Source organism: Arachis ipaensis, chromosome B10 (assembly GCF_059453495.1).
Source record: "Arachis ipaensis isolate K30076 ecotype BB chromosome B10, ASM5945349v1, whole genome shotgun sequence".
Lineage (NCBI taxonomy): Eukaryota > Viridiplantae > Streptophyta > Magnoliopsida > Fabales > Fabaceae > Arachis > Arachis ipaensis.
The window spans coordinates 79,025,822-79,097,910 of NC_142435.1; the positions used below are offsets into that span (position 1 = coordinate 79,025,822).

The following is a 72,089-nucleotide window of genomic DNA, read 5'->3' on the forward strand; positions in this document are numbered from 1 at the left end:
AGGCTAAGATGACTTGTCATCACAACACCAAACTTAAAGCTTGCTTGTCCCCAAGCAAGAAAAGAATTATTGAGAAGAAAGAATGAAATGGAAGAGGATGTTCATGCTAGCAGAGTATTATTGGTAGTTCATGGGGTTTTATGTGGATATGTAAACACTCACTTCTTATTGACTTTTAGGCCTAGAGAGTCTCCTTCAAGCATCAAGCAACACACTACTATGACCTCTCATTATTCCTTTGTCCTTGACTATTGTTTTTCTCTATAAGCTTTAGTTTAGTGTCATGTGTAACAAGTTCTTTTCTTTCTTTATACTTGACACATTATTCACTATAGACACTTGGCTCACATTCCTTCTTAAAACATTGATGCCCAGCACCTCTTTGGGTTACTAAATGCCTTGTAGTTAGGTTGCTCTTGATAGTGGACTTTCAGCTGATGATCCCGGGTTAGTTAACCCAAGTCACCGAGTGTTGATGCACTCCAAAGAACTTAATAATCCAAGCAGATCCTAGTACAAAGACACCACAGGCATATATTCTAAGGTTCAAGCTATTGGTGTCTAGCTTTACTTCTTTTTTTTTTCTTTTGTTCTATTGCCAATTTTTTTGCCTTTTCTTTTCTCTGTTTGTTTTTCTTTTTAACCAAGGACTTTTATTTGATTGAGATTCATAGACAGTTGGCCACTTTCTACTTAGAAGGAGACATCCTAGTTCTCTTATTCACTAAAAGTGAGCTATGATACAATCACACATACATGCCACCACTTACTTTTATTGTACTTCTATCTAATAGAGAACTATCTTACTCCACATTCAAATATTTCTTTTATTGAATTAAAGATGCAGGGGACAAAGCATGCTTTTTGTTAAGTGAAAGTAAACACACAAGCACACACTTAGACTAGCTTACTTATTTTAAGGGAAACAAACATAATGCAAAGACTATTTTAAACAGATAAGATGCATGCTCTTTCTTTTTTTTTTTTTAGTGATGAACAAGGAGCAAGTCCACTTTTCATTTGTCATGCTTTTTCTTTCTTCTTTCATACACTTGGTTGTTGGTGTTCTCTGTGTCCATGTCTGTTGTTTGTTGACCCCGCCAGAACCCAGCTTTATTCATTGCCTCCTCTACTCTATCTTCAAGTTTCATAGCATTGCTTACTTCTACCTCACTTCTCCCTTTGAAGAATTCATCGAAAGTTGGGAATGTTGGATCCATGTTGTGCAGATGCTCTCCAATATAGTTCAGTTTGATTTGACTATTTATGTTTTAGTCGGCTTGGACTTCATATCTTGCATCTTGGAGGGTTGTGAACTCTTTGAGAGCCCTCAAATTTTCGGCTTGCATTTGTGCCAACTTTCTAAATGATTCGTGAGATTGAAAGGCATGCTCCTCTTGCATCACGAAGAATTTAGATTCAAATTCACTTTGTTTGTTCATCATTCTTAACTGTCGTTCCTCTTGCTCTTGTTGGTTTTTCATGTATAGTGAATGATATTCCTCTTGCCTCTCTTGAATTCTCATGTACTGTTGTGACAATCTTCCAATTGCTTCCTGCGTCTGAGTCATATCCAAAGTGTTATGTGGTGGAATGTGTTGCTGTTCCTCTTCTTCTTGTGGCTCTTCTTCATCTTGTAACTCTTCTTCCTCCATTGGTTCTTCTCTTTGCCTTCTTCCATGTGGTCTTCGGCCCTGATGCACTTCAGTAACCATCATCATTCTTTCAATGGTTATAGGCATGCCCTGGTTCAACCATGTTGGGTTCTCGTCCTCTATTGGCACTTTAGCTTTTGCGCACAACCTCATAATGGTGCTTGGGTAGTACAACCAAGACCCGGCCGAGTTCTTCTCTGCAAGTTTTTGAATGTCTTTTGCAAGGATTTCATGAACCTTCACCTCTCCTCCCACCATGATGCAATGCAACATAACAGCTCTCTTCCTGTTGACTTCTGAGGTGTTTACTGTGCCCAGAATTGACCTTTTTAATAGCTCATACCATCCCTTTGCTTCAGGGATAAGATCTCCTCTCCTTAGGTATTTACATTTGTTTTTGGCATCTCCTTCCCATAATGAGTTCTCCATACAGATATCTCTAGAAATTCTATCATAATCCGGATCTCCATTTACCCTTTGGTGGTATCCCGGTTCACCAAAGCGGACTGATTTTAGTCCCAAGACTTTCTTGATGGCATCTGAACTAAAGTCTACTTCCATCCCCCGTACATAACTCTTGTACGTTGGGGCTTCACCTGTGTTAAGTCTTGGGATGTTGGCATAAAACTTTCTTATGATATTTGCATTGACCCGAGTGATAGGTGAGACGAGTTCTTCCCATTTCCTCTTTCTAATCTTGTCCTTCATTTCTTGGCACCCTTCATCTGGTAGCAAGAGTGGAACCTCTGGATATATCTTCTTCTCATTCATCCATTGAAGTTGTAATTGATGGTACCAAGATCTAAATCTCCATCGGTCATATTTAGGTGTACTCTCTTCCACCATGGGATCTTTTCCTTTTCTTCGTTTGGTTCTTGAGGAAGAGGCCATGATCACTTGATTGGTTGATCTCCTTGGGGTTAAAGGGAGTGTGATGAAAGTTGGAGATTTTGACAAGAAAAGTAATTGAGGCTGAGCTTATATGATGAAGAGTGATGATGGGAATGGAGTTTGAATGGTTAGAGTGTAGGGAGTGTGCAACTCTTCGGTTATGTGCATGGCTTGAAGGTGGTGTGTTATTTAAATAAACAATGGAAGGGTAGGATGCAATTAGATACTATGTGAATCAAAGGTGTGCATGTGAAGGTAAATGAAGACAAAACTTGCTTCTTCAATGGTCTTTAACGTGATCATTCCAAGGAGTGGCAGATTCACTTTTTGAGACATGTGATGGGATTTTGTCCTCATGATATGCTCTCCCTTTGTCTTGTCTCTTTCATTGAGTGTTCTTTAACCACCTAGTCATCACAACCAGACATCAAAGATCAACATTATCAAACCGTGGCAAGAATGCTTCCTTTATTCACAACTATATGAAGTTTTCCTGGTTTCTCTGGTTTTGTGTGATTCTTATGCTTTTGCTTGTTGAATATAAGAGAGAAGCAATTTTCTTTTATTAATCTTTCGAGCCTATCAACTGTTTGATACATTGTGTCAGCTAATTTTCTGATCACATTTTGGGCATGAATATACTCAATCTTCATTTGGACAGTTTGTGATTGTGCAGATCATGGAGGGGAACTCAACGAATTCCAGTAAGCAGGGGAGTAATATCCCCACCTTAGATGACAAGCAACCACTCATCACCATGAACGACATTGCTTAGTGGTTTGAAGCTTTCCCACAAGGAAACATCATCGGATGGGAAGAACTAATGAGTGAACTCCTAGTCAAGCTGAAACCACCTCAAAGAACTATTAAACCAGAGGCAGGAGTGCAACCATTCGCACAAGAGAAGGAAATTGAAGGTATTCGTGCAATCATGGCCCAAAGCGAGCAGATACATCAACAGCTTAAGCAACAATTGGAGCTGATTAACAGAAAAGTAGATGAACTGCAACATGCTGTGGCAAATGCACAGAACTCACCTCAAAATCCCCATTGCTGGAATCAACCTGAAAACGGTTCTGGAGTAATTAACTATGAGCAACAAAGTCATGAGCGATCACACTCTCCAAACAGCTCCTCAAGCATGTCCCAACGTAGGACTCAGAATGATGTGTATAACCCACCCTGGAGAACTCAATCCAACTGGAGGGGGGTTGAAAATCAAAATCAAAGACCAAAGGACTTCAACTGCAACAACCCCAATTTCAAAAACCAGCATAAAAACCACCCCCACAATAACAACCATCACGCACCACCCCAATGCACACACTTCCAACCTCATCTTACCTCACAACTCGCCCAAAATGACTCTCATCAACCATCACAGTTGACACAACCACAACCAATTCCAAACTCTCAAAGACTCTATGTTCTAGAAATGATGATGGAAAGATTCATGAAAGTTCAAGAAATGATAACAATAGAGCAGGAAGAAATAAGAAAAAATCAAGAGATGATAAGCAGGAACCAAGAGGCCTCACTCAGAAAAGTTGAAAGGCAAATGGAACAACTGGTTCAAAACCTTGCTGAATTGGGCGAGAGAGAGGCAAATATATCCCTAAGGGCCACTGAAGATGACCCAAAAAACAGTGAAAAAGCTGCTGGGTTGAAAGGGAAAGCAGTTATGGAAAAAAGTGAGAAGGCTACGGGAAAAGAAATAATCATCAAGGAAAAGCCCACGGTGAGAGGGGGAAACCAAAGGCAACAGAAGCCTCAACTTCCATGATCAGAGGATGAAGGATGTCAAGCTAATGATAATAAAAGAGCGCTTGTTGGGAGGCAACCCAACCTGAGGTAGTTTTCTTTCCATAGTTATTTTAATAAAAAGGTTAATTAACTTCATCTATATTGCAAGAAGCTAAGTTTGGTGTTACACACCAAAATAATATAAAGGAGAATGAAGGATTCTAAGTTTGGTGTTCCACCAAAATCCCATCATAAAACACATTCTCACTTTCTGCATAACGCTAGCTTCAAGCATCTAGACGAACTAGTTAACTATTCTGCTGTTTCCTAGTCTTTAGTTCTATTGCTTTTGAAAAAAGAAAAAGAGTTTCACACATGGTTAATCTGATGCATGAGAACCATTGGCAAGGTACTAAGTTTGGTGTTCTCACACCAAAGTAAGTTCAAAGGCCCACAAAATAAATCATGCATGCTAACCATTTTTCAAGTGCTTGGGGAACAAGCAACTTTCAATATCACTGCAGAGTACCATACAAACTTTTGGAAAGATTTAGCATCATCAATCAAAGAGATGAAAGAGGAATGTGAAGACCAGCAATGATGATGAGGAAGAGGACAGCAAGTAAACTCCAAAAGGTTGTATTATTCATTATCAGATATTGCAGTGATTGAAAGTTATATTATACCCCTATCTTTCCTTCTGTCTAGTATAGTTTTTCTGCAAATCAATAATCAAGATGCTTGATCACTTACAACACTATACTCTCCAAAACTTGTTTGCACTCAATATTTAAAAAAATGCATTACATGAAAGTTCTTTGAAAAGAAGGATTGAGGAATTAAACAATTTTGAGGCAAGCAAAAGATTAGGAGAAGTGGTGGTTCTAGTTGTATGATTATGTATTGAGGTTGCACGCTTATGAAAACTTGCATGGGAGCTCATAGGCGGGACATAGAGTTCAAAGAAGTGTTGTGGAGATTCTCAAACATTTATTGATCCAGGAAGCAGCAAACAAAACAAAAGAAAATAAAGAAAATACAAAAACAAAAAGAACATGGCCCAAGGCTCTGAGCATCAATTACTAGGCAGAAAAGAAGAAAGAAACAAGAACTCAAAGAGTTGTTATCCTAGTAAATGCTTGTGGTCGAATTGTGTCAAAGAGAGAGGCTTGAGTAAGTAAATCCTTAGGGGTGCTTTAACACCTAATACCTTAAAACCAACTGGTTTAGGAGTATTGATTGAAAGCTTACCTAAAAAGCCGCTTTGAGACATGACACTTAGAGTCAAAGCCAAAACACAAGAATCATAAGCTGCTTCAAGGTGATTACCTATAAAGAGATCTCCATGATATCATTTGGATGAAAGTCCTAGGACCTAAGACCCCCAATATGTGAGGACTAGTAAGCACTGAAGCCCTTGCATGAGCATATAATTTAGAGTTCACTCCACTGTTTCTTAATCACTTCACTCACAGGACCTTACAAGTTATTCTTCAATCCGTCTTAATTAAAAGAACCTTTGAGGATAATCCCTTTCTTGCTTGGGGACAAGCAAGCTTTAAGTTTGGTGTTGTGATGACAAGTCATCTTAGCCTATTTTCACTAGTCTTTTTCTTTTGTTTTCAATTGATTTTATGCACTTTCTTAAGCCATAAGCAAGCCATTTGGGTAGATTTCCATGTTTCCTTTGATTCAATCAACCATGTATGAATTCATGCACTTTCATGAGATTTTATGCTATAATTGTCATATATTATGAAAGAAACACAATCTCATGATTTGGGACATAGCTTTGATTGTTTTGATTGATTGATGATAGGTGGAAAGAGTTTTGAAGAAGGTTGAAGGAAGAAGGAATGGCTAGGAGCAAGAGAGAACAAAAAGTTTGAGCCAAAGTTTGCCTCAAACTTTAGCTCAAACTTTTAGAAGAGTTGAAAACATTCCAGAGGAAAAAAAAGCTTGAGCCTCAAACTTTAGCTCAAACTTTTGGGAGAAAAGCTTGAGCCAACGTTTGCCTCAAACTTTTTGGCAAACGTTGGCGCCACACATATACACAAGGGGGCCAACGTTTGAGTTTGCCCAAACGTTGGTAGCAGCAAGTGAAGCCATCTGGTATAAAAAGTTTGAGTAAAAGTTTGCCTCAAACTTTTACTCAAACTTTTATGATTTCAACCCGGTTCACAATGGATCTTTCTCCAACTCCAAGAGCAATCAACCAAGGCCTTTATCAACCCAATTCCATCAAGAGCAAAGGCCCAATTCAAAGCTTGAAGACCATTTGAAGAAAGTGTATAAATAGCTTAGGATTTAAGTTTTAGAGAGGCTTTCCTTTTAGTTTTTGCTGAGTAGTTTTTGGAGAGCTTTTGGATTTTGAACTGTTCTGAGTTTCTGAGTTTGGGGAAGGAGAATTGAATTCTCTTCCTCTTAGTTTTCTTGTTTTCAATTTCAATTACACTTGTCTTGAGTCTTGGGTGTTGAGAATTGGGGAAATTCTGTCTCAATCTCACCTTGAGATCTCTTTCTGTTTCTTTTACTGCATCATTGGAGAATTGAGATTTACATTCAAGCTTTCTTCTGTTTTGATCTTTAATTTCTTGCAATTGAATTCCACATTTGGATCTAGGAAGGCATTGAGATCTAGACTCGGTTATCTAGTCTCTTGGGTCCTGAGATCTGGAGTTTGCATTTTAACTTCTTTGTTTAAAGCTTTTCAAGTTCATTTACATTTCCGTTTGAGATCCGGTTCAATTCAAGTCACTTTCTACTTGTATGATTAATGCAATTTACTTTTCCTTGTTTAATTTCTGCAAATCCACTTCCCAATTCCCTTTATAATTCAAGCCATTTACATTTCTTGCACTTTAAGATTCTGTAATTTACATTTCTTGCAATCTAAGTTTCTGCAATTTACATTACTTGTTCTTTAAGATTCAGCTTATTTACTTTCTTTGCTCTTTAATTTTCTGCAATCTACCCTTCTCCCTTTACATTTCAAGCAATTTAGTTTCTGCAATGACAAATCACCCAACCAATACTTGATTCGCTTGACTAAATCAACTACTAAACTAAAATTGTTCAATCCTTCAATCCCTGTGGGATCGACCTCACTCCCGTGAGTTTTATTACTTGATGCGACCCGGTGCACTTGCCGGTTAGTTTTGTGTGTTTGGAATTCGTTTTCCGAAAATACACATCAAAAATAAAAGAAAATGCTTAATCTAGATCACCACCTCACTTAATCATTGTCAATCTATTTCAATCCCCGGCAACGGCGCCAAAAACTTGATGTGTATTTTTGGAAAACGAACGAATTCCAAACACACAAATCTAACCGGCAAGTGTACCGGGTCGCATCAAGTAGTATAACTCACAGGAGTGAGGTCAATCCCACAGGGATTGATGGATCAAGCAAATTTAGTGGGTGATTAGTTTAGTCAAGCTAATATTTGAGTGATAATTGATGCAGCAGAAAGTAAATGACAAGGAAAATTAAAGTGCAGAAAGTAAAGTGACTGAAACTTAAAGAACAAGGAATGTAAATTGGCAAAATCTTAAAGACAAGAGAAGTAAATTGCATCAATTGTAAAAGGGGACTGGGTGCAGGAAATTTAATGAAAGCAGTAAATTAGAACTCAGATCAATTGCAGAAAATTTAACTTGCAGGAAAAATAAATTGGAAGCAATGCAACAGAAAGTAAAAGTTGCAGAGAAGGAAATTGTAGCAGAAAGGTAAATCAGCAAGAAAGCTCAATTCAATTATGAAATATAAAAAAAACAAGTAAAGATCTCAGGGGATCAAAGAGACTAGAAAACAAGTCTAGATCTCAATTCCTTCCTTGATCCAACAGAGAACAAATTGTAGATGAAAGAAAGATGAAGGTAGTAAATGAAAGCTCAAATTCAATTCTCAATTCTCTAAGATTATGCAGAAGAACAAAGAGATTTTAGACCAAGTGAAACAGAATTTCTTCAACTCTTGATCCAAAATTCAAAACAAAGAGAAAAACTAAAGAGAGAATTCTCTATTCTAAATGCTCCATTAGAGAGAATAGGAGGGGGCTCTGATAGAGAGCGAGAGAATTTTTGGAACACTTACAGAGAGCTCACCTTTACATTTTTGAATTGTTGCTTTAGAATTCTAGAGAATTGGGAAGGAGAATTGATCTCTCTTCTTCCTTGTTCTTGCTCAGCACTCTTTACTTTTCTTGTTTTGGATCTTGGGTGGAGAATTGAAGAAATTCTGTTTCAATCTCACCTTGAGATCTTGTTTAAAACTCTGTACAATTGGATTTTCATTTCTGTTAATTGCTTCTTCTTCTACTCATTCTGCAACTTACTTTTCTTTATTTCCGATTGCATCGTTCTTGTTGGATCTAGGAAGGCAGTGAGATCTAGACTCAGCTATCTAGTCTCTTGAGTCCTGAGATCTACAGTTTTCAATTTCAATTTCCTTATTTCGTCGCTACACCAAGCTTTTTCTAACTTCCGTTTTAGATCCGGTTTAATTCAAGTCATCTTCTACTTTTCTGTTCATTGCATTTTACTTTTCCTTGTTTGATTTCTGCAAATTCCATTCCCAATTCCCTTTACAATTCAAGCCATTTACATTTCTTGCACTTTAAGATTCTGCAATTTACATTTCTTGCAATCTAAGTTTCTGCAATTTATATTACTTGCACTTTAAGGTTCAGCCTCTTTAATTTCTCTGCACTTTAAATTCTTGCCAATTGTCCCTCTCCCTTTTAATTTCATGCAATTTAGCTTCTGTCAAACACAAACCACTCAAATCAACTCTTGATTCGCTTGACTAAGTCAACCATTAAACTAAAATTGCTCAATCCTTCAATCCCTGTGGGATCGACCTCACTCCCGTGAGTTTTATTACTTGATGCGACCCGGTGCACTTGCCGGTGAGTTTTGTGTGTTTGGAATTCGTTTTTCCGAAAATACACATCAGTGTCGTCGGGTTGGCGACCGGCCGCGGTGAGGCTTTGATCTGGAAGTTGCGTGGCTTCCGCGTTCGTTGTTGTGTTTTTCTCTACTGGTCAATTTGCCTTCGAGTTCCTGGACCCGGAGGCAGAGATCCTGGATGATCTGTGCTGCTTTGTCCCTAGCTTTCTCGGGATGTTGTTGGTCCGTGACGACGTGGTCGTTCGTGTGGTGGACAGTGCTTGCTATTCTTGCTTGGTTTGTGACCTCCCGGGGTTCTGGGGTTAGGTTAAGCGGTCGTGAGTTATCCTGGCTTGAGGGGGTTTCCTCCAGGACGTCCCCCATCCGGCCCAGCTGGCGCAAGTTCCCCTCAGACGGCGCCAATGTACAAGATGTCTCTGGTACGGGTTTGAGAGATGGATCGAGAACTTGCGGGTTGAGGCAGATGCCGGATCTCTTGCCTGGAGCAATGGGGGGTGGTACCTGCAAAGACACTCGGACGCTCAAGTCAGAATGGATCTAAGAGGTAGAAGGTGTGAGGAATGAATGAATACCTGGAGGGACTTGGGTCCTCTATTTATAGGTGATGGGAGTAATCTTATCTTATCTTTGTTAGGCTAAGATAAGGGAGTCATTTGAATTCGAAAGTCGGTTAGGAGGCCGGTTTCGGGCCTTCCGGAAGAGGGAGATGGGTCGGACCCGAAGAACCGGGTTCGGGTTTAGCCTTGGGTCCGGGATCCGTGGGCCAGATCCGTAACAGAAATAAAGCATCACTTTTTTCTTGTTTAACATAGCAAATTAAAGAAATCACCTTCCATGATAAAAGAATTAATGCGTTGATTATTCTATACCAACATCAATCTATCAAGTACGGACATTTCGCTGAGTTGTCGTGTTCGTGTGTCGGACACATTTCAGACACGACACTCACCGACACTCGTCCGACACGCGTGTCTGTTGTGTTCAATCGTGTCTTAATAAAAAATAAAAAATTCTTCTCCAGACACGCCTGGACACACCTAAATACCATCACGTGTCAGCGTGTCCAGTCTTATTCTTAACATACATTCTTAAAATAAATTTAGATATAGTATATATTATTATTTATTAAAACAAAAATATTTAAATACTTGATATAATTAAAATAAGATATTAAAAATAATTAAAAATTTTAATTTATATTTTAATATCAATAAAATATTAAAATATGATTATAATTTATCTAAAAAATACTTTATATTTTATATGTATATGTGTCCCCATATCATGTAAGATTTTAAAATTTGTGTGTCGACGTATCCCGTGTTGTATCGTGTCCCGTGTCCCGTGTCCGTGCATCATAGACATCAATAAATAGGTGGAATAAAGTGGGCTTAATGATTGAACAGAAAAATGAGGAAAAGAACGGAGCCGGGCTTAATAAAATCTCTCTCTCTCTTCAAATTACAGAGACTAAAAGAATACTTATTCTATGATTTATTATTAACATTTTTAAGTTTGGCCTCTAAACATCTAATTTTAAAACTAAAAAATTCGAAAAAATAAATGAGTATTTATAACTAAGACTTAAATTAAGATATGTAGTTGAATTTATAACTAAGATTTAAATTCTATAAAATTATGTTGACACGAATTTCATTTACAAACAAACACTAATATAAACATAAGCTTCCAAATAAGATGCTAAGTAACTATAAATTATTTGATGAGATAAGTAACTTAACAAACCAGTCATGAATCAAACCTAGACAGAGTGAATGAATGACGAACAACAATCATCCATACTGTTTTTCTTGCCTTGACGACGACATTTCAATTAACGATGGTTATAAAAGTCAAATTCCTTTTCAATCAATCAACCTAACTACTTATTTTATGCCGTTTATTTTATGGATATCACCATATGAGCTTTCATCATGATTGTTATTATTTTTTTTATTTTTTTTTTGTGGTATTTTTTTATTGGATAGATCAATAATTAATTTGTAACAAATTTAAATTTTATTTAAGAATTTATTATTAATTAATAAATTATTACATACATAAAACAATATTTAAATTTTTAATATTTATTTAAATAAATGAATAAACTAATCACTCCATGGATCCAAACTATTTTTTATTTTTAATTACGAGTGCTAATGGCCACGTTAAGGGGATGCAACGACCAAGCTTTTATTCTCTTTTTTAGGTCAGAAATGGCAATTGAACAAGCTTGGATACACTTATCTGGTGGACTATAACTAGTCACTAGATCAGGGTTTTGCTTTTTGGGCATTGCTATGCAAATGGAATGGGTAGACTGGTCGTTTTGGACTCATATTTGTTTACTAACGCTGTATAACGCTGGATCAATTATAATTATATCTCTAGTAGCAATTTATTAAAGGCTTGGTAGTTGGTACTTGGTTCTATCAAATCCCAAGGGCAAGTGTTCCGACCAAAACAGAAAGAGCATTGTTGGCAATTGAAGTTTGATAAAAGAAAAAGGATAGCTATGGGCCTATGGCATACTCGCATAATTGATCATTCAATCCGTTAATCCAATCACCTATTTATTTAAATTGGTTAAAGAGCAGTTAAAATGGATCAATCTATTGGGTCCGATTGTTTATCTATTTAAACGGACAGAATTTTGCTTCTAAAATTAGTTCTATTTAAATTTCAAGTTAAATAAATTGAGCCTAATTAATTTTAAAAAATAGCGGGTTAAACAAATTAGCCTACAAATACATGAATAGTCTGTTTAGATTTTTTTGCATTTAAAAAATAATTGGCACTTTCTTTTCAATATTTTTCCATCAACTTTAAAAACATTATTTGTTTATGATTTTAGATCTAAAAGTGATTTTATTTTTCAAAATATTTTTTCAAAAAAGTAAAGTATAAACTAAACGGGTCAACTATTTAACCCGTCGAAATTACCATAAATGATTTGTCAGCTGCAAATCAGAGAGCAGATGATTAGAGGCTTGTCAATGGAAGTGGGAAACGGCAGAACAATCCGGTTTTGGGAAGATAACTGGTTAACTGGTGGTGTTTTGAAAGATTTGTTCCCTAGACTCTTCTCGGTTTCAAACCTTAAAGGATCTGTTATAGGTGACTGCGGATTTTGGGATGGGTTAGAGTGGAATGGAGCTTCCAGTGGAGGAGAGAGTTATTTTAATGGGAGCTGAAATTTTTGAACCAACTCCATGAGATCCTACGTTCAGTTAAGCTAGTAACAGAAAGAGAGGATAGGGTGGTTTAGAAATTTGATAGAACTGGTAGTTTCTCTACTAACTCCTTTGTGCAAGTGATGCAGGAGGCAGTCCTTCCGGAGGAAGTAACAAGCTATAGCTTCACTAGTGCTATTTGGAGGGGTTTTGTCCCACCAAGGGTCGAATTATTTTCTTGGTTTGTTCTGATTGAGAGGGTGAATACCAAAGAAAGACTTTGCAGATTAGGGGTCATTAACCCGCTTGATAATTTGTGTGCTTTATGTTGTAAGTCTGTTGAGTCTGCTTTTCATCTGTTTCTTGGGTGTGAGATCACATGGCAGGTGTGGGGTGCTTAGCTATACGCTCTTGGAAGAGAATGGTCCGTACCAGGTACACTAAAGTAACATTTTGAGAGCTGGACGACTGCTGCACCACGAAAGGATGAGAGGAAGAGGTGGTTGATTGGATTCTTTGCTGTAATCTGGGCAATTTGGCTGGAAAGAAATCATCGTGTGTTCCAAAATAAAGGATCAGGCGTACAGGAAATCACTAACAGGTCTTTTGTGCTTTCCGACGAGTGGATTGGTGGTGCATCCTTTGGTTGTTGATGGCAATGCTAAAGATAACTAGGAGTTGCTTTACCTGTTTCAGTCACTACAACAAAAACGCCATTTAGCGGCGGTTCCTGGAGCCGTTTAGCGGCGATTTTGAACCGCCGCAAAACATTTCGCGGCGGTTTCATGAAACGCCGGAAGATAGGGCGCGGCAAAACGGATAGCGGCGGTTTTAGTCAACCGCTGGAATAACCGCCGCTAAATGTCGAACAGGAAAAAAACATATTATAGTTTTGTGGCGGTTTCAAAACCGCCGCCAAATTCAAATTTCCCATTAAATCCCAATCCATAGTTATTAGAATCAAACCGACCGGTGGTCCAATGGTCCAACCGACTCGATCATTAAATCCGCGCCCACCAATAGACCCACAACATGTGGATCACTGAAGAATATCAACTCTATGTAAACCTTCCACAAATGAAGAAGGCAGGGCTCGAACCTGGAACCTGGAAGAAGGAAAAGCTTTAACAATGTCATGTTACCACCAAGCTAAATGACTCTTCGATGTATATAGCGCTAATAATTATATAGATGATTGATTGGTTTTCATATAAAAATATTTTTATTCTATTTAGTATTTAATTTTGATAAAACATTAATTAATTTTGAATTTAGTTATTATGAAATTTGTGAAATTTGTGAAATTTTTTACGTAAAATAGATCTAAAAAAAGTGTTACGAAATTAAGTAACAATGATTAAACCATATGTAGGCTAAAATAGTAGTCTTAAATTAACTTAGATTATATCCAGATGGTTGTTATTAAAGGAAGGGAGCCACTTAGATAAAGACGCTTAAAACATCTTTAAATTAAGTAATTAAAATTCAATACATATAATTGATTAAACTATGTTATTTTTATCAAAATTATTTTTAAGTAATTAGAATTTAAGATTTTTAAAATTAAAAAAATATATATAATAAAAATATGTCGTTAAAAAAAGACATTTTAAACATCTTTATCGGAGTGTCTCCCTTAAAGGAAACCAATGAAATATGTCATTATACGTATTTTGCGGCGGTTGGAATAAAACCGCCGCAAAATGTAACATGATGAGTCACTTGACGTTACAGATAGCGGCGGTTCGCTGAAAAACCGCCGCTAAATACAATCCTGATTGAAGCATCGCAGCTAACCGCCGCGATATGTGCCGCAATATGTCATTTGGCGGCGGTTCAAGAAAAATCGCCGCTAAATACAATCCTGATTGCAGCCTCGTCTCTAACCGCCGCGATATGCGCCGCAATATGTCATTTGGCGACGGTTTTGTAAAACCGCCGTAAAATTTCCGCCGCTATCTGCCGGATTTGTTGTAGTGAGTTGTTAGTGAACTTTTATTTTCAGTTGTACTTATGGCTTCTAAATTCTGTATACTCCACTTTGTGTGTTGAACTGTTTATTTAGAAAAAAAAATAGTCCAAATCTAAAAATTGAAATTCGTGAATAAACAAAAAATAAATGAGTCTGTATAAAGTATAAACTGTAAATTTAAGTTATTCAAACTGACTTATTTAATAATCTATCAGTTAGTGTTAATTAAAATTGAGTGCTATTTTATCAACTTGAGGATGGATCCATTTGTATAAAATTTGTGACCTCAAGATGGCAAACCTTACCGCAAGCAATATAACCACCAAGTTAAAGCCATTTTGGATTATTAAGTCACATATTTTACATATATAACATAATTGAAGGAGATAAAGTTTAATTTAAATAAATATTTACCTAACTTTAAAACAATCAATTCGACTAATGACTTAATTGGACCAATTACTGATTAAATTTTGATAATTATGATAAAAAAATGGTTTAATTACTCTATCTGTCTCTATAGTTTCGCAAAATTTTCAATTAGGTCCCTATACTTTTTTCTTTTTAATTGGATTCCTACAGCAAATTCATATATAATAATAAAATTGTGAAAGAATAGGAAAAAAAAAGAAAAGATGAAGAAATTTTTATTGATTGTTGATTGATTTAATTATGAAGGCAAAACTAAATATATATAAAGCATTGTCTACGAAAGATAAAAGTAAAGATAAGATAAGATAAGAAGATAACATAAAGATAAAATAAGATAATAAAGACTAAAATTGTAACTAAATTTATGTATTTTATTGGGCTGAATTTGTAGGCCGTGAGACTTCTTTATTGTTGTCATGAGTTAAGGTGGAAGAATGGTTTAATACGCCCCCGCAAGTTAGAGGATGAAAGATCTCAAGAACACCAAACTTATTGAGATTAAGATGGAAGGGTTGAGAAGACAAAGGCTTGGTGAAAATATCAGCTAGCTGCCCATAAGAGGGTATGAGAAGAAGTTTCATCACTCCAACTTGAACTTTTTGTCGAACCAAGTGACAATCAACCTCTAAATGTTTAGTTCGTTCATGAAAAATCGAGTTAGTAGCAATATGAAGAGCACTCTAATTATCACAATATTAAACTAGTGGGCGGATAGGAGAGATGCGTAAAAATGGTAACACATTTAGTATCCACTGAAGTTCACAAGTTGTGTTGGCAAGTGCACGATATTCTGCTTGAGTGAATGAGTGGACAATGATGGTTTATTTCTTGGTCTTCCAAGAGACTAAAACACTGCCTAACAAGAAACAATAGTCTGTTAAAGATCGCTGAGTATCAGGATATCCGGTCCAATTAGAGTCACTTAAGCCGAGAAGCTGAATTTTTTATTCTCTTGAAAAAAAAAAGTTCTTTGCCGGGGCTAGTTTTCAGATATCGTAAACACATGCTTAGCAGCTTGAAGATGAGATTTAGTAGGAGATGTCATAAATTGACTTAATGGCATACATGATATCTGGTCGAGTAGTAGTGAGATAAATAAGACGCCCAACCAAATGGCGATATACAAAAGGGTCAGATAGTAGGGAACTTTTTGTCTTGATACAGTCTTGTGGTACTATCTATTGGAACAGAGGCAGGTTTAGCACTTAATAAACCAGAATCCTCCAAAAGATCAAGACAATATTTTTTTTGAGATAAGCAAATTTCCTTCGCTGATTGAGCAACTTCAATACCCAAAAAATATTTTAATGGACCCAAGTCTTTAATTTAGAAGTGTTGGTGCAAAATAGACTTAACGTCAGCAAGTTCAGAAATAAAATTACCAGTGAGAACAATATTGTCAACATAGACTAGAAGGATAGAAATTTGAGTACCAGTGAATTTAACAAATAGACTATAATCAGATAAGGTCTGCTGATATCCATGAGATAGCAAAAGATGAGAAAGTTTGTCATACCACATACGACTAGATTGTTGTAAACCATACAATGATTTCAGCAGCTTGCAGCATTGATTCGGTCGAGGAGATGTAAACCCAGGTGACAGAGTCATATAAACATTCTCAGAAAGATCCCCATGTAAAAAAGTGTTATTGACATCCAACTGATGTACGGGCCAATGCTTCATAGAGGCCAAAGGCAAAACTAATCTGATGGTGGCAGACTTGACAACAGGGGAGAAGGTTTCCAACAAATCAACACCTTCGGTCTGAGTGAACCCTTTAGCCACAAAGCGTGCTTTATATCGATCAATTGAACCATCAGGCTTGCGTTTGATGCGATAAACCCATTTACAGCCAACCGGCTTAACGCCTGCAGGGCAATCAACTAGACACCAAGTTTTGTTCAACTCAAGAGCATCCAACTCATCTTTCATAGCACTACGTCAATTAGAGTGTTGGTTGGCATCCTTAAAAGACTTTGACTCAACATCAGAATGTAGAGATTAAAAAAACTTATGATGAGAAGATGAAAGAGAAAAAAAAGATATAATTGAAGATAAACAATAACGACACTTTGAGGGAGAGAGATTTGTAGAGGTGAGAGAGGAATTACACAAGTAATCAGAGAGATATGCTAGAGGTTGGTGAGATCGGTCAAAATGACGAGGACGGGGTTGCTCAAGTGATGAGGAAGGTGACGTAGGATGAAGAGGTGATGGTGGGTTAGTGTCTATTGCAAAAAGAAAGGAGGTTGTATGACTTGAAATAGATTTGGGAGTCGTGAGTTCAAGTTGGTCAGGACATGGTAGTGAGGAAGAAAGAGGAGTTGTTGGAGAAGAGAAAGAATTTGATGGAAGTGGGTCAATGGGTATGGGTGAGGATCTAACTGGAAGACTAACTGAATCTTGTTTTTGAGAAGGCATGTTTGGCAATGTTGGGATGAGTGTATGGAATTGGACATTTTTGGTGACTTAGGGCAAGACTATTTCATAAAAATCACATCTCTAGAAATCTCAATTCTTTTATCTTCTAAAACATAAACAATATATCCTTTAAAACCATGTTGAAAACCAATAAACACAGCATTTTTGGCTCTTGGATCAAATTTTGATCTATTTGCCATTAGGGTAGAAACAAAACATAAGCATCCAAAAACTTTAAGGTCATGATAATTTGGTAGATGATTAAATAAAATTTCAATTAATGTTTCTACCCTTCCATTTTGTTGAGGAGTTTCAACACAATTACGTTGATGAATAATGCCCTTTGAAGCATAAAAATCATGTAAAATGAATTCTGGTCCATTATTGGAACGAATAGTTTTGACTTTAGAGTTGAATTGTGTTTCAACTAAACTAATAAAATTTCTTACATGATTTTGTACTTCTCCTTTTGATTTTAATAAAATAACTCATGTAAAGCGACTAAAATCATCAACAATAGTAAAAAAAGTATTTATAATTATGAATAGAATTTTGTCGAAATAGACCCCAAATATCAAAATGTAATAAATCAAAACTTGCATTAACTTTGTTAAATCTTTGAGAAAATGAAAGTTTCTTTTGGTTAGAAAGATGACAAATGTCACAAGTCTCATTATGATGCATAGAGATAAAAGGAAAATGTTTATGTAAATGATTAAGTCTTTGTCCAAAATGGTGTCCTAAACAAAAATGCCATATATTTGAAGGTGTAATGGGTAGGGATTGGATGGAATTTATAAAATGTGTAGTGGATGAATTTTTACCAAAATTAGGTTCAAGGAGATATAATCCCTCTCTCATTCTGCCCAAATCAATCGTCCCCAAATTATTGCTATGTAAAGTGCAAGAAGAAGATGAAAAAATGAGTACACATTTGGGTGCTGAAGTAATTTTTAAGATGGAGATAATATTAAAGTTGAAATGAGGTAAATAAAGAATATCATGAAGAATCAAGGATGGTGAAAATTGAACAATGCCTATATAAGAAACAGTAATTTGAGAACCATTTGGTAAATGGACAATAATAGGAGAAATTTGTGTGTAAGAAATGAACAAAAAAAAATTGATGCAATGTGATCTGTGACACCAAAATCAATGATCCAAGTGTTCAAGAATGAATTTCAATTTGAAAAATTATTAACAATAGAAAAAGTATTGAAATAACAAAGATAATGAGTAGTTAGACTTGACAAAAGTCCAAGTTGGTTCGAATGACGAGTTTCTTTATTAGAAGAAAGTGCCATGAAAGAAGAATGCTAGATTGACAAGGGGTTCAAAAGAGGCTCCTGATAAAGTTGCTAGTGTGCGCTTTCTCCTTGACCTAGGACAGAGTAGGGAGGCAGCTCAGCAATTCGAAGAAGATCTAAATTGGTTGGTTTATCTATGGATGTCAGCAAAGTTCAAGAGGAGCTCTAATACCATAATAAAATTGTAAAAGAATAGAAAAAAAAAGAAAAGATGAAGAAATTTTTATTAATTGCTGATTGATTGAATTATGAAGGCAAAACTAAATATATATAGAGTATTGTCTACGAAAGATAAAAGTAAATATAAGATAAGATAAGAAGATAACATTAAGATAAGATAAGATAATAAAGACTAAAATTGTAACTGAATTTATGTATTTTGTTGGACTGAATTTGTGAGTCGTGAAACATCTTTATTGTTGTCATGGGCTAAGGTAGAAGAATGGTTTAATATATAATCCTATCAGGACAGAAATTAAAATCTGGGCAACTAACCTAGGTCACGGTGGCAAGTTAACGATGACGAGGAGGTGGATGTCTTGGCGGCGGTGAGAGGACAAAGTCCTGGTGGAGTGCTGGTCCTGCAATTGCAAAAGACGAGAAGATGAGAACACAGCGAAAAAGAAGATGAACATATGCAATGACGACTCACCCAACTCACAGTGGCTATGACAGAAAAATTTATGCCGTGTTCCTCACGGCAATGATAGGGCAGAGGCTCCAGATGGAGGTAGTCAATACTCTTCTTGCATCAGAGAAGATGACAACACTGGCTACGAACTTCAGAATGCGACGACGACTCACCTAACTTATGGTGGCTTTGACGACGACGAAAAGGAGGAGGTGGTCCTGACGGCAGCGATGGGGCAACAACTCGACTTGGGAATCTTCGATGCTTGGAAGCTTCTGGTGTGAGAAGATGATATATGTGTCCTAATTTGATTTTGAAAAATAGAAAAATTTGGAATTAATAATTTTGACTAAGGGTATTCTGGATAGATATTGTTATTTAAATTTCAGTTTTCGCCCCAAAAAATTTCAGTCCCCTGTGTCTCCATTTTTTAGAGGTACTGAAAGAACTGAAATTTTGAGTTCAGAAATTAAAATTTTAGTTCTAATCTCAATCAACAAATATGATATTAAGTCTCAGTTTTCGTCTAAATACCTCAAAACAAATGCTACCTTAAAGATATATATTTTTTTTTAAAAACCAAAATTTTATCCATCAATTTCTGATTTTAATTTTAAAACATCTCACCTAACCATTTTTTATTTTAACTAAAAATTTTTACCCAATAATTTTTTATTTTTATTGGTTTGTCATATTTTTGTAAATCTAAAAAAATTTAATATTTTAAAATTGGTTTAATTACTCTGTTGGTCTCTATAGTTTCACAAAATTTTTAATTAGGTCCCTATATTTTTTTTTCTTTTTAATTGAGTCCCTACACCAAATTTTTTTTTTCAATTAGGTCCCTCTTAGTAGTAATTGGCTTAATTCTATAAAGACCCAATTAAAAAAAAATTGGTGCAAGAATTTAAATAAAAAGAAAAAAAAGTATAGAACTCAATTAAAAAAAAAATTTTAATGCAAGAACTTAATTAAAAGGAAAAAGAATATAGAAATTTAATTGAAAATTTCGCAAAACTATAGAACCAACATAGTAATTAAACCTTTTAAATTTTACAAAAGAAACCTTCCATATATGGAAAATTTGCCTCCTATCACATCTAATAAAATTAAATATTTAATATTTTATTTTACACACAAAAAAAGTTTACGGTTTCGTTGTCTCGGTATTTGGAAAAATCAACAAAACATTATAAGTCATAGGTTGATCTATCAAATTCTTTGATTTTATTGTAGTTGAAATTTTTGTAAAGATGCATATCTTTCTTTCTATGCTGATTTTGACGGGAGTTTTCTTATGAGAGAGAGTTTTCTGGAATAAATATTATTTTAGTCAAGAAAAAAAATTCAAGGGTCCATCTGCACTTGACTTTTAGTATTTTGATTTTTTCGGCAAAAATTTATTTAGCTGTATAGTCTTAAATTACATATTAGAACAACTTACTTATACTTGATTTGATTTGATAAGATTTTTATTTATCAAAAGTAATTTATAAAAATAATTTGTAAAAGATAATTTTTTAAAAGTTATAGTATCTATATTTGATAAATTAAATTAAAATAATTTTTAATAAACACAAATAACAATAAATTTATTTAATAAAATAGTTTTTAAAGTTAAAAATATTATAATAAATATTAATATAAGAATTAAATTTAATTATTAATTAATGTATGAGTTTATATTAGATTTTTTAATTTTGATAAGTATAAGTTATTTTTGAAAAGTTTTATTTTAAATATTTTTAAAAGTATCTTTATGTTTAGTACATGATCTTTTTAATTTACCAAATACAAAATGAAAAATAATGTTTTTAAAATCAGTTTGGACTGGTCGGTCGAACCATGAATCACTGCCAAAAACGAACCGGAAAGATGTCAAAACCTCCGATTTTAAAAACCTCTATTGAACTGTCGAACCGATCGGGAAGCAGTCGGTTGAACCGAATCGTAACCCGATCGATTTCGAAAAGGAAGCAAACGCCGTCGTTTTGTTGTGCTGAACCCTAATTCAGCCCTAACCAAACTCTAGAGTCCAGATCCAAAATGTGCTCTCTACCTCAGTGCCTCTTTCACACTCAAGTCCATGGCCTCTTTCATTGAGCTCCTGGTCCTCATTCACTTCTGTTTAGCCACCGCCTGCTACCGCTGCCGTCGGAACTTCCAACTTCGAATGGCCACTGCCTGCTCCCTCGCTTCCCCTCCATCACGCAGAAGCCATCGCAACCTTCCTTCCGTTCCATCGCACAGCCACCGTGTGAACGTGGAAGCCTCCGTCACGCAGCCACGCCGCCACTGGTGCTAGCTTTGTTCCACCGCAGCCACTGTCCCGTTCGAAGCCCGTTCGAAGGTGTTCCTTGTCTTGGTGTCTCCTTCTTGCGTGCTTTGTTCAAGGCTTCTTCTGGCTTCCAGGTAATTTTTTTTAACTATAATTGAATAATTTTTTGATTCTATGAAGTTCTATGAACTGTGAACTGTGATTTTTGATTTTTTTTTTTTGTGAATTGTGAACTGAACTGTGAACTTTGTTGAATAATTATGAATAATTATGAATAATTATTTTTAGTTAAGCTTTGAACTTTGTTGTTGTTACTTGTTGCTGGGTTGAATAATTATTGAATGATTTTGATAAATTATTGTTAATTTGATACATTATTGTTTTGGTGTTGTTCTTGACTTTTTTAATTCTTAAATCGTTGTGTTGTTCTTGATCTTTTGATAATTTGTTAATTTTATAAATTGTTCTTGTTGTGTTTTGTTATTCTTGATTTGATAAATTGTTCATGTTATTAATGTTGATTTGATAAATTGTTTTGGTTTGTTGTTCCTGATTTTATAAATTGTTCTTGTTGTGGTTTGCTATTCTTGACTTTTTAATTCTTAGATTGTTGTGTTATGTTGTTCGTGCTTTAGTAATTAGCTCTTTGTTTAGGTTTGTCTCTTCTTTGTTCATTCATTCAACTTTGTTGATTCTGTTTAACATGTTGCATTCACTTATTTGTTGTGGTTTCATCTGAATGGATAATATTAATCCTATTATACTACTACATTCACACTATTCTTCTTCCTATTATGATTCAAAAGCAGAACCGATGTGAAGGTATCGGTGCTAAGCCCGAAAGAGGAATGAAAGAGAGATGCATTCTCTGACATTACAAAACTCAAAGACAGACATGAGAAGGTTGAGAGATTACTTTCGTTCTATAAATCATCCAAGGGAGGTCCTTTCCAGGAATCTACCACTCATATAAGAGGAAGGGTCGATATTTGTAGGATACTTTATTGACTATGGATACCCTTGATCAACAGAGCTTAGATGCCATTACTACGTCTAGAATAAGATCCGACATTGGATCAAAGTTCATTTTTAAAACCAACATTGGGTAGGATACTATTGCTGCAGAGTTTATGACAAGGCAAAACGGGAAGGAGCATCCCATTGATGTCCTTAAAATGTCACTTCCCTAGCAAAACTCAATTATACTAAAAATATTAATGATTGGTTATCTTTGATTGTCAGTCATTATATGTATTGTATTTTTTATTTATTGAAGTAGGTCAAGTATTAAAAAATGTGGAAAAATATTGAAGTGAAATGCCAATGATAAACGGCAAAAAGTATTAACTATAAATGTATTAACTATTAAATAATTATATATTATAGCAATAAACATGTTCCATAATTTTTATTATGTTGATGATTGATTTATTAATTGTTTTTCATTGTGTTGATGTTCTATAATTTATTTATTATTTTATTCTAAAATAATTTCTTCGATTAAATTACAGTTGGACCAGTTAGACTAATAAACTAGTGAATCAGTGACTAGAACGGTTTGATGACTGGTTCGGTTTTCAGAACCTTGATGAAGAGCTTGTACTTGTCTCGTCAAAAATTTTTACCAAACCAAACTTTAGTCTCATAGTTGCTAGAACCAAACCAGTGATTGAACTGATTATATTATCGGTTCACTGGTTTATTGGTTCAACTGATGAATCATTGGTTGAATCAATAGAATTGATCTTATGTAAATATACAATATAAAATAGTCAAAAACCTAAAATTAAAATTTGAAATACATATCTTCAGTGACATTTTAAGAACAATTAAGTCTCAAATTAAATTCTAAAAATAACTACTAGAAAAATATAAAATTAGTTAATACTATTACAATACTATCTTAATTTGACACAATAAGAATAACAATCCGTCAATAGTTGATCCTTGATCTTGTGAGGATTGTTTTTCTGATGGTGTATTTGACTAAACCATCCTAAAATAATATGAAACAACAACAATATAAAAACAGCAACTATCCTAAATTCACATAACCTAATTGTTACGGCTTGGCCCAAACCCTCCACGGGTCGGCCCGACCCGAGCGCCACCCGACCCGGACGGTCACGGGTGATGTGCCCCGCAATCGAACCGGACACACGTCCCGGACAGCTCATTCACGGCTGTGGGAGAACGTCCCAGAGAAAGTGGGCCTGTCCTTGTAGGGCCCACCCCTGACACAGTATATAAGGGGAAGGATTTGCCCTTCCCCCAAGGTACGTCACATATCACATCACCCCTTTTCGCCTGCACTTTTACTGACAAAAGCATCGGAGTGTCTTTGCAGGTGACACCCCCCTTCCTACACGAAGTACTCGGGACCTCGCACACACCAGTCCGGCAGTCCACGACCTGACGAGTGACAAACCCCAATTTGAGGGTTTATCTTGTGCTGATTTCAGGGGTTTTATCAATGATTCCACACACTTTCTATATGAAAATACAAGATTTTGCATTCCGTTCCTAGTTTCGCCTCATGAATGAAAACATGCTTATTTCGCACTAAAATAGATACATTTCTAATCTTCTCTTGATGCCATTCGATGCCGTGACTTGTGTGTTAAGTGGTTTCAGGATATAGAGTAGGAATGGACCGAAAGAGAGAAGGAAGACGGGTACAAAGGAAGGAAGCATGAGGATTAAGCTTTGGAAATTTCCGCATGGGCGCGTGCGCGCACTTGGCGCGCCCGCGCGGATAGGGCAACGTGAAGCCAAAGCCAAGAGCTGGCTTAAGAAGCGGCTAAGCCAGGATCTTCATGGGTGCGCACGCGTACATCACGCCTCCGCGCACATTACAAGACGTCTCGACGGCGCGTGCGCGTACCTTGCGCGTGCGCGCCGATTTGCGAATATGATTTTTTAAGAAGTCACGTGACTTAGGCGTGGAGGCAGTTAAGGATCCCACTTTTGGAGAAACACCTTGGCGGGAAAAGCTTAAGAAGACCAAAGGAGCAAGGGTTAAGGACACTTAGTTAGTTCATTTTTGAGATCTAGATATTTTTTTTTTGGGAGAGGAGAGTTGGTTACACTTTGGGGAGAAGAAGAGGGAGATTCCAAGCTTTTCACTAGGGTTCATCCTCATCTAATTTCTGAATTTTCAATGACTTTTTGGTGAGATCCATTATAATTCTCACTCCACTTTGTTCATGTCATAGATTTTCTTCTCCAATTTCAAGTAGTAGATGCAATTGATCAATTCTCATAGATCTAGAATTCAACTTTGTAATTTTGGATTTCGTCTCTATTTTGAGAATTCGATTTTCATTGCTACTCCTTGAGACTTGTTGTTAGATCTTTGTGTTGCAATACTTTCAATTCGACTTTTCATCTCATTTTACTATGATTTTCCTTCTTGCTCATCACATGTTTGATAAAATGACAACACTAGCTATGGAGTAGAATTTTCACACTTGGCATAGGGTTTGGTCCTTGGAAGAAGTTGAATAGTTGTATCAATAGTTGATTTGGAATTAGGGATTGCTAGTTGGCTTGGAGTGCACTAAAGCTAGATTCCCATAAGGTGAAGCTAGGACTTGTGACTCAAGTTGATTGCTTTCATTTGACCTCTCTCTATACCTAGGGGATAACTAAATGAAGCAAGGCCTAATTGTTGTCAACATTGAATGGACTATAAGGATAGAATTTCTAATGCCAACCCTAAGCCAAGTCTTTTGATAATTGATTGTTTGTTTCTCATTACTTTGCTAAAACCTTCAAAGAATTTCAACAAGGCTTACTAAATCAATAAGATGCACACTTTGGCAATTCCAAGGGAGAACGACTCGGGAGACTAGTACTCTCGGATATAGATTGTAGATTTGTTTGATGAAGGATTTTGCGTCGGTTTAGACTATACTACGATTGATCATTTGATAATTTCTATACCGGCAAAAATTCATTTGTCAGAATGGCGCCGTTGCCGGGGAATTTGCTTAGTGTGCCATGTTATTGTTTTGGATTAAGCATGTATATATGTACATAGTTGCACTTCATTGTAAACTACTCAATTGACTAACTCCTCATCGTTACAATGAATTCCATTTTCCCTTCATTGCATGACGCGTTCACAACCGAATCCGAGCTTAGCCCCTTTTGATCCGGAAATAGAACGAACTTTGTTTCATATTAGACAAGCTCGGAGGCGGCTAAGATTTGGAAAAGGTGAAGAGGTTTTCACCACCTCAACCACCTTACTAGAAGTGAACATTGAACCGTCACTCAAAGAAGGCATTAATCATATTCCCATCAATCTCACTAACAATTCTTCTTTTGTTTTAGGTACTAATACCATGGACGCTCCAAGGAGAGTTACCATCAAGGAAGCGGGTGCACCGGATTATGTCCTTCAACCCCTTCATGTAACTCACCCCAATTTGAATGCGAACTTTGAATTGAAGACCGCTTTGATCAACCTCCTACCCAAGTTTCACGGGCTTCCCGCACAAGACCCTATTCGACATCTCAAGGACTTCCATCGCATATGCTCGACTACTAGACGGGAAGGGTCCGATGAAGTTGCTATATGGTTGTTTGCTTTCCCTTTCTCTCTTGAGGACAAGGCCAAAGAATGGTTCTACACCCTCTCTAGTGAAGTTACCTCCGATTGGGACCTACTTAGAAGGGGGTTCTTGGATAAATTCTTGCCCCCGGAAAAGATGGATAGGCTAAGGAAGGAAATGTCTTGTATTGTGCAAGGTGAGACGGAACCACTCTATGAGTATTGGGAACGGTTTCGCAAACTACTAGATGCATGCCCTAATCACATGATCGACACTCAAGTATTGCTTGTTTACATATGTCAAGGGATGCGAGAGCAAGATAGAACCCTCTTGGACACTTCTAGCAATGGTTCTTTGTCCAAATATAAAACCGCGGAGGAGGCATGGCAACTTATTATTGACTTAGCCGAATCCAATCAACATATGAGGCGAAGAGTCAACCGTCCAAGGACCGTGAACGAGGTATCAACTAGTAGTGAAGCCACCGCTCTAACTCAATCCTTGAATGAGATGACATCCGTCTTGAGGCAACTCCAATTGAACCAACAACAACCACAACAACCTCAATCATATCAACAACATCCTCCACCACCTCAACAACACAACCAACAATTGGTCCCTCAAAAAGTATGTGGCATTTGCTCTTGCTACTCTCACCACACGGATGAGTGCCCAAGCCTTCAAGAAGATAACACTTTAGCGGCTACCCATAATTTCTATGACCGCCCTAATCAAGGGTACTACCAAGGAGGTAATCCTAACCAAGGACACCCTTATCAAGGAGGAGGCTACAACCAAGGAAGTGGACACAATAATCAAAATTGGAAAGACAATCATCAACAAGGGAATAGGGACAACAACAACAATGGAGGAGGTCAAAGATGGAATAACAACCCGCAAAATTTCTCACAAAACTGACCATACAACTTACAAAATCAACCATACAATCAACAAAACCCACAAAGAAACTACCAAACATATCAACCACCACATTAAAGACCATCACCCAACCAATCACAAACTCCTCAACTCACATATGCAACCACCCCCTCCAACCAAGACGAAACACTCCGGACCATTATCCAAGGCCAAAAGGAATTACAAAACACACTTGCTTCCGGCCTCACCGGCCTCACCTCTACACTACAAGCTCTTCTTGCACGCATGGACACACCATCGACCCCCACTCCTCAACCCCCAATCCAAAGTGTCATTCCCTCTCAACCTCAACCAAATCCAAAAGGGGGCATCAATGTCATCACCCTTAGATCCGGTACACAACTAAAAGAAAAGGAAGCAAAGGACCCAAGTCCTATCACAACCGCCCAAGAGAAAGAGAGAATAGATATAGAAGAGGTAGTGGAAGAGGAGACACCACAAGCCATATTTGAGGATGAAGCCCAACCAACAAGGGAGACAACCAAGGCCAAAAGAACCTTGGAAGAAGAAATTGCTCAACCACTTCCATTTCCAACACTTGCAAAGAAAGCTAAAAAGCGCATGGAACTCGACCCCAAAATGGTAGAAATGTTCAAGAAAGTTGAGGTAACCATCCCCCTCTTTGATGCCATCCATCAAGTTCCTAGATATGCCAAATTCCTCAAAGATTTATGCATAAACAAGGATAGAATTCTTGAATTGGAAACCATCCCATTGGGGAGTTCTATTTCCGCTTTAATGGGAACATTGCCGGAGAAGTGTGATGACCCGGGCCCTTGTATGGTCACTTGCACCGTCAATGGAGTTCAATTTAGAGATTGTATGTGTGACCTCGGAGCATGTGTTAGCATCATGCCGCTCTCCGTTTACCGGGTATTGAAGTTGCCACCACTAAAAAGGTCGACGGCAAGATTTGTCCTAGCGGATAAAAGCATAATAACCGTAGCAGGTGTTACGGAAGATGTATTGGTGAATATAAAGGGGTTGGTGTTTCCGATTGACTTCTATGTCCTTGAAATGCCGTCAAGCGAAACCGAGAGAGCATCATCTATCCTACTTGGAAGGCCATTCTTGAGAACTTCTAGATTTAAGCTTGATGCTTACTCGGGGAACTACTCATTTGAAATAGATGGGAGAATTGTAAGCTTTAGCCTAGAGGAAGCAATGAAGCATCCACCGGAGAACCACTCTCTATTTCGGTGTGACCCAATCGATAACATAGTAGCCGAAGTGCATCTTGCAAGACTAGATGAGAAGTGCATGGTCGACGAAGCAAATGAAAAGTCAAGCGAACTAAATACCACACATCATACAAACCATCCGGAAACTCAAACTTCAAGGAATGACAAGAGGATGGAATTAAAGCCACTACCACCTCACTTAAGGTATTCATACCTTGATGAAGCCCAAAAGCTACCCGTGATAATTGCACAAGAGTTAACTCCTCAACAAGAAGAAAAATTGCTGAATGTGTTGAGGAAAAACAAAAGGGCAATTGGGTGGAGTTTGGCGGATCTAGTGGGAATAAGCCCCCAAGTATGCGAGCACCGCATATTTCTTGAAGAAGGAGCAAGACCGGTCCGACAACCTCAAAGGAGACTTAACCCAACCATTCTTGAGGTGGTAAAGAAAGAAGTCACTAAGCTACTTGAAGCGGACATCATCTATCCTATCTCGGATAGCGAATGGGTAAGCCCGGTCCAAGTAGTACCAAAGAAGTCCGGAGTGACAACAATCAAAAACGAAAGTGGTGAACTTATAGCAACAAGAGTGCAGAATTCTTGGAGAGTATGCATAGACTACCGAAGATTGAATGCGACCACAAGAAAAGATCACTTTCCACTACCGTTTATCGATCAAATGCTTGATCGGTTAGCCGGTAAATCATACTATTGTTTTCTTGATGGCTACTCCGGATACTTCCAAATTCATATTGCTCTAGAAGACCAAGAAAAAACCACATTTACTTGCCCCTTTGGAACGTATGCTTACAAGCGTATGCCATTTGGCCTATGTAATGCACCGGCAACGTTTCAAAGATGCATGATGAGCCTATTTGCGGACTTTCTAGAGCAATCGATGGAAGTTTTCATGGATGATTTTAGTGTGTATGGTGAGTCATTTGAGCATTGCTTAGGTAACCTTGAAAAAGTCTTAGAAAGATGCACCAAAACAAACCTTGTCTTAAATTTTGAAAAATGTCATTTCATGGTCAAACAAGGCATTGTTTTGGGACACATAGTATCAAAGGAAGGCATCTCCGTAGATCCGGCAAAGATAAATGTCATATCCAGTTTACCTTACCCCTCCTCCGAGAGGGAAGTCCGTTCTTTCCTTGGACATGCAGGATTCTACCGGAGATTCATCAAGGACTTTAGCAAGGTAGCCTTACCTCTCTCTCGATTACTACAAAAAGACACCGAATTTGAGATGAGCAAGGAATGTATGGAAGCATATGACAAACTCAAGGTAGCATTGACACAAGCTCCTATCGTACGAGGACCGAATTGGATTCAACCCTTTGAAATCATGTGTGATGCTTCGAATTATGCGATAGGAGCCGCGTTAGCACAACGCGAGGGTAAGATTCCCTATGTCATAGCTTATGCTTCCAAAACATTAGACGGAGCCCAATCCAACTACACTACTAACGAAAAGGAACTCCTAGCTATTGTTTTCGCTTTGGACAAGTTCCGAGCCTATCTTCTTGGTTCCAAGGTAGTAGTGTACTCGGATCACGCGGCACTAAAGTACTTGTTGGCAAAAAAGGAATCAAAACCGAGATTAATTTGTTGGGTGCTCTTATTACAAGAATTTGACTTGGAAATCAAAGATAGGAGCGGTTCCCAAAACCTAGTGGCGGACCATTTAAGCCGCCTTGAACACACAAAAGGCGACACCACTCCTATCAATGATTCCTTTCCTTTAGATGCTTTGCATGCAATCTCGGAAGTGGTTCCTTGGTATGCCCCAATAGCAAACTATTTGGTTTCACGCACTTTCCCTCCCAATCTCGACAAAAACAAAAAGGATAAGCTGAAAAGCGAATCCAAATACTATATTTGGGATGATCCCTATTTGTGGAGGTGTGGAGCGGACCAAATAATGCGACGGTGCATACCTCAAACCGAATTCCAAGCAATCTTAGACGCTTGCCATGCTTCCGAAGGAGGTGGTCACTACGGGCCCCAAAGAACGGCAAGAAAAATCCTTGATTGCGGATTTTGGTGGCCAACTCTTCTCAAAGATGCTTCTCTCTATTGCAAATCTTGTCCCCAATGTATTAGGTTTGGAGATATTTCCAAGAAGGACGAAATTCCCCAACAAAATATGCTTTTTTGCGAAATCTTTGACGTATGGGGAATCGACTTCATGGGACCATTTCCAAATTCCAATGGATTTCTATACATCTTGTTAGCCGTCGATTATGTGTCAAAATGGGTGGAGGCAATCCCCACCCGAACGGATGACGCTAATGTTGTGTATTCTTTTGTGAGGAACAATATCATTTGTCGCTTTGGCGCCCCAAGAGCAATCATAAGTGACCACTTATTTTTCCTTCTTGTGTGCATTATTCTCTTTCTATGATTGTGATCTTTGATTTGTTTGATTCTTTATGTCCATTATTTGGTGTATTCATGCATTTATATGATTGAGGCCATCATTTCATTAGCTCACTCACCCAAATGGCCCTACCTTCTATCTTCCTTTGTTAGCCAAATTTGAGCCTACGATTAACCCACTTTGTTCTTAATTTAGCACATTACAAGCCTTAAAGCGGAAAACAATAAAAGTCCTTATTTGGATCTTTGATTAGCTTAGGCTAGTGTGTGTGAGTATCATTCAAGTGTGGGAACCTTGGGACATTGGGTGAATAAAAGGGTATTTTGTATTACTATTGAAAATATTGGGAATTGGGTACATACTCATGTATTGATCAAATGTAAAACCTTATGCATTGACGCTCTTGTATATAGAAAAAAATGAGAAAAACAAAAGAACAAAAGAAAAAAAAAAAGAAAAAAACAATATGGAAAAGAAAAGAAAAAAATAAAAAAAAAGAAAGAAAAAAAAGAAAGAGGAAAAATAATAAAAAGGGGACAAAATGCCCCAAAGTGAAGCTCAAGAGGAATCAATGCATAAGTATAGTGAAACGAAAAGAAAATGCATAAGTATGTGGAAAAGTGAGGAACGGGTAGTTAGGTTAGCACTTAATTGTATAGGTCATTATATAGGTTAGGTGGGAAAAGTTTAAGTTAATCAAAGATTCAAATCCTAAGTCCACTAGCCATATATGACCCTACCTTGACCCTAACCCCATTACGACCTAGGAAAAGCCCTCATGATAACTGTATGCATGCATTGAATAATTGTTGATTGTCAGATGAAAAACAAATCTTGGAAAGCATGATTAGGGGAGAATTGAGAGAATAAACCCCAAACACCGAGTGATTAGAGTGCAAACACTTCCAACGAGGGTTCGATGCTCAATCCTTTGATTCCCGGCTCTCGCGAGCATTCCTCATGCAAGGTTGCACATATTGCATTTGATGCTTAGAAAGTGGCAAGTCCTATGCTTTGACCACCATCGTATCCCATGTGCTTGCATATGTCCTAAGAAGGCTAATTTGCTCCCAACCAAGTGGATAGTGGCACTAGTCATAGTTGCATGCATATAAGTAGGTTGCACTTCATGAGTCTTATACTTTTGCAATCTCTCGGTCTTCTGTGTTTCTTTGCATTTCTCTAAGCATGAGGACATGCTAGAATCTAAGTGTGGGGAGGTTGACAAACCCCAATTTGAGGGTTTATCTTGTGCTGATTTCAGGGGTTTTATCAATGATTCCACACACTTTCTATATGAAAATACAAGATTTTGCATTCCTTTCCTAGTTTCGCCTCATGAATGAAAACATGCTTATTTCGCACTAAAATAGATACATTTCTAATCTTCTCTTGATGCCATTCGATGTCGTGACTTGTGTGTTAAGTGGTTTCAGGATATAGAGTAGGAATGGACCGAAAGAGAGAAGGAAGACGGGTACAAAGGAAGGAAGCATGAGGATTAAGCTTTGGAAATTTCCGCATGGGCGCGTGCGCGCACTTGGCGCGCCCGCGCGGATAGGGCAACGTGAAGCCAAAGCCAAGAGCCGGCTTAAGAAGCGGCTAAGCCAGGATCTTCATGGGTGCGCACGCGTACATCACGCCTCCGCGCACATTACAAGACGTCTCGACGGCGCGTGCGCGTACCTTGCGCGTGCGCGCCGATTTACGAATATGATTTTTTAAGAAGTCACGTGACTTAGGCGTGGAGGCAGTTAAGGATCCCACTTTTGGAGAAACACCTTGGCGGGAAAAGCTTAAGAAGACCAAAGGAGCAAGGGTTAAGGACACTTAGTTAGTTCATTTTTGAGATCTAGATATTTTTTTTTTTTAGGAGAGGAGAGTTAGTTACACTTTGGGGAGAAGAAGAGGGAGATTCCAAGCTTTTCACTAGGGTTCATCCTCATCTAATTTCTGAATTTTCAATGACTTTTTGGTGAGATCCATTATAATTCTCACTCCACTTTGTTCATGTCATAGATTTTCTTCTCCAATTTCAAGTAGTAGATGCAATTGATCAATTCTCATAGATCTAGAATTCAACTTTGTAATTTTGGATTTCGTCTCTATTTTGAGAATTCGATTTTCATTGCTACTCCTTGAGACTTGTTGTTAGATCTTTGTGTTGCAATACTTTCAATTCGACTTTTCATCTCATTTTACTATGACTTTCCTTCTTGCTCATCACATGTTTGATAAAATGACAACACTAGCTATGGAGTAGAATTTTCACACTTGGCATAGGGTTTGGTCCTTGGAAGAAGTTGAATAGTTGTATCAATAGTTGATTTGGAATTAGGGATTGCTAGTTGGCTTGGAGTGCACTAAAGCTAGATTCCCATAAGGTGAAGCTAGGACTTGTGACTCAAGTTGATTGCTTTCATTTGACCTCCCTCTATACCTAAGGGATAACTAAATGAAGCAAGCCCTAATTGTTGTCAACATTGAATGGACTATAAGGATAGAATTTCTAATGCCAACCCTAAGCCAAGTCTTTTGATAATTGATTGTTTGTTTCTCATTACTTTGCTAAAACCTTCAAAGAATTTCAACAAGGCTTACTAAATCAATAAGATGCACACTTTGGCAATTCCAAGGGAGAACGACTCGGGAGACTAGTACTCTCAGATATAGATTGTAGATTTGTTTGATGAAGGATTTTGCGTCGGTTTAGACTATACTACGATTGATCATTTGATAATTTCTATACCGGCAAAAATTCATTTGTCAACGAGCCCCTACCACTCCCCAGAAGTCCAAATGCGAATCGTCCGGTAATCGACCTACCGAACATTGGCGCCGTCTGTGGGGATCTGTCCATGGACTTCGTGCTAGTCCAAACAGGGACAGGCTGCGAGGCCGTGCCCGGTGGCGACGCCGCTGCGACGGAAACCCGACAACATCCCAGGTCGCCTCCGAGGAACGCAACACAGTCACATGAGGGACGCCCCTTTGGGGGGACTGGCGGCAACCACGCCAGAATAATGCAAGAGCTACGCCATAGGATGCAAGACCTGGAATGCTGGTTAGCAGATAGGGAACGCGACCAACACACCCCAGAGCAGATCACTCCCGTTCTCGCTCCAGGAGTCGCTCCAAATGCACGCCTACCCCCCAAGCTGAGTCCGAAAGCACCGGGGAGCGAGGGCGCGCGAGAAGACGTCATGACCCCGTCATTTACGCCAAACGTGAGAGGCGGCGTACCGCGAATCGCGGGGACAAGGACACTCGTCGGGAGGACGACGAGGGAAGAACGACGGGAACACGGGGACCCGTGATAATGGGAGCGACCCCATTCCACTGTTCCATACTCGAGGTCCGGCTGTCAAAACACTTTGACAAGCCAACGGACATGAGGTACGATGGAACGCAAGACCCACTGGAACACCTCACGGCCTTCGAGGCCAGGATGAACCTAGAGGGAGTGGGAGACGAGGTAAGGTGCCGCGCTTTCCTGGTCACCCTCGCGGGACCTGCAATACGGTGGTTCAATAACCTCCCGCAGGGCTCGGTAACCCGCTTCTCCGACATCAGCCATGCCTTCCTGGCTCAGTTCACGACCAGAATTGCCAAAGCCAAGCACCCGATCAATTTGCTGGGGGTGACCCAAAGAGCCGGGGAGCCGACCAGGAAATACCTAGATCGCTTCAACGACGAATGCTTGGAAATCGACGGGCTGACGGACTCGGTGGCGAGCTTATGCTTGACTAACGGGCTCTTGAACGAGGACTTCAGGAAGCACCTCACCACAAAGCCAGTATGGACAATGCAGGAGATCCAATGCGTCGCTAAGGAGTATATTAATGACGAAGAAGTCAGCCGGGTCGTAGCTGCCAACAAACGGCAACCCCCCTACAACCAAACCCGCCACTACGAGGGTGGAGAAAGACAAAAGGAACACGCCAGGGACGGCGGTCCGAGTAAGGCGCCAAAGCCATTTCCTCGTGTAGGGAAATTCACCAACTACACGGTACCAATCACGGAAGTTTATCAACAGATAGCCGAGAAGGGGATACTGTCGAGACCCCGACCTCTGAAGGACAGAACTGGGGGAAACAAAAGCCTTTACTGCGAATATCACAAGGGATACAGGCACAAGACCCAAGACTATTTCGACCTAAAGGATGCCCTGGATCAAGCAATTAGGGACGGAAAGCTTGCCGAATTCTCCCACCTCATAAGGGAGCCGAGGAGACGGAATCACGATCACGAGGGCGAGGACAGGCCCCAGGCGACAAGACGATGCCAAGAACCAGAGGCGGACGACCACGGTCTCACGGTGGTGAACGTGGCAACAGCGAGGAATTCCGCCCCGAGGTCGAGATCGGCACAGAAGAAAGATGCCAAAGTCCTGGCTGTCTCCTCCTCACCCACGAGAAGTTCCCGGGGACTCCCATCCATCTCCTTCGGCCCCGAAGACCAATGGTTCGACGAGGTACCGGAAAGTCCCCCCATGGTCATCACGGTCAGAGTCGGAACCGGCCTCGTCAAAAGGATCCTAGTGGATACATGGGCGGACTCGAACATTATGTTTCGCAACGTTTTTGATGCCTTGGGACTGCGTGACGCCGACCTAGCGACCCACCAGCACGGTGTGGTAGGGTTGGGTGACCACTTCATCAAGCCGGATGGGATCATCTCCCTCCCGACCTCCATGGGACAAGGACAGAAGCGAAGGACAGTAATGGCCGTTTTCGTAGTCTTGCGAGACTCTACAGCCTACAACGTCATCCTAGGGAGAAAAACCATCAACGACCTTGGGGCAGCGATTAGTACGAAGCTGCTCGTAATGAAGTTCATTACGGATGACGGATCCGTAGGATCCATCAGAGGGGACTTGGAAACGGCAGTCGCTTGCGACCACGCCAGCCTCTCTCTCAGGAAAAAGTCCAAAGAAGCTTCAGGGGCCTTCCTTGCTGACCTGGATGCCAGAATAGACGACAAGCCTAGGCCCGAGCCAGAGGGGGACTTGGAAAAATTTAGGGTCGGTGACGGGGAGGAGAAGTTCACATTCATAAACAGAAATCTCCCCCATGAACTAAAGGAATGGAAATGATCAGAGCGAATGCCGACCTATTTGCTTGGACGCCAGCCGACATGCCAGGGATAGATCCCCAGCTCATGTCACACTATCTGGCCGTCAAGCCGGAGGCTAAGCCAGTGGCCCAGAGGAGGAGGAAGATGTTGCAGGAAAGGGCAGAGGAGGTGGCCAGGCAGACGGCCAGCCTCCTTGAAGCAGGGTTCATCCGAGAACTGGACTACTCGACTTGGCTATCAAACGTGGTCTTGGTGAAAAAACACAATGGGAGGTGGAGAATGTGTGTAGACTATTCTGACCTCAACAAGGCATGTCCCAAGGACTGCTATTCCTTCCCTAACATTGACGCGCTCGTCGACGCGGCAGCGGGGTACTGATATCTGAGCTTCATGGACGCCTACTCCGGGTACAATCAGATACCGATGCACCAACCCGACGAGGACAAGACAGTGTTCATAACACCGGGAGGGATCTACTACTACAAGGTAATGCCATTTGGTCTGAAAACGCTGGCGCCACGTACCAGAGACTGATGAACAAGATATTCAGCGAGCTCATAGGCAAGACAGTAGAAGTCTACGTGGACGACATCCTCGCGAAAACCACCCGGCCCGACGATCTCCTAAACGACCTGGGGGGCGTGTTCGCGTCCCTCCGGCAACACGGCATGAGGCTCAACCCGCTCAAATGCGTCTTTGCCATGGAGGCGGGGAAGTTCTTAGGGTTCATGATCACCCAAAGAGGAGTAGAAGCCAACCCTGAGAAGTGCCAAGCCATTCTCCAGATGAAGAGCCCGGGTTGTATCAAAGACGTCCAACGATTGGCAGGAAGGCTGATTGCATTATCCCGTTTCCTCGGCGCATCGGCAGCAAAAGCTCTGCCCTTCTTCAATCTGATGAAAAAGGCGTGTGAGGAAGCATTCGAATGGACCCCGTGTGTGAGGAAGCATTCAACCACTTCAAGGAGATCCTAGCAGCACCTCCCGTGCTCGGGAAGCCCAAGGCCGGAGAGCCACTCTATCTCTACCTGGCAGTAACAGAGGAAGCCCTTGCAGCAGTGCTCGTACGAGAAGAAGGGAAAGCTCAACAACTGATTTACTTCGTAAGCAGAGCTCTACAAGGAGCAGAGTTGAGGTACAGCAAACTGGAAAAGCTGGCTCTGGCACTCCTAACCTCCTCCCGAAGGTTGAGGCAGTACTTCCAAGGCCATCGCGTAATCGTGAGAACGGACCAAGCAATTCGCCAAGTACTCCAAAAACCCGATTTGGCAGGAAGGATGATGACCTGGGCCATCGAGCTTTCCCAATATGACATGCAGTATGAGCCCCGACATGCAATCAAGGCACAGGCAATGGCGGATTTCTTGGTAGAGGTAACGGGTGATCCCCACGAGGAAACGGGCACACGGTGGAGGCTCCACATAGACGGGGCCTCCAACCAGACATCCGGGGGAGCCGGGGTCATCTTAGAGAGCCCGGTGGGAGTCATTTACGAGCAGTCGACCAAGTTCGAATTTCCGGTGTCGAACAATCAAGCGGAATACGAAGCCCTCTTAGGTGGACTAACCTTAGCCCGAGAAGTCGGGGTAACAAGGCTGGAAGTGTGCAGCGATTCACAGGTCGTCACCTCGCAAGTAAACGGAAGCTATCAAGCCAGGGACCCCCTCCTGCAAAAGTATTTAGAAAAGGTTAGAGAATTGACCAGGTAGTTCCAAGAGGTCACGGTCCAACACGTTCCAAGAGAAAGGAACACACAGGCAGACCTCCTGTCTAAATTAGCAAGCACGAAGCCGGGAGCAGGCAACCGGTCTCTCATCCAGGGCATGGTGAAGGAACCAACGGTTGCCCTCCATTTGACGGAGTCAAGCCCTCCTGGCTGGACCCCATCACAAACTTCCTGGAATATGGCAAGCTACCTGATGATGAGAAAGCGACCAAAACATTGAGAAGGGAGGCGGCCAAATATGCAATGATACAAGGACAACTGTTCAGAAAGGGCCTCAGCCAACCCCTATTGAAGTGCTTACACCCCGACCAGACGGACTATGTACTAAGAGAAGTCCACGAGGGATGCTGCGGCCACCACATTGGGGGCAAAGCCCTAGCAAGGAAGCTCATCCGAGCTGGATATTACTGGCCATCAATGATGAGAGACTCCAAAGAATTTGTCAGAAAATGCGTAAAGTGCCATGAAAACGCTAACTTCCACAAAGCGCCGGCTTCCGAGCTGAGCCTACTGACGTCTACACGACCCTACGCTCAATGGGGAGTCGACCTCTTAGGGCCTTTCCCGGTTGGTCCAGGGCAAGTCAAATATCTCATAGTCGCCATCGACTACTACACCAAATGGATAGAGGCTGAACCACTAGCCAACATATCCTCATCCAATTGTAGGAAGTTCATGTGGAGATAGGTGATAACCCGTTTCGGTATCCCGGAGATCGTCATTTCGGATAATGGGACGCAGTTCACTGACAAGAAGTTCACGGAATTCCTCACCGGTCTGGGGATAAAACAAAGGTTTTCCTCAGTAGAACATCCCCAGACGAACGGACAAGTGGAGTCCGCAAATAAAGTCATCCTACTAGGCCTCAAGAAGCACTTAGACAACAAGAAAGGCGCATGGGCCGACGAGCTCGCTTCGGTCCTCTGGTCCTACCGGACAACCGAGTAAAGCTCCACCGGGGAAACCCCCTTTCGCCTAACGTACGGGGTCGATGCAGTGATACCCATGGAAATTGGCGAACCGAGTCCACGGTTACTCCTCGCAGGAGTACACGAAGCGGTGGAAAAGGACCTGGTGGAAGAAACCAGAGAGATGGCCCACTTGTCAGAAACAGCACTAAAGCAAAGAATAGCCCTGCGCTACAACACTAAAGTCCTCAGGAGGGACTTTGAGGAAAGAGACCTCGTCCTGCGACGCAACGACGTCGGTTTACCGACCCCAGGAGAAGGAAAACTGGCGGCAATAATAAGACCACAGCGGTTTCAAAAATAAAACCACGACGACCCCAATCGGGTTACCAACGCAAACGGCAAAACGGACACAAGCAATAAGTCCGCCCCGAAAAGACGGTAACGAAAATAAAACACCAAGCAAGATAAACGATAATAATAATAAGTCGACCAAGCGACCAGTTAAGCATAAAAGTTATAAAGTCACGACGAAATGTTCAACAAATCCACACCAAATCAAAGTTACAAGAAATCACTTCCGAGGCATGTCAACAATCTTGCCGTCTTGGATCGTCTTGAAAACCCCAATAGCCGACGTGTCGAAGTCAGGAGCCACAATCTTCACCTGGGCCTTCAGAGCATCCTCGGTCATGAAGATCGCGTTCTTCCCTTGCTCCTTGGTCGCTTTGTGCTTTTTCTTGAGCTCTTCGACCTCGGCTTTAGCGGCTTTAGCCGACGAGACGGCCTGGTCACGCTCCTTCTCCAAGACCGCCACCCGACCCTGAGTAGCGTTCAGCTGGCTCTCTAGGGTCATCTCCCGTTCAGCTAACGGGCCACCGTCTCGTCGGAAGCCTTCAATTTCTCCCCGGCAGATGTCGCTTTCTCCTCAGAAGCCTTGAGCTTCTCTCCCATCTCGGACAACTGACTCTAGAGCAGCTCGACTTGCACCTTAAAGTCGTTGTTCGCCTTGCCTGAAGATTCGAGTTTCCTTCGGAGAGCCTGCATTCCCGACAACTCGAACTCAGCCTTTTGAGCTATCACAGCCCCCCGGAGCAGAGTCCAGTACATCCATCTCGCCTGCCCAGCCAGGTCGGTCCCATGAAAATGCTCCTCCGTCCCAGGGATCAGCTGGGAGTCAATGAAATTCGTAGCATCAAAATTTCTTTCCATGATGGTGAGAGTCCTTTTCGAGCTGGCAGATGCCTTCCGCTTCTTGGGGGTATGAATGTTCCACATCATCATATTCTTGATGGATAGGAGACGAGTGCCCGCCAACGGCCGCCTCTTCGGGAATGGGGGAAGCCTGCACCTTGGCTGGATCCTTTTCAGACATCCCGGTGTCTCGGGGAGAGGGCACGGCCTGATCCTCCTTCTCCCCGGAAGGGCCCCCCGGTTCCCCGGCATCCTTCTCGTCAGCCTTCTCATCATCGCTATCCTCCAAGAAGGTCTTGACCAAATTTTCAAGCCCAGTTACCGAAGCAGACATCTCCACTACAACAGGAAACCAAACACGTTAGTCGTGAAGTCGGGAAAAACAAATATAAAAAACAAGCAATGCAAAAACACAAGGCAGAACAGCTCACAAATATAATTCCTGGCGGACTCCCGTTCACCTATGAGGAGGTGGGGGTTCACGGGGTTCTTCCCGAAAATAGCATACAACACATCGGCAATCCTTTTATTTACAGAGGACATTCCCTTGTAGGTCACCTTTATGAAAGAGTTAGACCCCGCCCCGAAACTCCAATAAGTCGGGATGAGGCGTTCTCCCTCTAACGATAACCAAAAGGGATGGCGACCTTTAGCAGGGCGAACTTTGAAGAATTTTTCCTTGAACCCATGATAGGAGTCCTCGAACAGGCCAAATATCCTCCGGCCTTGGGCAGACCGGAAAGACAAAAACCCTTTCCTCGCCTTCCCTTGTTTGGAGGGGTTGGTAAGGTTGAAAAAGAAGAGGAAGACATCCACTGACGCCGGCAGCTCAAGATATTCACAAACCATCTCGAAACAGCGGATAGAAGCCCATCTGTTCGGATGGAGTTGCGACGGCGACACAGATATCCGATTAAGGAGAGACATCTGGAAATCGGAGAACGGCAGCCGGACGCTGACCTGGGTGAACATGGCTTTGTAAAACCAAATCCAGTCGGCGACCCGGGGAGAACGGAAATTAATCTCGTACAAACGCTCGTTGGGCGCAGGAACGAAGGTCTCCTAATTGGTCTCTTCATCTGTCCCCCCGCACAGATATCCGGCTTGCCGGAACTCCGTCAACTTCTCCAGATCCATCTGGTTCAGCGAGTCCTTTATGTCTGAGGTCACCCAGGCGTAGGATCATAGTTCGCCGCGGATGTGAAAGTCCGGGAGACGACGCGAGGCATACCTACAGTGGGGGTACCACTCCATTAGTCTACGAGGTCGGGAGCCCGGAAAAACCCAAAAAACTACGTTTATCCTATTCGACAGTTAAGATTAAGCATGGCCAAAGCTACACCTATCCCGAAAGCCACCTAAAAATCTACCCTGGAATGGTACCCCTCCCATAACACGTCTACCTAGCATCAAAAGGTCATATAGCCACAAATTCCAAGCAAGACAGCAAGAACAAGCAAATACTAACAACAAGCAAACAATAACAGAGCAGAAAAAAGAGAAGTCCGAGGATTACCTGAACTTGTTGCGAAAGCTGGAAGGATGAGAGGAAGATGTTCGAGAAAACTGCAACAACACTCTGGAATTTTTGAGTGAGGAAAAGGGAGATAGCAAGGAAATGGAAGAAACAGAAGCGTAAAAAGAAAGAAAAAGTGGGAGGTGAACTATTTAAAAACTTCCATTCAGGAAGCGCGAAAGATTTGGGGGCAAGATAGTATTTACACACGGGGTTTTGCAACCCATTATGAGCATTTAATGCTCAGCGCGAGGAACGAAGCGACAAACGGTTGCCCCAGCAACCAAGAGACACGCGCGCAGGGGGCATGTCCCTTCTATGAGCGGCCGACCTAACGATGATGAATGAAACGCGAAGTAACACGCCACTGATAGCTCCCACGGCTACCATTGGCGCGTGGGGGCACTGTTACGGCCTGGCCCAAACCCTCCACGGGTCGGCCCGACCCGAGCGCCACCCAACCCGGATGGTCACGGGTGATGCACCCCGCAACCGACCCGGACACGCGTCCCGAACAGCTCATTCACGGCTGTGGGAGAACGTCCCAGAGAAAGTGGGCCGGTCCTTGTAGGGCCCACCCCTGACACAGTATATAAGGGGAAGGATTTGCCCTTCTCCCAAGGTACGTCATATATCACATCACCCCTTTTCGCCTGCACTTTTACTGACAAAAGCGTCGGAGTGTCTTTGCAGGTGACACCCCCCTTCCTACATGAAGTACTCGGGACCTCGCACACACCAGCCCGGCAGTCCACGACCTGACGAGCCCCTACCACTCCCCGGAAGTCCAAACCCGAATCGTCCGGTAACCAACCTACCGAACACTAATCAACCTATCCCCTATCCAAGAAAAACAACTATAAACAGCAATAACAAAAAAAAACCCATCAATCCACCACTAAATTTATATATTACATTGCCAAAAATCAATAAATTATAATTAACCAGTATAATCATAAACAAGATATAATCAACAACAATAAACAATAAATAGATCCATAATCAACATCAATAATTATTTACTAAATAACTAAAAAAATAAAAAAACATACCTGAACGGCTGAACCTGATGCAGAACGTGGGCAGAGAAAAGAGAAATCAAGCTGTCCAATGTCCAAGCAAGGCAAAGTAAATACTAGCAAGGGAGAGGCAGCAGCAACGACGAGAGACGCACAGGCGACAACGCAGACCAGGCGAGCCACAGATGGAGGGAGACGATCCAGTAATGGAGACACGGTGAGAGACGGTGTTACAAGACAAAGGAGCCGGCGATTGTGGCAGCAATCATTTGATGGCGGTGGATGGTGGTTTTCTTGTGAGTGTGAGAGACTGAGAGTAGAAAAGACCTTTGGAATGGAGGCTTAAGGTTGAGTTTGTTTGAGAGAGAACCGGGGGGGGGGTAAGATCAGGCTCGAGCAATTAGGATTTCTTTCTTTTTTTTTAAAAAAACTTCTGCCATTTTGGGTGGGGGTGTTAAAAAAAAATCCGAACGACCAATTATTCAAAATCTTTGGTTCATCGATTTTAGCCAAAATCGATCTGTTCTCATCGGTTTTTTTCTTTTTTGGTCAGATGTCTACTTCAAATCGATTTTGGGACTGATTCTCCAATTTTTCGGTCTGATCGATCGATTCGGTCCGATTCTAACAACTATATTTTGTCTTTTACAAAAGATGTTTTTAAAAGAAATATGATTTTTTATGGTTAGAATCAAAATTTATGATTAGTAGAATATAAGTTCGTACTTATTTTAGATTATTATAAAAGTGTAGGCTAATTATATTTTTGGAACTATTTTTTTTGTTACAAATATTATGAGTCTATCAATCCGTTGATGATAAAGTTTTTTTTTTTTTTTTTTGAAATTTGTCACATGCTGATGACATTAATATGTGAATTTGTGCTTATTAAATAAATTCTTGAGATGAGATTTGAACAAGAAACTTAAAAGAGAGAAAGAAGCATCATGAGCTTCATATTATATATTATCTTCTTTTTTTAAATCTATTACAAAATCATATATTATATTTTTTAATTAATATATATCAACTAAAATATTTATTTAAATATTATTTTTATATTTATTTAATTTTTATTTTATATTCACTCTTTTTTAAGTGAATTATTTTTAAATTTTATAAAATTATTAAAATAAATATTAAAGTTTATTAAATATATATAAAAAGTAAACAAAAATACTTTTATTACTCATAAAATATTTACTAATTTAATTTATAGATGTTTAATAAAATTTAATATTTATTTTAATAATTTTATATAATTAAAAAATATTTAATTTAAAGAGGAGTGAATATAAAATAAAATATAAATTAAATAAAGATAAAAATAATATTTAACTAAATATGTTATATTGTATATATTAATTAAGAAATCTAATATATGATTATGTAATATATTTAAAAAAATGTAATATATAACAAATAATTATGCTAAGTGTACATTAAAATTAATTACTAAAATTATTTATTAGTATAGAATACACATTAAAATACAAAATACACATTAAAAATAAATTAAATTATACATATATCTATATAAAAATACATATTGATTAATTTTAATATAAAAATAGTATTTTTATAACAAAAAATATTCTAATCTAGTGATAGTCAACATCTCTCAACTGACAAAAAATTAATTGCCACCGTGGCAAAAAAAATAGTAACTGAATAATATAGTTTAAAAGGGTGACAATTTAATAAATAATTTTTAAAATAATAATATTTTAATTAAAAAAATTAGAATGATGAGTTATGACTTTTAATTATTTTTTTTTAAAAAAAATATATATATAAAGTGATATTATAAAAATTGTAAAACACATAGCGCCATTAGGGTACACAAACGCTTTGTTAGGGTTCTGATATAGCGTCTTCATGAGTTTGTCACTCTTAGTTTTTTTTCTTGGTCTTTCCTCTTTCAATTTTTCTCTCATCTTCTAATTTCTTCTAATATTTTCTTTTCTTTTTTTAACCATTCTATTTTTTCTTTCAAACTCTCCTACAATCATTAACTACCCACTTTGTTTTGGATGGAAGGCAAATTCGCCTGTTCCTCGATGAACTTTGTCAAATTTACAAAGTTTGTTGAATGTTTAGACTAACTTCAAATGCGTGTTCGGAACACTATTTTTACTATACCATTGTTTACTGCATGCATATGCTACATATAATCGAACAAATAATAACTTAAACATATAATTTCATCTATTTTTTCTATGAATGTTTAAGAGTACGCATTCTTAAAAAAATTAATGTAAAAATAGAACTTTTCATTTCAAAAATTAAACTAGATTTTTTTAGAATTAAAAATTTTGTTTATAGTAAATATTTTCTCAAATTGAAGGTACAAATATCTTAAATTTGCGTACATTTTTTATGAAGTTTGTTGAGGGATTCGATGAACTTTGGTCAATATGCTGAGTTCTCTGAGAGAAGCACGGTACTGAATTTTTGCCAAGAGATACAACGAACCTCACAACAAAAAAATGGGAATGGATTCTCCCATTTTTTTTAATAATTGAGAGAGTAAAGTATAATTTTTTACCATTAGTTTTATAAGTGAGACCAAAAATAAATATAAAAAAAAACAATGAATGGTTAAAAATCATACTTTATACTCTCAATTTTTTAACAATTAAGAGGATCTATTTTTCAAAAAAAATTTGAATTCCAAAAAATAATCTGAGAATAATTTTTCTCCAAAAATATTTTTTTTATTTATTCTAAAAAAAATCCTAAATAAATATTACTCATCTCATAAACAAAATTAAAAATAAAAAGTTTTGGCTACTTTTGATTCTTAAGTTTGGTTCCAAAGAAGGCAGGTGGGTTGGGAGTTGGGGATGCGGTGATTCGAAATACTGCATTGCTGTTTAAGTGGTGGTGAAGGTTCTCGAAAGAAGACTGTCCCTTATGGAAGAAAGTGGTGTGCTCTTGTAATAATATGCATCCTGCAAGAATGGTGGGAGGACAGCCTACTCCCACGCAAGGGGGTCCTTGGAAGGATATATGCCAGCTACAAGTTAGTAAGCCGGGGCTGAGAGATCAGATGATCAGTGGGTTGTCGATGGAGTTAGGGAAAGGCAGAACAATCCGATTCTGGGAGGATAGATGGCTACCGGCTGGAGTATTGAAAGATATGTTTCCTAGGCTTTTCTCGGTCTCAACTCTTCATGAATCTGTGATAGCAGACTGTGGCTTTTGGGATGGGCTAGTGTGGATTTGGAGTTTCCAGTGGAGGAGAGAGTTGGTCTAGTGGGAGTTGGACTTAGTACACCAGCTTCATGAGATCTTACAGTCATTCAAGCTTACAAATGGGAGGGAAGATAGTGTGGTATGGAAATTTGATAAAACAGGTGACTACTCAACAAAATCCTTTGTGCGAGTGATGCAGGAGGAAGTCCTACCGGAGGAGGTTACCAGCTATAGCTTCACTAGTGCTGTTTGGAAAGGATTTGTCCCCCCGAGGGTTGAACTCCTTTCTTAGTTTGCGTTAGTCGGAAGGGTCAACACAAAGGATCGACTGTGCAGATTACGGGTTATTGACCAGCAGGACAATAGGTGTCTTCTTTGTGGTAAGCCTGTTGAAACCGCGTATCATCTGTTTCTTAGTTGTGAGATTACATGGCAGGTGTGGTGTGCTTGGCTAATGGCCTTTCAACAAAGGTGGAGCTTTCCGGGTACTTTGAAGGAACATTTTGAGAGTTGGACGAGCTTTACAGGAAGGAAGGTAGATAGGAAGAGATGGTTCACTGGATTCTTTGCTGTTATCTGGACAATTTGGCTAGAAAGGAATGACAGGCTCTTCCGAAATAAGAGTTCAAGAGTATGGGACATTATTAACAGATCATTTACGTTCTACGAAGAATGGAGTGGTGTTGAGCCCTTTGGGTGTTGATGGCCGAGTCACAGTATCTAGGAGTTGTATGTTATCTTGTTTTATTCTTACTATAGCTTTGCTATCTGCTCCACTCTGCTGTGTTGAGCTCCCTTTGATTCAAAAAAAAAAAAACAATTAATCCCATTAATTAGGTAATTAATTAAAAGAACGGCTCCTTTTATGATAATTTATTTTCCTCACCAACCGTTCATTCTATGAACCTTCATTCTCTTATACAAGAAGTAAGTCATCACACACAAACAAAAACCCAAACACCAGCACACACTTAACATAAACAAATACCTCTCTTACTACCACCATCCGCCATGGATCCAAACTCCAACAAGGAGGTTCTCCGTGAATTCCCCCGCCTCTTCCGCCAGTACAAAGACGGAACCGTCGAGCGATTCATGGGCACTGACACCACCCCTCCCGGCACCGACCCACTCACCAACGTCCAATCCAAAGACGTCACCATCAACCCCCAAACAGGCGTTGCCGCCCGCCTCTACCTCCCACCAAACCCCGCCGGAAAACTCCCTCTCCTCATCTACATCCACGGCGGTGCCTTCTGCATCTGCACCCCCTTCAATACCACCTACCACCGCCACCTCAACACGCTCACCGCCGAGACCAACGCCGTCGTCGTTTCCGTCCACTACCGCCTCGCACCGGAACACCCCCTCCCCACCGCATACGACGACACATGGGAAGCCATACAGTGGACCGCCACACATGCCGCCGCACACGGAGGCGGCCCTGAGCCCTGGCTCAACGACCACGCGGACTTCTCCCGCGTGTTCTTAGCCGGAGACAGCGCCGGCGCCAACCTTGCTCATAACATGGCCATGCGCGGTGCTGTCGAGGGTTTCGGAGGGTTCACCCTCGACGGCCTCGTTTTGATCCACCCGTACTTCGGTAACGACCAGAGAGACGAACTCACAGAATTTCTTTACCCTTCTTACGGAGGACTAACCGACCCGAAAATCCATCCGGAAAAGGATCCGAACCTATCGGGTTTGGGATGCAGGCGCGTGTTGGTTTTGGTTGCGGAGGAAGATTTCTTGAGAGAGAGAGGGAGGAGTTACTACGAAACGGTTAAGGGAAGCGCGTGGAGTGGGACGGTTGAGATGGTTGAAACTGAAGGAGAAGAGCACGTGTTCCATTTGATGAACCCTTCTGCCGAAAAATCTGTGGACCTTGTTAAACAGATTGTTTCTTTCATTAAACAGAGCCAGTGCTAGAGACCCTGCCCTTTATTTTGTTTGTCCTAGCTTGATTATGAGTGAGACCCACAAACTTCAATGCCTTTTGGGTTGTTTCTTTTCCCTGTTTTTTGTGCTGTTATTTGGTATAGCAATAATAATAAACTGGGTGGTCAAATACTGAAATGTGATGTTCTATTTTTACCTTATCGGATATGATACGGTATATGGAAGTGTGAATGAACTGATACTGAATACTGGTAGTTACTGCTCTATTTCCGTTAGTGGAAACTAACATTATAATAACTGTCATCCTGTAAAAATGAAAGAGTAGTACACAGATTTTTTTGGGGTGAACAGTAATACTAGAAACCCGTAAGAAATTGGGTAGATCCGCAATTTAGGGGGAAGAATAAAGGAGAGAATATAAGAGAAATATAAAGAGAGTTTGTTTATCATTTTTCATGTCATTAACGTTTGCATTTCAAATCGGCAAACAGGTAAACATTTTAGTTGATTGTGTACCGGTGATTAAAGTATGGGAAAAATTTCACAATGGAACACTGCTATGCCATGTATGACTCGGTTGTGCGTAAGTACATCGTCGTCTAGTCAGTAGTGAAATTTTGGAATCATTCCTAAAATGAAGATAAAAAGACGAGAAGGACAGTGGTGAATTAATTCACTCCGAGGCTAAAGTTTGAAGCCGATCAAGGAAACAAGGAAAGGAGTCAAGCACGTGAATAGCTTGAAATTCAGTGGCTCTTTCAGGACATGATCAGCAAACACCGAGCTTCGAGTTTGGATCTTTTAAATTTTAGATTTTTATGATCTCTCACCGTTAAATGTTTTTTCTCTCATTTTTTTTGTTTCACCTATGAAATAAATGGTAATAGATCATACTTTTTCCTCTAAAGTAATTCAAAATTTAGAGGATCCAAATTTTTAAATTTTATGGGCTAGGCTGGAAACATTTGATTATCTGCAATGATCTTAAAATGATGGATAAATAACTAAATATCATTTAAAAAATTTTTTGTTAATTTCAATATATAATAATTATCTTATTAAAATTAATTTAGTATAGAAATTAAAAATAAATAAATAAATAAACTCAAAAAAATAATAATTAACTTTAGGATAGTAGGTAATTTAGTTAAAATTGAAATTTAATTTTCTAATTAAATATAACTTAAATTATTAGTGTTTTTTTAAAAACTATTTAAGATAAAAAAATATATTATCTATATATTAATATTCTGTTGTTTCACTTAATATTTGATAACTTCAACAGGGCGTCGAATCAAACTTGTATGAAGATCTTAGTTTGGAGAGCAGATACGATTTCTCTGAAAAAGAGTGAGCTCGACTTGAGAATTATTTAGTGTTTATATTAAAAATGAATAAAACGTATAAAATGTGAATTAATGAAAATACCGAAAAGTAAATAAAATTTAAAGAAAGTGATAGTCAAAATTAAAATAAACAAAAATGCTCTAAAGGAAAAAGAATCAAAATAAAATAATCATAAAATTAAAAACAATAAAACGGAAAATAGATGAATAAATAAGAACTGAAAATAAAACAATAAATAACTTTACGAGAACTAGGAGCGTACAAGGCACTCATGACTTTTAATAGTATCTTGAGTGCAGAAGAAGCTTACACGTTTAAAATGAATAACCTACTACAAATTTTCACAGCGTATGGAGATGAGATGAAGAGGAGCGCAGTGAAACTCGAAGGGTATGGTTAGAGTGCTTTGGTGTTCCTCTGCATACATGGTCAGCGGAGACGTTCAGAATAATAGGAAGCCAATGGGGAGAAGTAATTGGATGTGACAAAGCCACGAAATCATGCCTCTCATTCAGTGTGGGACGGGTGCAAATAGATACTTGTATCATGGACATCATTAACAAGTGGATTAACGTCACAATTGGTACTAGCGGATTCAATGTCCTGGTTAAAGAGGTTGATCATAAGAGTTATGGAGTGGAGTGCAAGATTGAAGAGGTAGGTAATCCTTATCTCCTAAAAGCTTGCGAGATGGTTGCTAACAGTTCGAGCGCCATGGTACAAGTGGAAAGTAGAGATCCGGTGGATGAGTTAGTGATGGCGGTGCCAAGGGAGGAAGAAACGAATAAGGGTAGAGTAGTAATTTTAGAGGATATTTTGAATGAATGGAGAAATTGCAATTTAATTCAAACTCGTACAGCAAGGGAAACAGATGATCCTGTTTTAGAGGGCAGTGAGGATTTTATGGGATATAATGATTTGATGATTAATGATGCTGAATCAGAAAAAACAATTAGCTATGCTTATAATAATGATGGGCTGAAGAATAAGGATTGTTGGAGAAAAAAAGAAACCCAAAGCAGGCTTCTTAGTAGGCCCAAAAAAGTTTATTGTAACAGGTGTGCCAAAAGAGAAAGCTTGAACTTTTTTTCCTTAGTTGAAAGCCTAGATCATGCTAACATTCATGCTGATGTGGCTATAGGAGGTGGGCTGGTGAATCCGAGTCGGGCGAGGGTTGACTAGGTCGAAGCTGCTCCGAGTCCTGGGTTATGCGCCGTGGTTCATTATCAAGTTGAAAGGGAGATTGCAGGGTGTGACGCCGCAACAGATCAACGAAGCTTGGGAAAGCTCATAGCCAGTGAGGAGCGACGGACTAGTGGAGGAGACGGTGCTGTCGGGCCTGTAACGGTGTATGCTGCCTGCGATCTTCAACCGGAGGTACGTCCCCCATTGGAGATTGTGTCTTTGTTAGGGTATCACTCAACGCCGGCGATGGCGGGGTTACATTCTTCCATGGATGGCGATGTTGACATGGAAGCGACGGTGCAATGTCTAGTGCCTCAGAAAAAGGCTGCTGGTTCGAAAGTTGGTCCTGTTATAGGTGGAGATGACGCACCTGTAGACGGTTTAACTTTGAACGGTGCGAGGTTGATAAAGGCAGTGTTGGGGCTGGGAGTGCCGGGGACATTAGTGTTAAAAATCCGGAGAACAGTGATGGTAAGGATTTGGAATGAGAGGAGCAGATGCTGGAAAATAGGAAGACGTGGGAGCTGGCTGTTGAATCAGGAGCCGTGCAGTACAACGATGAAGATGATATCATGGCAATTCTTTAAGAACAGAATGAGGCTTTAGCTCAAAAGAGGAGATTAGCAAAGCAGAAAGAAAAGGCACGAAGATGTAGACCAAAAAATTTCAAAAAGGTGTGTAAAACAGTTTTAAAATGATTTTTAGTTCTTGAATTGTTAAGGGGTTAGGAGGTGTTGGAAAATTGAGTATGGTGAAAGAACTAAAAAAAGAAGCAAAAGTGAATATGTTAGGGTTGGTTGAAACTAAGATGCAAGTTGTGACTAAGTTTGATGTAGTGCATATTTGGGGGAGCGATGCTGTAGGGTGGGAGTTTGTAGAGTCGGCAGGCACATTCGGGGGTCTGTTATCAATGTGGGACGACATGTAATTTAAAATAAATAATTGTTACAAAGGAAAAATATGGTTATGTGTTAAAGGAGTACTGTTAAAAAATGAGTTCAATTCTACGTTCTATTTAGTATATGGTGCTCATACTAAATTGGAGAAACTGGCTGTGTGGGAGGAACTGAGTTTTGTAGATGGGTTAGGTCGAGGTCTGATATGTTATATGAGAGACTTTAATAAGGTTATACAGATTGAAGAGAGGAAAGGTCAGGACAGGTTATAGCATCGGCAGAAGAGTTCAAGGATTGGGTTCAAGATATGCAGTTAGTGGACCTACTGTTGAATGATAAAAAATTTACTTGGTTCAGAGGCCGCTCATGTAGTTGTATTGATAGAGTTCTATTGAGTGTAAAATGGCTTGAGAAATTTCCGGAAATTCGATTAAAAGGTGGACCGAGAGTTATTTGGAATGTATGACTAGAGAGGAATAGGCGGATTTTTAATAACAAGGAAATCGGAGTGGAAGAGGTGTTTCTCAGATCTTTGACCAGCTACAAAGAATGGTGTAGTTTGGATCCTATTGGTTGTTGATGGCATTGTCGGAGATAACACTAGGAATTGTTTTCAGGTTTTGATTGGTTGTTTTTTATGTTTGAGACTTTGTTTGTGACTTTGTCGCTCCACTTTATTGTGTTGAGCTTACTTGTTCAAAAAAAAAAACTTGAATTTAAAATAAATGAAAAAGAAATTAAAGTATTTGAAAAGAAAAACAAAGCAATAAAATAAAATAGAAATAAAAGGAAAAATAAGAGAAATAAATAAAAATGAACAAAAGAAAATTAACTCTAGACACTCATTTACACTAGCACTCTATGATTTTTCTTGACATCAATATGACTAGAATTTTTGCAGAATTTTAGTGTGATTGTGAAGTGTTTTAATTAAAGTCCTTGGCTCCTTCTCAGCTTCTCTTATTTATAAACCACGAAGATATATTTGCTTAATGTTTTCCTCTTTCCATGATCATAAAGAATCTTGACATCCATGTTTAACGTCCTACATCTTGACTTTTCTTGGTATTCAAGTCTCATGATCCTTTTTCAGCTTGTTTTTCAAAATTCGCACTCATGTTCTCATCTTATCTTGAGGGTTGAGCAAAAATTTTTAATATCCTAGGAAAATTAGTAACTGCTTTTCAACCTTTTTTCCATGTGTTGAAAATCTTTGACTTTGACACTCTTGTACCACCTTTTTTCGACTTCAACTTGCTTGTATCTGTATCTGTTACTAGTTTTAACATAATTTGTAGTCGAAACTGACCCTAGTCGAGGAGTCTATTTTTAGCATCAGCCAATTCGTACATTCTGTATCGTGCTACCATATTTGAATATTGTGTGATTCGGTCTTATGATACTCCTTCAACTCGACTACTACGATACTTTTTGAACTCGACTCATATAATACAATCAACATTTATATTAGTCGAACCTCATGACTGGTCGAAATCCTGTACTAACAAATTGCCCCTTAAAACTTATCTTTTCAAAACAATGAAATCTTTTCAACAAGTGAAATGATAAGTTTTATTTGATCACATGCCCGTCACATGATGTCTTTTAAATTTCAAAAATTCGGAAAGACGGTTACGAAAAAATTGAAACGGCTCGCGCATTTTTTTAGGCGTATGCAACATTCCCTATGGGCTTTAATGGGCCTTTTAATTTTAAACCCTTCATATTCTCTTAGAGATTTAGTTGCTTTTCCATTTTCATCATTCCCATCTTATTTTCATCACCATCCTTCATTTCTTGAAGAACTTTTTCTCTTCTTCAAGATTTTCTTTCCATTTTCTCCATGGATTCTCAATCTATTCTTCATTATATAGTAGTACTCCCACTGTCACTACAACGTCCTCTTCTTCCACTACCGGGACCACCACATCGTCTTCTCTTCCTGCTTTTACTACTGCTACTGTTGTGGCTACTGCTTTTGCTCCTGGCAAGGTTCTAAAAGTCAGACCGGTTATTGAACTACTCTAGTCACTAGTACACTAGTTTACTGGTATAGCCGGTTCAATTATGGTTCAACCAAAAAAATTATTTTATAATAAAATAATAAATAAATTATAAATAAACACTCTAAAATATAATTATAAATAAAAAACTCTAAAGAATCATTGTCCAAGGTTTCTAATTTTGCTGACAAACAATTAAATGCTATTAGAAAGTTTCTCTGGGATGCTTCTCCTTCTTTATTTACGGTCAAAAGCGAAGATAGCCTCGCTAAGTTGAAAGTTGCTTCCCTACCTCCATCTAGATCAAATTGTAACCAAAATTCAGAACAATAACAAAAAATAAAAACACAATAATTAAGAGAAAGGATTCAATTTTATTTTTATCTATTTTTGATTTTGTGCTAGAAACTTGAAATTATATTTCCCTACTTCTGGCTAGAAAAACCATACATTTTTAATTGAGCAGCAAAAGAAGCAATATAATTGAGCAAACCCATGATGTTGTTTCCATAATTCAAGAGAAAGAGGAGATTCCATCGAAGGAAGTTAGTTAAATTGCTTCGGTTACAACCATTACCAGTTATTTATCTTCCCTTGCATTAAGATTAGCTGTATCATTCGAAATCGAAAGATTAGCAGCCAAATTATTATCCACAGATGTATTATTATCAGCAATTTTTTCTTGGTTTATATTATTATCCATAACTGAAATCAATAAATCACCAAGGCAGTCATAATCTAAGCAAAATTAAATCATAAAACTGTAAAACAAACACAACAACTCAACCACACATCATTAATCAATAATCAAAACACATTCAAAATGAATAATCAGTAAATTAAAATCACAAGTTCACAACATACAAAATAGCAACACAACAGAACCAAAGCTAATCAACAATCAAATAATTGTTTAAATGCAACAAGAACAATAAGAACAAACAACAACAATCAGCAACAATAAACACAACACTGAACAATTAAATAAAAAAACACATATGAATAACAAGAACAGTTCCATAATTACTGTAAAACAAAATAATCTAAATTACTCATAATAGAGAAACCTAAGAAAATCATTACTCATAACAAGAACAACTCAATAATGTTCATTACTCATTATCAGTAATAAAAATCAGTCTGTAATTAAATCATTGATTATGAACGAAAAAACTTAATTATATTGATACAATAAACCTAAGAAACTCAAAACATATATAAGCAAGAAATTACTTACAAAAAAAAACAATGAACAAAACAGAGATTCAGGGTTTCAGATGAGGGAGAGATAGCTCAGATAAAGGCTGAACAGTAGTGGAAGCTCAGCCAAAACAGAGGCCGAAGCGTAGCGATAACAGTGGGCTGGAGCAAAAATGAGGGCTTGAGGCAAGCTCGACCAAGTGACGAAGAGGGAGCACCGCGGCAGAAGCGCGACAATACAGAGGTGGCGGAAGCTCAAAACAGATGTGGAAGCTCAAAACAAATGAAAAAGCGTGGTGAGTAGATGTATTTTGATGACCATGGGTGCAGTGCGGACGGCGGCAGTGCAGATCGCGATGGCGGTGGTAGTCGGCGGTGGTGACACAGCTTGAAGAAGAAAGCAGGGTTGGAGGCTAGGTTTTTTTGAGGGAGGGATTGAGGGAAGCAGATGCATTGGTGATTGAGGGATAAAGGGAGGCTTCTTTTTATTTTTTTGGTTGAAAAGTGGAAACCGGTTGGGTCCCGATTCGGTCAGATTGGCTGGTTCCCAGCCGGTCCAGCAGTTTTTTGCCAGTTTTCTGATTGGCAGTTTTAGGAGGCTAACCAGATTGTGATTACTGTCGGTTCAGAATTAGACCGGTCGGGCCGGCTCGTCCAGTCTGATTTTCAGAACCATGGCTCTTGGTGGAACCTCCACTGCTCACATTTCTCCCTTGTAAGAAAAGGATGATGATGATGTTTAGGTCGTAGCACCTTCTCCTCTGGTGGCTAATGTGTCATAATTCTATAATGATGATGGCATTCTGCAAGCTTCCAATCCTGATGTTGAGACCACTGAGATCTGGAGGAGCCAGGTATTGCTTTCATTCAAGGTCATAAATGTCTTATATTCATATTGGGGCCACTTTCAACTCAGGATCAAGTTGAATCTATCTCTTCTTTCTTCCCATCTCCCCCTAAACACCTTCCTTGAATTTTTTGCAAAAATGTTAGGGTTACTTACTTTGCTAGTCGAGTCTTTAAAACTGCACCCCCTAAGGAGTCTAGCTCTTTGTTCTTGACTTGGATTTCGAGACTATCTTCGACCCACAAACCTTTATGAAAGTCATTAGGAATTGTTTCTACTCTTAAATTAGCCACTTTTGACTTGTCTTATACTGCACCTCTCTTAGAGGATAGTTTGAATTTTTGGTGCCTAGGCACTAATAACTTCCATTTTCCTTATGGAATGATGGGCTCGACCTTGATGAAAGTTTTTGCCGTGGCTGGCATTGCTCCTGACGGAGAGGATGCATGTTGGGCTACTGAATACCCCAATGTTGTTTTCGATATCAATTTCGGCTCGATGTCTGTGTCGGGTTTTATTCAAAATAACATAGGGTCTGAGAGTGACCCTATTGCTGAAAGTGGATGATAAACCCATATTTTATGGTAAATTTTGGATTGAAAAGAGTGAATTTTATCAACTTATCTTACATTTATTCATTGAAATAGTATAGTTTTGTGAATTTCTCTTAATTGTACTTAATGATTAAAACATACTTTTTAGGCCCTTAAATTGCTAAATTTAATTCACTTATATTCCATTCGATGCCTTGATGTATTTGTTGAGTGATTTCAGGCTTAGAAGGCAGGAATGACTTGAAGAAGTGAAGAAAAAGCATGTAAAAGTGGAGAATTTATAAAGGAATGAAGTTTTGAAAATCTGCCAAGTTGTGCATACGCATGCCTCATGCGTACGCATCTTTTGAAAAATTGCTAATTTGCGCGTACACATGTCTCATGCGTATGCATGACTGTCAGCACGTGGTTTACTTAAGTAAACACGTGGGTCGCAATTTCAGGCCAATTTTGGGCCTAATCCAACTCATTTTTGAAGCATTTGAAGGCATGACCATGGGGATCAACCAAGTAGTCATAGAATACTTTAGAACCATGTTTTAGGATAGAATTCTAGAGAGAGAAGCTCTCTCTTCTCTCTAGAATTTAGGGTAGTTTTAGGTAAAATTCTCATAGATGTAGATTTTAATTCTTGTTCTTGTGTGGTTCTCTTTACATTTTCTTATTGTATTGTCTCAATTTGCGTAGTTTCTCTTGTTAGTTTCTTTATTTTATCTATTTTAGTTTTTGGACAATTGTTGAATTTCACTTTCATTTAATGCAATTTTATGTTTTCATGTTCTTTGATGTTTGTTTTAGTTGCTATTATTGATTTTTTGCTTTGGTTAATTATAGTTTTTATAATTCTTGTATTTTATGATGTTTGCCTTTATTGCATTCTAGGTATTCGATGAAATATTTTCTTTGATTATGGAGAAGATTTTTCCATTCTTGGCTTGGTGAGTTATTAATGTCCAAGTTGATTGATAATTTAGAGATTTTAATTAATCTTGTTTCCATTGACGCTAGTCTTTCACTAAGTTAATTAGTGAGTTGGCTAGGACTTATGGATTATGATTAGTTAAGCCCATTTGACTTTCTTCCGATGTTGGGGATGACGAAGTGGGTTCGCCTTTTGTAATTATCATATTATGGTTATTAGCAAGGAAAGTGATCCTTAACCATCAACTCTTGCCAAGATCTTTCTTGGTTGATTTCCTTAATTATCTTAGTTTAATTGCTTTTGATAATTAGTTATTATTTATTTATTCAATTTCTTGCTATTTACATTTCCATTTATTGCTATCAAACCCCCATTTTCATAGCCAATAATTGAGCACTCGATTGCAATTCTTAGGGAGAATAACCTGCGATTTCGCTCTTGGTTATTTTGGTTTGTATTGTGACATTCTTTTAAACTTTGATCATGTTGGTTATCGAATTAGGACTATTCTTACGACAAAATTCTTCTGTAAAAATTCTAAACCGACATCTAGCCTGCATCAAGTTTTTGGCGCCGTTTCTAGAAAATTACAATGGTGCTATATTATTGGCTATTGTGAATATGTGTATAGTGTGAATAACTTGCTTTTTGGTTATTTCTTAGTTTTTGCTAGTAGTTAAGAGTTTGTTTTTTCTTTGCTTTTTGATAGTCTTTGTTTTGATTTTCTCTTTTCCTTATGAATTCTCATCCTTTTGGCTTTAGGTATGGTTGTGGAAGTTTTGTAGGAAACAGCAATTCCAATGACGGTTTTCACCAAGGAAGGAAATGATCACTTGAGAGAGGAATCACATGCATATAGACAATCCTCATGGCAATCACCTCCTCCACCCCGCAATGATTGTAATTCTCCCTATGGTTCATACCCATCTAATGGATATAGTGGTTCTTACAATGATTATAAACCTCAACCATCATATTCACATGACTGCCATCCTCAACATCGTCCTCAACCACAATACTCTCAAGTCCCATTCCACCACCAAGTACCTCCACACCATCCAAGTCTCTATCCATGTCACAACCAACCTTATGAACCTTACCACCAACCTTGTGAGCCTCATGCACAACCATACTTTGAACCACCCCAAAACTAACATCAATACTCCCATAACCCTTTTGAACCATTACCCCCAGATACTCCACCTCCATATTCTCACCCTTATGAACCATGCTTTCCACCACAACCTTCCATGGGTGATACTCTTCATTCCTTCCTTCAAGAATAAATGGAGGCGAGAAAGGAGAAGCAAGAATCAATCGAGTGATCCAATGCTATTAGGGCTACCCTAGCTGATGCTCTAAACTGCATGGCCTCAATGAGTTCTTGAAACAATCCAAGCACTTTCACAGGTGAATGTGTAAAGTCCACTTCAATTGAATCACGTGGAGTAGAAGAGAGCTTGAAGCTTCAACACGATAAATTCTCCTTTTTCTCACAGTCATTAACGAAAGAACTCATCAACTATTGATCCAAGAACAAAAAGAGCTTCTCCTAGAGCAAGAGAAATTTCAAAAAGGGTGAGATAACTACATGGCTACTATAGCCGAAGGCTTAGCTCGTTTAGCCTTACAACGCTCTTGCAACAATCAAAGCACTCCCGTTAGTGGATGTGAAGACTTTGTTTCAACCAAAGAGCATAGCATGGAGGAAAGATTAGAGCCTCAATTGGAAAAAAGATGGGTTGATGAGTGAAACTTAAAAAGCAAAGGATGTTAAAGAGGAGAGGTTGGAGGATTCATTTATAAAAGGTGAAAATGTTGAACGCGTTAAATCAAAAAGAGTGGCTAAAAGGTTTGAAAGAGTTGAGCAAGTGATGAATTCCATTATTGAGGATGATTCCGCACTAAGCAGTGATCTCATGGAGTTTGTTGAGCCTTTTTCTGCTGGATTTAAAAGTGATGTTGAGGAGGACCGTGCACAACCTCCGAAACATTATTTGAGCAATGAAGATGACTCAGAAGAAGTTGCCGATCAAGGAATCAAATTTGAAGAAGCTTACCAAGAGGTGGAGGTTGTCAAAGAAGAGTCAAAGGGAGAGGGAACAACCATCACACATCCATTGGAATTCTCCCTTGCTAAGTCACCATCCATATTACAAGTTGAGTAGGTAATCATTTCATCCTTTAATTTCCTTGGCCCATATCAATATGCTTTGTTGGAAACAGATGGTCAACTTAGAGTTCTTTGTGGGTTGATGAGTAAGAAAGAGTTGGATATTGGTTGGCAACTAGAATCAAAGTATATGGTAGAAAAAAGCTCAAACTTTGGAGTCTAAAGGTGGAGTAAAGCAAGATTCAATGGATTCCGAAGGGGGATTTTAAGATTTGAAGATAATTCAAAAGTTTTGTCACCTGAATGGAAGTATGAAGATCAACAAGAAATGGTGTTGACAAACAAGGTTTGGGACCCCGAAACACAATTTGAGAATCAACAACTTTGGGATTTTGTCACTTGTTTTAATTTGCTTGAAAGCTTGGTGCGCATAATTTGGGATCTCGATGGACATTGTAAATGCAAGCATTGGTGGAGATTCAAGGAAGAATTCAGACTGCCACTATAGTAAAAGCTTCTCCAATTGTCTGACTTAAGGATTTTAAAAAAAAGTGCTAGGTGGGAGACTCCCTACTATGGTAACATCTTTTCATTCTCTCTTTTGTACATAATAGTGAATAATTTTAATTTCTCTTATTAGATAGATTTGTTAGGTTTGATTGGTAGTTTAGTATGTTTAATAAGATTTGATATTGTTTTGGTATCTTGTTGGGTGTTTGGAATGCTTAGTTTGGTGCAAAAGAGTTGAACATTTTTGAAAAACAGAGCGCCACTCATGCGTACGTATGTCCAATGCGTACGCGCAAACCCTGAGTTTTGCCAATTCATGTGTACGCACAATACCAAAACAGCACCACAACCATTTTTTGTGAGTACCATGTGTATACCATGCGTATGCGCATTTCAAAAAAAAAAAAAAATCCCAGTCATGTATATTGATGAGCGGATATTTTATACGCTTTTTGGAGGTATTTTCATATAGTTTTAGTAGAATTTAGCTACTTTTTAGTATATTTTTATTAGTTTTTATGCAAAAATCACATTTCTGGATTTTACTATGAGTTTGTGTGTTTTTCTGTGATTTCAGGTATTTTCTGGCTGAAATTGAGGGACCTGAGCAAAAATCTGATTCAGAGGCTGAAAAAGGAGTGCAGATGTTGTTGGACTCTGACCTCCCTGCACTCAAAATGGATTTTCTGGAGCTACAAAAGCCCAATTGGTGCGCTCTCAATTGCATTGGAAAGTAGACATCCTGGGCTTTCCAGTAATATATAATAGTCCATACTTTGCCCAAGTTGATATCACAAAAACTGGCGTTTAACACAAGTTTTCTACCCTATTCTGGCGTTAAACGCCAGAACTGGCATAAAAGTTGGAGTTAAATGCCCAAACTGGCACAAAAGCTGGAGTTAAACACCAGAAGTAGCCTATGCACGTGAAAGCTTCAATGCTCAGCCCAAACACACACCAAGTGGGCCCCAGAAGTGGATTTCTGCACTATCTATCTTAGTTTACTCATTTTCTGTAAACCTAGGTCACTAGTTGAGTATAAAAACTACTTTTAGAAACTTACTATGGACCTTATGACATTTTTACATCTGAATTTTGTATCTTATATGGCATGAGTCTCTAAACTCCATGGTTGGGGTGAGGAGCTCTGCTGTGTCTCGATGGATTAATGGAATTACTACTGTTTTCCATTCAATCACGTTTGTTTCTATTCTAAGATATCCACTCGCACTTCAACATGATGAATGTGATGATCCGTGACACTCATCACTATTCTCAACCTATGAACGTGTGCCTGACAACTACTCCCGTTCTATCTTAGATTGAGTGTGTATCTCTTTGGTTCCTGATTCACGAGTTTGATTGCCTTTCCTGACAACAGAGCATTCAAATCTGTGAGATCGGAGTCTTCGTGGTATAGGCTAGAATTATTGGCGGCTATTCTTGAGATCCGGAAAGTCTAAACCTTGTCTGTGGTATTCCGAGTAGGATCTGGGATGAGTTGACTGTGACGAGCTTCTAACTCGCGAGTGTTGGGCGTAGTGACAGACACAAAAGGATCAATGGATCCTATTCCAACATGAGTGAGAACCGACAGATGATTAGCCGTGCGGTGACAGCGCATTTGGACCATTTTCACTGAGAGGACGGATGGTAGCCATTGACAACGGTGATCCACCAACATACAGCTTGCCATGGAAGGAGCCTTGCATGCGTGAAGAAGAAGACAGTAGAAAAGCAGAGATTCAAAAGACAGATCATCTCCAAAACCTCAACCTGTTCTCTATTACTGCATAACAAGTATTATTTAATCCATGTTCTTTTACTCATTCCAATTAAAACTGAGAATTATTATTGATATCCTGACTGAGAGTTATAATATAATTATAGTTTGCTTCAAGCCGACAATCTCCGTGGGATCGACCCTTACTCACGTAAGGTATTACTTGGACGACCCAGTGCACTTGCTGGTTAGTTGTGCGGAATTGCAAAAGTGTGATTGTGATTTCGTGTACCAAGTTTTTGGCGCTGTTGTCGGGGATTGTTCGAGTTTGGACAACTGACGGTTTATTTTGTTGCTTAGATTAGGAAGATTTTTCTTTTCAGTTTAGAGTCTTCTATTATTGTTTTTGGTTAAAATTTCAAAATCCTTATTTTATTTTTCTTAATTATTTTCGAAGATTTTCAAAACCAATAACTTCATAATTTAGTCTTCTGTTCGAGTCTAGTTTCATATTTTAAGTTTGGTGTCAATTGCATAATTTTATTTTTCCTTTCATTTTTTTTCAAATTATTAGTGTTCAGAAAATAAAAATTTTTAAGTTTGGTGTCCTTTATGTTTCTATTTTCTTAAAAACTTTTCAAAAGTTGCTCTCAGTGTTCGTCTTGATATTCAAAGTTTTCCTGTTTGTTTCCTTTGTTTTGATCTAAAAATTCTAAGTTTGGTGTCATTTTTAGTGTTTTTCTCTTTCCTCATTAAATTAAAAAATATCCTTCATATTTATTTAATTGAATTTTTGAAAATTTCTTTTAAAAATTCAGATTTTTATTTTAGAAAATTTTTATTCTATCTTATCTTAGTTTTGAAATTTCAAAATTCAAAATCCCTTTCAAAAATCATATCCAAAATTTTTCAATTCTTCTAAATTAAGTAATTATTTTAGTTTTCGAAATTTGTTTTTCCTTTTTCTTTTAATTTTCAAAATTTATATTTTAATTTCTAATCATTTTATTTTATCTTATATTTTTTTATTTATTCGGTTTGTTTTTTTAATTAAATAAAATAAAAATAAAAATATATTTTATCTGCAATTCACATCAATTTCCTTTTCTCCATCATGGACCTAAGTGGAAATGAACAGTCTAGAAGGACTTTGGGGTCATATGCTAACCCCATTACGGTTGCATATGGGAGTAGCATCTATATACCTCCTGTCAGAGCAAGCAGTTTTGAGCTAAATCCTCAGCTTATTATCATGGTGCAGCAAAATTGCCAGTATTCCGGTCTTCCACAGGAAGAACCTACTGAGTTTCTGGCACAATTTTTACAAATTGTTGACACAGTACGTGATAAAGAAGTGGATCAGGATGTCTATAGATTACTACTGTTTTCATTTGCTGTAAAAGATCAAGCTAAGAGGTGGTTAAATAACCAACCCACAGTAAGCATAAGAACATGGAAACAGTTATTAGACAAATTCCTGAATCAATATTTCCCTCCAAAAAGGATGACACAACTAAGGCTGGACATCCAATGCTTTAAACAAGAGGATGATGAATCCCTTTATAACGCCTGGGAGAGGTACAGAGGGATGCTAAGGAAATGGCCCTCTGAAATATTTTTAGAGTGGGTGCAGTTAGACATCTTCTACTACAGGCTTATAGAAAAAGCTCAGATATCTCTAGACCACTCAGCTGGTGGATCTATATACATGAGAAAGACTATTGAAGAGGCTTAAGAGCTTATCGACACAGTTGCTAGAAATCAGCATCTGTATATAAGTAGTGAGTCTTCCATGAAAGAAGAAGCTAAGGTAGTATCAACTGACTTTAGTCCTCAGGAACAAGTTGCTGAACTCAATCAGCAACTATCTTCTATAACAAGGCAGTTAGCAGAATTTAAGGAGATGCTACAAGAAACCAAAAATGCTAACAAGGATATGGAATCATAATTGAATCATACAAAATAGCAGTTATCAAAATAGATAACAGAAGAATGTCAAGCAGTTTAATTAAGAAGTGGAAAAACATGGAATACCTCAACTCAAAGCAGTAAAAAGCCAAGAAAAGAACAGCTGACAGAGGACGAGTGGTGCACGAAATTGTGATCATCAATGGCGCCATCAACATGGTACGCTCAATTGTAATCTCAACTTTTTATCACAACTTCGCACAACTAACCAGCAAGTGCACTGGGTCCTCCAAGTAATAAACCTTACGCGAGTAAGGGTCTGATCCCACGGAGATTGTTGGTATGAAGCAAGCTACGGTCATCTTGTAAATCTCAGTCAGGCGGATATAGAATGGTTATGGAGTTTTCGAATATTAATAATAAAATAGGGAAAGAAATACTTATGTAAATCCTTGGTGAGAATTTCAGATAAATGCATGGAGATGCTTTCGTCCCTCTAAACCTCTGCTTTCCTGCTGTCTTCATCCAATCAGTCTTACTCCTTTCTATGGCTGGCTTTATGTAAGGACATCACCGTTGTCAATGGCTACTTTTGATCCTCTCTGGAAAATGGTCCGATGCACTGTCACTACATGGCTAATCGTCTGGAGGCATCACCCTTGCCAATGGCTGCATCCTATCCTCTTGTGAAAATGGTCCAAATGCTCTGTCACAGCATGGCTAATCATCTGAGGTTCTCGATCATACTGGAATAGGATTCAACCTCCTTTTGCGTCTGTCACTATGCCCAGCACTCGCGAGTTTGAAGTCCGTCACAGTCATTCAATCCCAGAGTCCTACTCAGAATACCATAGACAAGGTTTAGACTTTCCAGACTCTCATGAATGCCGCCATCAATCTAGCTTATACCACGAAGATTCTGATTAAGAGATCCAAGAGATACTCATTCAATCTAAAGTAGAACGGAAGTGGTTGTCAGGCACGCGTTCATAGGGAATGATGATGATTGTCACGTTCATCACATTCAGGTTGAAGTGCGAATGAATATCTTAGAAGCGGAATAAGTTGATTTGAATAGAAAAACAGTAGTACTTTGCATTAATCTTTGAGGAACAACAGAGCTCCACACCTTAATCTATGGAGTGCAGAAACTCTACCGTTAAAAATACATAAGTGAAAGGTCCAGGCATGGCCGGATGGCCAGCCCCCATGATCTAAGAACTAGGCGTCCAAAGATAATCAAAGATGAACAATACAATAGTAAAAAGTCCTATTTATAATAAACTAGCTACTAGGGTTTACAGAAGTAAGTAATTGATGCATAAATCCACTTCCGGGGCCCACTTGATGTGTGCTTGGGCTGAGCTTGAATGTTACACGTGCAGAGGCTCTTTCTGGAGTTGAACACCAGGTTGTAACGTATTTCTGGCGTTCAACTCTGGTTTGTGACTTGTTTCTGGCGTTTAACTCCAGACAGCAGCGTAGAACTGGCGTTCAATGCCCTTTTACGTCGTCTAAAATCGTTAAAAGTATGGACTATTATATATTGCTGGAAAGCCCTAGATGTCTAATTTCCAACGCAATTGAAAGCGCACCATTTTGAGTTCTGTAGCTCCAAAAAATCCACTTTGAGTGCAGGGAGGTCAGAATCCAACAGCATCAGCAGTCCTTCTTCAACCTCTGAATCTGATTTTTGCTCAAGTCCCTCAATTTCAGCCAGAAAATACCTGAAATCACAGAAAAACACACAAACTCATAGTAAAGTTCAGAAATGTGAATTTAGCATAAAAACTAATGAAAACATCCCTAAAAGTAACTAGATTCTACTAAAAACATACTAAAAACAATGCCAAAAAGCGTATAAATTATCCGCTCATCACAACACCAAACTTAAATTGTTGCTTGTCCCCAAGCAACTGAAAATCCAATAGGATAAAAAGAAGAGAATATACTATAAATTCCAAACTATCAATGAAATATAGCTCCAATCAGATGAGCGGGACTTGTAGTTTTTTGCCTCTTGAATAGTTTTGGCATCTCTCTTTATCCATTGAAGTTCAGAATGATTGGCTTCTATAGGAACTCAGAGTTCAGATAGTGTTATTGATTCTCCTAGTTCAGTATGATGATTCTTGAACACAGCTATTTTATGAGTCTTGGCCGTGGCCCTAAGCACTTTATTTTCCAGTATTACCACCGGATACATAAATGCCACAGACACATAATTAGGTGAACCTTTTCAGATTGTGACTCAGCTTTGCTAAAGTCCCCAATTAGAGGTGTCCAGGGTTCTTAAGCACACTCTTCTTTTGCTTTAGACCTTGACTTTAACCGCTCAGTCTCAAGTTTTCACTTGACACCTTCACGCCACAAGCACATGGTTAGGGACAGCTTGGTTTAGCTGCTTAGACCAGGATTTTATTCCTTTAGGCCCTCCTATCCACTGATGCTCAAAGCCTTGGGATCCTTCTTATTTGCCCTTGCCTTTTGGTTTTAAGGGTTATTGGCTTTTTGCTCTTGCCTTTTGGTTTTAAGAGCTTTTGGCTTTTTCTGCTTGCTTTTTCTTTTTCTTTCTATTTTTTTTCGCCTTTTTTTTCCGCAAGCTTTGTTCTTTGCTACTTTTTCTTGCTTCAAGAATCATTTTTTATGATTTTTCATATTATCAAATAACATGTCTCCTTGTCATCATTCTTTCAAGAGCCAACATATTTAACATTCTTAAACAACAACTTCAAAAGACATATGCACTGTTCAAGCATTCATTCAGAAAACAAAAAGTATTGTCACCACATCAATATAATTAAACTAAGTTCAAGGATAAATTCGAAACTCATGTACTTCTTGTTCTTTTGAATTAAAACAGTTTTCATTTAAGAGAGGTGATGGATTCATAGGACATTCATAACTTTAAGACAAAGTTACTAAATACTAATGATCATGTAATGAAGATACAAACATGGATAAGCACTTAACATAGAGAAAACGACAAACAGAGAAAGTAAGAACAAGGAATGAGTCCACCTTAGTGATGGTGGCGTTTCCTTCTTGAGGAACCAATGATGTCCTTGAACTCTTCTATGTCTCTTCCTTGTCTTTGTTGCTCCTCCCTCATTGCTTTTTGATCTTCTCTTATTTCATGAAGGATGATGGAGTGCTCTTGATGTTCCACCCTTAATTGTCCCATGTTGGAACTTAATTCTCCTAGGGAGGTGTTGATTTTCTCCCAATAGTTTTGTGGAGGAAAATGCATTTGAGGCATCTCCGGGATCTCATGGTGATGAGCTTCCTGCGCCTCTTGAGCTCCATGAATGGGCTCTCTTGCTTGCTCCATCTTTTTCTTAGTGATGGGCTTCTCTTCCTTAATGGGAATGTCTTCTTCTATGAAAGCTCCAGCTGAGTAACATAGATGGCAAATAAGATGAGGAAAAGCTAGCCTTGCCATGGGGGAGGACTTTTCGACTATTTTGTAGAGTTCAAGGGAGATGACTTCATGAACTTCTACTTCCTCTCCAATCATGATGCTATGGATCATGATGGCCTGATCCACAGTAACTTCAGATCGGTTGCTAGTGGGAATGATGGAGCGTTGAATGAATTCCAACCATCCTCTAGCCACAGGCTTGAGGTCCAGTCTTCTTAGTTGAACCGGCTTGCCTTTGGAGTCAATCTTCCATTGAGCTCCTTCCACACATATGTCCATGAGGCCTTGGTCCAACCTTTGATTAAATTTGACCCTTCTAGTGTAGGGGCGTGCATCTCCTTGCATCATAGGCAAGTTAAACGCCAACCTTACATTTTCCGGACTAAAATCTAAGTATTTCCCCCGAACCATGGTGAGATAATTCTTTGGGTCGGGGTTCTTACTTTGATCATGGTTCCTAGTGATCCATGCATTGGCATAGAACTCTTGAACCATTAGGATGCCGACTTGTTGGATGGGTTTTGTTAGAACTTCCCAACCTCTTCTTTGGATTTCATGTCGGATCTCCGGATACTCATTCTTCTTGAGCTTGAAAGGGACCTCAAGGATCACCTTCTTCCTGGCCACAACATCATAGAAGTGGTCTTGATGAGCTTTGGAGATGAATCTTTCCATCTCCTATGACTCGGAGGTGGAAGCTTTTGTCTTCCCTTTCCCTTTTCTAGAGGATTCTCCGGTCTTAGGTGCCATCAATGGTAATGGAAAAATAAAAAGCTTATGCTTTTACCACACCAAACTTAGAATTTTGCTCGCCCTCGAGCAAGAAAAGAAAGAATAGATGATGAAGAAGAAGAAATGTGGATAAGAGGGGGGAGAGGTGTATTCGGCCAAGAAGAAAAGAGAGGGTTGTGTTGTGTGAAAGTGAGGAAGAATGGAGGGTTTTATATAGGGAAGGGAGGGGGGTTTAGGTTCGGCCATTTAGGGTGGGTTAGGTGGGAATTTGATTTTGAATTTTGAAGGTAGGTGGAGTTTATGAGGTAGGTTTATGGGGAAGAGTGGATGGATGTGAGTGGTGAAGTGGTGATAGGGAAGAGAGATGAGGTGATTGGTGAAGAGTTTTGGGGAAGAGTGTATATGAGATTGTGTGAAAGAGGGGTGAGAAGAAGTGAGTGGAGATAGGTGGGGATCCTGTGGGGTCCACAGATCCTGAGGTGTTCAAGAAATTACAACCTTGTACCAAATTAGGCATGCAAAATGCCCTTGCACGCAACTCTGGGCGTTCAGCGCCAGATTGGTGCTTGTTCTGGGCGTTGAACGCCCATTTGTTACCCATTTCTGGCGTTGAACGCCAGAACCATGCTTGTTCTGGGCGTTCAGCACCAGCTCTTCTCCACGGTGCAGTTCTGGCGTTCAAACGCCCAGATGCTACCCATTTTGGGCGTTCAGCGCCAGAACCATGCTCTGTTCTGGCGTTGAACGCCAGCCAGATGCTTCTTACTGGCGTTTAAACGCCAGTAAGGTCTTCCTCCAAGGTGTGATTTTTCTCCTGGTGTTTTTGATTCCGTTTTCAATTTTTATATTTATTTTGTGACTCCACATGATCATGAACCTATAAAGACATATAACTAAGAAAAATATAGTTAGATAAATAAAAATTGGGTTGCCTCCCAACAAGCGCTTCTTTAATGTCAATAGCTTGACAGTGGGCTCTCATGGAGCCTCACAGATGTTCAGAGCATTGTTGAGACTCTCCAACACCAAACTTAGAGTTTGGATATGGGAGTTCAACACCAAACTTAGAGTTTGGTTGTGGCCTCCCAACACCAAACTTAGAGTTTGACTGTGGAGGCTCCGGTTGACTCTGCAATGAGAGAAGCTTACTGTGCTTCCTCTCCATGGGTACAGAGAGAGATCCTTGAGTTTTAAACACAAGGTTGTCCTCATTTAATTGAAGGATCAATTCTCCTCTGTCCACATCAATCACAGCTCTTGCTGTGGCTAGGAAGGGTGTTCCAAGGATGATGAATTCATCCTCATCCTTCCCAGTATCTAGGACTATGAAATCAGCAGGGATATAAAGGCCTTCAACCTTTACTAACACGTCCTCTACTTGTCCATAAGCCTGTTTTCTTGAATTGTCTGCCATCTCTAATGAGATTTTAGTGGCTTGCACCCCATAGATTCCCAGTTTCTCTATTACAGAGAGGGGCATGAGGTTTATCCCTGAACCAAGGTCACACAGAGCCTTTTCAAAGGTCATGATGCCTATGGTACAAGGTATTAAGAACTTTCCAGGATCCTATTTCTTCTGAGGCAATCTCAGTTGATCCAGATCACTTAGTTCATTGGTGAACAAGGGAGGTTCATCTTCCCAAGTCTCAATACCAAATAATTTGGCATTCAGCTTCATGATTGCACCAAGGTACTTGGTAACTTGCTCTTCAGTAACATCCTCATTCTCTTCAGAAGAAGAATACTCATCAGAGCTCATGAATGGCATAAGGAGGTTCAATGGAATCTCTATGGTCTCTAGATGAGTCTCAGATTCCTTTGGTTCCTCAGAGGGAAGCTCCTTATTGATCATTGGACGTCCCAGGAGGTCTTCCTCCTTGGGATTCCTGTCCTCAACCTTCCTCCCAGGTTCGGCCATGGTAATCAATTCAATGGCCTTGCACTCTTCTTTTGGATTTTCTTCTGTATTGCTTGGGAGAGTACTAGGAGGGATTTCAGTGATCCTTTTACTCAGCTGGCCCACTTGTGCCTCCAAATTTCTAATGGATGACCTTGTTTCATTCATGAAACTCACAGTGGCCTTAGATAGATCAGAGACTAAGTTTGCTAAATTAGAGGTATTTTGTTCAGAGTTCTCTGTCTGTTGCTGAGTGGATGATGGAAAAGGTTTACTATTGTTAAACCTACTTCTTCCACCATTATTAAAGCCTTGTTGAGACTTTTGATCCTTCCATGAGAAATTTGGATGATTTCTCCATGATGGGTTATAGGTGTTTCCATAAGGTTCACCCATATAATTTACCTCTGCTATTGCAGGGTTTTTAGGATCATAAGCTTCTTCTTCAGAAGATGCCTCTTGAGTACTGTTGGATGCAGCTTGCATTCCATTCAGACTCTGAGAAATCATATTGTCTTGCTGAGTCAATATTTTGTTCTGAGCCAATATGGCATTCAGAGTATCAATTTCAAGAACTCCTTTCTTCATAGGCGTCCCATTACTCACAGGATTCCTCTCAGAAGTGTACATGAAACATGAACTGGTTATTAGCAACCATGTTAATGAGTTCTTGAGCTTCTGCAGGCGTTTTCTTTAGGTGAATGGATCCACCTGCAGAAGTATCCAATGACATCTTAGCCAATTCAGATAGACCATCATAGGATATATCCAGGATGGTCCATTCTGAAAGCATGTCAGAAGGACACTTTTTGGTCAGTTGCTTGTATCTTTCCCAAGCTTCATAGAGGGATTCACCTTCTTTCTGTCTGAAGGTTTGAACATCCACTCTAAGTTTGCTCAGCTTTTGAGGAGGAAAGAACTTGGCTAAGAAAGTCGTGACCAGCTTGTCCCAAGAGTTCAGGCTATCTCTGGGTTGAGAGTCCAACCACACTCTAGCTCTGTCTCTTACAGCAAAAGGGAAAAGCATGAGTCTGTAGACTTCAGGATCTACTCCATTAGTCTTAACAGTATCACATATCTGCAAGAATTCAGTTAAGAACTGAAAAGGATCTTCAGATGGAAGTCCATGAAACTTGCAGTTCTGCTGCATCAGAGAAACTAGCTGAGGTTTCAGCTCAAAGTTGTTTGCTCCAATGGCAGGAATGGAGATGCTTCTTCCATGTAAATTGGAATTAGGTGCAGTAAAGTCACCAAGCATTCTCCTTGCATTATTGTTGTTGGGTTCGGCTGCCATCTCCTTTACTTGTTCAAAATTTTCAATAAGGTTGTCTCTGGATTGTTGTAATTTAGCTTCTCTTAGTTTCCTCTTCAGAGTCCTTTCAGGTTCTGGATCAACTTCAACAAGAATGCCTTTTTCCTTATTCCTGCTCATAAGAAAGAGAAGAGAACAAGAAAAGAAGAGGAATCCTCTATGTCACAGTAAAGAGGTTCCTTATTGTTAGTAGAAGAAGAATGAAGAATCCAAACACAAGGGTAAGGATAGGAGCAGTGATGTGAGATGAAGAGAAGTGTTAGTAGATGAATAAATAATTAGAAGGAGATGAGGGAGAAGGATTTTCGAAAATTATTTTTGAAAAAGGGTTAGTGATTTTCGAAAATAGTTTTTGAAAAAAGGTTAGTTTTCGAAAATTAAAATAAAAAATTAAAACAATTAGTTAATTAAAAAGAAATTTTTGAAAAAGAGGGAAGCTATTTTCGAAAATTAGAGAAAGAGAGAGTTAGTTAGGTAGTTTTGAAAAAGATAAGAAACAAACAAAAAGTTAGTTAGTTAGTTGAAACAAATTTGAAAACCAATTTTTGAAAAGATAAGAAGATATTTTTGAAAAGATATGATTGAAATTAGTTTTGAAAAAGATTTGATTTTTAAAATCACAATTAATGACTTGATTCACAAGAAATCATAAGATATGATTCTGGAACTCAAAGTTTGAATCTTTCTTAACAAGCAAGTAACAAACTTGAAATTTTTGAATCAAAACATTAATTGATGATGTTATTTTCGAAAATTAGGAGACAAAGATAAGAAAAAGATTTTTGAAAAATATTTTTAAAATTTTCGAAAATAAATAAGAAAAATGAAGAAGATTTGATTTTTGAAAAAGATTTTGAAAAAGATAAGATTTTTAAATTGAAAATTTGATTTGACTCATAAAAACAACTAGATTTTAAAATTTTTTGAAAAAGTCAACTCAAATTTTCGAATTTGATGAGAGAAAAAGGGAAAGATATTTTTTTGATTTTTGAATTTTTAATGATGAGAGGGAAAAACATGAAAAAGACTCAATGCATGAAAATTTTGGATCAAAACAATGAATGCATGCAAGAATGCTATGAATGTCAAGATGAACACCAAGAACACTTTGAATGTCAAGATGAACATCAAGAACTTATTTTTGAAAAATTTTTAATGCAAAGAAAACATGTAAGACACCAAACTTAGAAATCTTTCATGTTTAGACTCTATGGATGCAAGGATGCATATGAAAAACAAGAAAAGACACAAAACATGAAAATATCAAGATCAAACAAGAAGACTTACCAAGAACAACTTGAAGATCATGAAGAACACCATGAATGCATGAATTTTTCGAAAAATGCAAGATGAACATGCAATTGACACCAAACTTTAAATTTGACTCAAGACTCAAACAAGAAACATGAAATATTTTTGAAATTTTATGATTTTATGATTTTTTTGTATTTTTATTTTATATTTTTCGAAAATCATTTGAAAAAGAAAAATAAGGATTCCAAAATTTTTAATATGAATTCCAGGAATCTTACAATCTTAATCTAAAGCTCCAATCTGAGGGTTAGACATGGCTTAATAGCTAGTCAAGCTTTAGCATGAATATGCGTGTAATTCATTCAATTTTTAGGCCAAAACCTCAGTCCAAAAGAATTTAGACGTGGCTTTATAGCCAGCCATGCTTCAACATGCTTCATGAAACACTAGAATTCATTCTTAAAAATTCTGAAGAAAAATATATTTTTGAAAACATTTTTATTTTAATATATATTTTTTTTGAAAACAAAGGAGAAATTTTTGAAAGATTTTTAAAAATTTTTTGAAAAGAAAACAAAAAGAAAATTACCTAATCTGAGCAACAGGATGAACCGTCAGTTGTCCAAACTCGAACAATCCCCGGCAACGGCGCCAAAAACTTGGTGCACGAAATTGTGATCATCAATGGCGGCATCAACATGGTACGCTCAATTGTAATCTCAACTTTTTATCACAACTTCGCAAAACTAACCAGCAAGTGCACTGAGTCGTCCAAGTAATAAACCTTACGCGAGTAAGGGTCGATCCCACGGAGATTGTTGGTATGAAGCAAGCTATGGTCATCTTGTAAATCTCAGTCAGGCGGATATAGAATGGTTATGGAGTTTTCGAATATTAATAATAAAATAGGGATATAAATACTTATGTAAATCCTTGGTGAGAATTTCAGATAAATGCATGGAGATGCTTTCGTCCCTCTAAACCTCTGCTTTCCTGCTGTCTTCATCCAATCAGTCTTACTCCTTTCTATGGCTGGCTTTATGTAAGGACATCACCGTTGTCAATGGCTACTTTTGATCCTCTCTGGAAAATGGTCCGATGCGCTGTCACTGCATGGCTAATCGTCTGGAGGCGTCACCCTTGCCAATGGCTGCATCCTATCCTCTTGTGAAAATGGTCCAAATGCTCTGTCACAGCACGGCTAATCATCTGAGGTTCTCGATCATACTGGAATAGGATTCACCCTCCTTT

At 39.0% G+C, this 72,089-nt stretch overlaps 1 protein-coding gene, 2 long non-coding RNA genes, 1 other non-coding gene and 1 pseudogene across 5 annotated transcripts; 3 read left to right on the forward strand and 2 right to left on the reverse strand.

Moving 5' to 3' along the window:
• Positions 1 to 18,913: 18,913 nt before the first annotated feature.
• Positions 18,914 to 42,735, reverse strand: LOC148580546 (uncharacterized). 2 transcript variants are annotated; one of them, XR_015883373.1, is made up of 3 exons: positions 41,951 to 42,735; positions 19,170 to 19,441; positions 18,914 to 19,089 (listed from the first exon to the last, which is right to left on the reverse strand). It is a non-coding gene; the product is annotated as an uncharacterized LOC148580546 (long non-coding RNA). The 2 variants fall into 2 exon arrangements; XR_015883372.1 differs by having other exon boundaries at positions 19,161 to 19,441.
• Positions 21,054 to 22,681, forward strand: LOC110268109 (uncharacterized). Its single transcript, XR_002356172.2, has 2 exons — positions 21,054 to 21,551; positions 22,227 to 22,681. It is a non-coding gene; the product is annotated as an uncharacterized LOC110268109 (long non-coding RNA).
• On the reverse strand, positions 38,753 to 39,458 carry LOC148580547 (uncharacterized; annotated as a pseudogene).
• A 3,204-nt stretch (positions 42,736 to 45,939) lies between the features above and the next one.
• Positions 45,940 to 47,191, forward strand: LOC107623715 (2-hydroxyisoflavanone dehydratase). Its single transcript, XM_016326064.3, has one exon. The coding sequence runs from the start codon at positions 46,127 to 46,129 to the stop codon at positions 47,042 to 47,044; it is 918 nt and encodes a 305-aa protein (XP_016181550.1). The 5' UTR covers positions 45,940 to 46,126; the 3' UTR covers positions 47,045 to 47,191.
• Positions 47,192 to 69,059: 21,868 nt separating this feature from the next.
• Positions 69,060 to 69,167, forward strand: LOC148580548 (small nucleolar RNA R71). The gene has a single exon (XR_015897158.1). It is a non-coding gene; the product is annotated as a small nucleolar RNA R71 (small nucleolar RNA).
• The last annotated feature ends 2,922 nt before the right edge of the window (positions 69,168 to 72,089 follow it).

Bases quoted from the DNA above. Each gene is read 5' to 3' on its own strand.
- LOC107623715 (XM_016326064.3), top strand. From the start codon at position 46,127: ATGGATCCAAACTCCAACAAGGAGGTTCTCCGTGAATTCCCCCGCCTC.